This window comes from Schistocerca serialis, chromosome 1 (genome assembly GCF_023864345.2).
Source record: "Schistocerca serialis cubense isolate TAMUIC-IGC-003099 chromosome 1, iqSchSeri2.2, whole genome shotgun sequence".
Lineage (NCBI taxonomy): Eukaryota > Metazoa > Arthropoda > Insecta > Orthoptera > Acrididae > Schistocerca > Schistocerca serialis.
The window spans coordinates 456,239,042-456,311,130 of NC_064638.1; positions in this window are offsets into that span (position 1 = coordinate 456,239,042).

The window sequence follows — 72,089 nt, forward strand, 5'->3', positions numbered from 1 at the left end:
TTAACTTCGGTCATCTGACGGTAGCTGGTATTACCAGTGTGGCAAGGGCGTTAACCTTAGGGGTATCACCTCGCATACATATTGAGGAGAGATGCAAGGAAGGCAGATATCTAACTGCATGAAATAATCAAGCACATCAGATGCCACCTAGTGCAGTCTCGAATATGGTACAGGAATGAAGTACGACGAGACCAGGTGCGTGGTACAAACGCATTCCGGGACAGCATAATTAAGGGGTATATCGAAATAAAGATCTCGGAAAACCTAATGAAAGGCGACGGAGGTTTCAATTTAAACAACGATGGGGTCCAGTACTCAGTCTATTGTGGTCTGTCGAGCCATCACATCTACCAGAGCTGGGAAACGCTGAGATTATGTGCGTTTCACAGACTACTATTGCGGATTCTGAAAACGCACTGGGCATCGAAAGACGGTGGCCGGTGCCGGGGGTCGATTACCGCTATAAATAGAGGCGCAGTATTAGCGATACTCCACAATACATCTACATCTACATGTACTTTATACTCCGCAAGCCACCCAACGGTGTGTGGCGGAGGGCACTTTACGTGCCACTGTCATTACCTCCCTTTCCTGTTCCAGTAGCGTATGTTTCGCGGGAAGAACGACTGCCGGAAATCCACCGTGCGCGCTCGAATCTATCTAATTTTACATTCGTAGGGAGAAGCAATATATTCGATACCTCTTCCAGAAACCTGGACAGCAAGCTACACCGCGATGCAGAGCGCCTCTATTGAAGAGTCTGCCACTTGAGTTTGTTAAACATCTGCGTAACGCTATCACGCTTACCAAATAACCCTGTGACGAAACGCGCCGCTCTTCTTTGATCTTCTCTATCTCCTCTGTCAACCCGACCTAATACGGATCCCACACTGATGAGCAATACTCAAGTATAGGTCGAACGAGTGTTTTGTAAGCCACCTCCTTTGTTGATAGACTACATTTCCTAAGGACTCTCCCAATGAATCTCAACCTGGTAGCCGCCTTACCAACAATTAATTTTATATGATCATTCCACTTCAAATCGTTCTGCTCGCATACTCCCAGATATTTTACAGAAGTAACTGCTACCAGTGTTTGTTTTGCTATCATATAATCATACAATAAAGGATCCCTTCTTTACGGTTGGAGACGTATAAAAACACAGCTCGCAGCAGCTGAAGAAGGTGGTCGGCTCCGTCTTCGATATGTTCGGAATAAAATGGAGTCACCAGCTCGGCTGAACACCTGTAAGCACAAGATTAATTGCAGAAGGGAGTTTATTCTTCATTTCGAGCTAGCACATTGCTTTGTTGAGCCTCTATGTTCAGCCATCTCTATGTTGTACTGAGGAGGGTTCGAACCCCCCAGGAGAAGTGCCGTTGCACGTTCGTTCGGTGTTCCGAAGAGAAGGGCCGCACTTGTTGGCCGGTGTGGGGGCCGCCCGCTCAGCAGGGGGCAGCCGGCGCGGTTTGTATGAGGCAGCCGCTCGGCCCACGGAGTTTCCGTGCAGCAGGCCGCGCGTGTCGTGGCGGGCGCGACCGATAACTGACGCACGGAGTGACGGCGGGGCGGGGCGGGGGCGTAGGCGTGCTCAGGAACACGCGCACGCACACGCGAGAGCGCCTGATAGCGGCCGCACGACACGGTCCGGCCCAGGCCGGCTTCCTTCTCAGCCCGCTTCCTGCAATATGGCCAGATAAATTGTGATCCTCCGCCGGCGGACAGGCGCGCGAACCCGCCCCCTCTCGGCGCCAGGCGAGCAGAGAGCAACACGCCAGCGCCAGCGGCCGCACGCTAGCCAGGCGCGTCGACGCTCACCGACGAGTGTGGTTTTCTTATTGGACGCCATCCAACGTCTGCATGTGGTGAGTCTTTTCTCACCGTGGAATTGGCTCTTGTTAGTGCAACCTCAAGCCCTTCCTGATTTCACTACATCTTATGGAATTGGATGTTGACCGGGAGGGGGGGGGGGGGGGGGGGGGAAGGGAGGGGTAGCGGGGGAGTGTCTACAGTCCGTCTGTAAACTGAATACCGTAACACAACTGTTAACTGTTCCCGACCCACACAGTCATCTCTCGGTCCTGCCACACAACGGATATAATCAAAACGCTGTGTGTTTTGCAAATCAAACTGCCTCTTGCTGTTCCTAGTTACTTTAGTTACAGCTGCAAAATACTAACGCGTATTCTTTACAGACGAATGGAAAAACTGGTAGAAGCCGACCTCGGGGAAGATCAATTTGGATTCCGTAGAAATGTTGGAACACGTGAGGCAATACTGACCTTACGACTTATTTTAGAACAAAGATTAAGGAAAGGCAAACCTACGATTCTAGCATTTGTAGACTTAGAGAAAGCTTTTGACAATGTTGACTGGAATACTGTCTTTCAAATTCTAAAGGTGCCAGGGGTAAATTACAGGGAGCGAAAGGCCATTTACAATTTGTACAGAAACCAGATGGCAGTTATGAGAGTCGAGGGGTATGAAAGGGAAGCAGTGGTTGGGAAACGAGTGAGACAGGGTTGTAGCCTCTCCCCAATGTTATGCAATCTGTATATTGAGCAAGCAGTAAAGGAAACAAAAGAAAAATTCGCAGTAGGTATTAAAATCCATAGAGAAGAAATAAAAACTTTGAGGTTCGCCGATGACATTGTAATTGTGTCAGAGACAGCAAAAGGACTTGCAAGAGCAGTTGAACGGAATGAACAGTGTCTTGGAAGGAGGATATAAGATGAACATCAACAAAAGCAAAACGAGGATAATGGAATGTAGTCTAATTAAGTCGGGTGATGCTGAGGGAATTATATTAGGAAATGAGACACTTGAAGTAGTGAAGGAGTTTTGCTATTTGGGGAGCAAAATAACTGATGATGGTCGAAGTAGAGAGGATATAAAATGTAGACTGGCAATGGCAAGGAAAGCGTTTCTAAAGAAGAGTAATTTGTTAACATCGAGTGTAGGTTTAAGTGTCAGGAAGTCGTTTCTGAAAGTATTTGTATGGAGTGAAGCCATGTATGGAAGTGAAACAAGGACGATAATAGTTTGGACAAGAAGAGAACAGAAGCTTTTGAAATGTGGTGCTACAGAAGAATGGTGAAGATTATATGGGTAGATCACATAACTAATGAGGAGGTATTGAATAGAATTGTGGAGAAGAGGAGTTTGTGGTACAACTTGACAGGAAGAAGGGACCGGTTGGTATGACATGTTCTGAGGCATCAAAGGATCACAAATTTAGCATTGGAGGGCAGCGTGGAGGGTAAAAATCGCAGAGGGAGACCAAGAGATGAATACACTAAGCAGATTCAGAAGGATGTAGGTTGCAGTAAGTAGTGGGATATGAAGAAGCTTGCACAGGATAGAGTAGCATGGAGAGCTGCATCAAGCCAGTCTCTGGACTGAAGACCACAACAACAACAGTTACCTTATTTATCCCATACGCGTTTCGCCTTCTCCTGTTCTAAGGCATCATCATTGTGATCTATAAAGATACAGTTTTGCTAGTTATAGATTATCAAACAGTTCACTATGCGATTTTTTTGTAAAAAAAGTAATTACTTACGATTTGCTGATCTGCGTTTCCTCACATCAGGTTTGGAGGTCGCACTTCCACTTTTATCACTGCCATATATACTCATCTTTGTGTTCTCGCTATCCACACACTGTTCACCATGTTTCTTACTCTTTTTTGTGGTGGAGTGAGAAAGATGGTGAACAGGGTATGGATGGCGAGAACACAGAGATGTGAATACATGGCAGTGATAAAAGTGTTAGTGCGACCTCCAGACCTGATGTTAGGAAACGCAGATCAGCAAATCGTAAGTAATTACTTTTTTTAGAAAAAATCGCGAAGTGAACTGTTTGATAATCTATAACTAACAAAACTGTATCGTTATAGATGCCACTAATGATGATGCCTTAGCACAGGAGAAGGCAAAACGCGTATGGGATAAGTAAAGTGACCAACAGCAGGAAGAGGTAGTTTGATTTGCAAAACAAGTATTTATATGCTTGCTGCGGAGGATGGCCACACAAACGGACTTGTTAAAACTCTGCGTATAGCACACAATCAACACCAGCAGGCATTATTGAAGCACTAACGTTGCCACCAGATCTCAAACCGAAAGTAAGTGAAGCTAACACTAGATTTTTTACAGCAGGATGGATCAAAAAGTAATGCCTCATGTTTCATGAGAAATTTAACAATAAACATGTATGAGCGGAATTATTATAGATCTAACCTCAACTGCCCTCTACAGAACGTTACCGACCACAGTCACCATGCAAATGTACAAATTTGCGCCATCATTCAGTTCAGGCATCAAAACCAGTTCGGAAAAATTAAGAGTTCGGCTTCTTGAACCATTTTTCTCAGAATGATTTTAAAGCTGTTGATTGTGAACTCTATAATGTCTGTCTCCTCGAATAACTTCATCAGCACGTCCTCGGTTTGCATCTGCGACAGATCTTGAAGGCCGGCCGCTACGGTGGCACATCTGAAGCGTCTGTTTCTCCGTTACCAAACTTCTTCATTCAACGACTCACATTTATGAGGTCCGTTGCAGCGTCTCCATACACTTTCTACGTGCGTAAGATTAAAATAACATTAAAATCGTGGATCCAGACGCAAAAGTCTGAATTCGTTGAGACTGATTTTATATCAGACTTCGATGTTGCAAATGTGTACAAATGAATGATCACTATCTTGAACCGTGGATGACGGTTCAGGATTTGATCTGTACTAATTATGCTGTTATATTATTTTTTATTAAATTTTTTATCACACAGGAGGCATTACATTTTGATTCAGACTCGTATGATCATTGCCCATTTATAGCTGCATTAGGTAGCACGGGAGAAATCTCTAGTTAATCATTTACTCAAACAGAGCTACGCCAAAGAATTGGTGTTAAGAAGCACGAATTATCTTTGTATTAACACTTAGCATTAAAATGAAAATGCTTACAAACTGGAGTTTGATATGGAGGCACAAGGCTAACAGAGCGAAGTAATGAATATGCATCATCTCACCAATGTTCCGCATCACTACGCTCAAACCAATCGCTGCCGAAATCTGCACGTCCACCACTGAAGAGGGACTAGTAGCCGCAGTCTTTCTCTCAAGTCCCTCTTATCTATACTGGCTCGCACGACTTGTGTTTGTGTAGGCCAGTCAGGAGCCGGTACCTCCGTCTTAGCTTTTAGTATTTTTGTATTAATTGCTGGAATGAAAAGATTAATAAATCTCCCCATATGACGTGATGGAATATAGATCATCTTTGCCTGTCCGTATTGAATATATTTATCCCTTTTATGGTAAAGAGAACATGCACAGTTCAATAGCCAGACTGTGATTTGACATTTTGCGTCTCGGCCGTTACCAACTTTTTGGGAGGGAAGGAAGATCGTCCCATAGCAGCCGTTGCGGCATGCCCAACGAGGAATCTCGCGCCCTTCTGACGGCGGCATTTCGCCCAGCTATGCCCTTCAGCGGCTTAGCCATCCACACAGATTAGAACGATTTCACAGCACCTGGCCACAAACTGTCTACCTGTCTAGTCATTTGCTCCGTTACAGTGCGAGGGACAACATCTAATTCGAAAACTTCCAGTTAGAACAGTAGGTGAATAATTACTTTATGCAGCTAGCCAGCTTCACGAAAGCAGCCACTGAGTTGGTTGACGGCGAAATCAACGCGACAAGTTTGGTGTTCTGTCCCTACAAACTTTCTCCAAGTATCAGTTAAAATGAAATCGTCGAAGCACAGCTGACCTCGCTCACTCAGTCACGATATTAACACCAAAGAAGCCGTTCCGCAGAAAAGATCGAATGTGGCCGAAACATGGGAAAATGTGAACGGAAAGATATCGGAACTGGACCCAGCTCCTCTCTACTTCTGATATGTTTTAACATGCTCCCCTCGCTAGATATTCCGGTCGCTAAGGCTATGATCTAAATCTGTGACACCGCTGTGAAGCGCGGTATATTCTCATGCGAAACGAAAACTCTTAACATTAGATCTACAATGTTGTGCACGGTCGATTATGTTTGTCACCAGTCTTATAACATTAGTTAATGTTATTTGTCATACTATGAATTTCACGGATTTCCGACGTAACACTTGAATTAAAATCGTTTATACAGTGCTAGTAATGAGTTTGTTGGCAGTCTGAAAATGTTTCACATTAGTCTTTAAGTGCTGTAACATCTAGTTCCCTTGGTAGGAGACTAAACCCATTACTAGGGAGATACTTCTTTTAAACAGAGGAAGGAAGAAGAAAGGGAAAGGGGTAGGTGCGAAATCACGAGTATTGCAATGGCGTAAGTGGAAAATTTGTGGCGCATCGGGAATCGAACCCTGATTCTCTGCGTCTTTAGGACGGTTGCTGAACCAGCTCGGTCACCCGGACACGACTCCCGACCTACTCAGCTTCTCAACTTATCGCACGATGCATTGCAGCGTCCCTCGTTCATTACACCCCCTACTCGCAATTTCTTGATTCGAGTAGCGGTCTGATCGATATTTGTTCATCCGCACCGGAACATATGTCACGGAGACATCGCGCTCGAGATGACGTGGCCTGTAATTCGTTTTCAGAAATATAGGAAAGGGGAAGAGTGATAAACGGTTAAACCCGGCACAAATTTTCATCTTACGCTACAGCAATACCATAATTACCTGTGCGACTGGGAGTGATGACTTCCCACCTACCCCTTTCCCTTTCTTCCCCGTTCCTCTATTTCAAAAAAATGAAATACAGGACCCGTCATTCCGAGTGTTCTCTGTTCCGCCGGACACTTCTGACAGAATAGACAATAATCAGTTACACTAAAGAGATAAATGTCACGGCACATTATGTGCGAGTGTCTCCAAAGTAACACTGCTTTCTTATGTTGTGGCGAGTTTCATCAAAGCAGATGAACTCATTGTTGGCACGTATATTAGCGGATTGTAAATAATGCAAGTGATTACTGGCCGTGAGTATCACGGTATTTTGGGATCAACATATCCTTTACTTCTGCCATACGTATCCAAGTATCTCCATCGAGTGTGGTAACGCTGTGGTTAGGACACTGGACTCGCATTCGGGAGGCTGGCGGTTCAAAATGACGTCCAGCCATCCATTTAAGTTTTCCGTGCTTTCCCTAAATAACTTTAGGCAAACGCCGTGATGGTGCTTTCGAAAGAGCACGGTCGCTTTCCTTCTCCATCCTTCCCTAATCCGAGCTTGTGCTCCGTCTCTAATGACCCCGTTGTTGACGGGACCTTAAACACTAATCTCCTCCTCCTTCAAGTATCACCAATCATTCTTTGTGAAATTAGCGGTATAGTCATACAGGTCTTGGATGTATCTGTAGGTTTATTACATTTGTAGTACTCAGTCTCTCGTAAACGTTTCAGAATCTTTGCGTTATGAATTGTTTCACCACGGAAAACAACGAAATTAACAGGAGATATTAAAACGAGAAACACGGAAGTAACAAATTCCCCGTACATACCCTCTGAACCAATTACGAAAGATATACGTACTAAAAAAGGAATGAAACTACCGAAACATCCAAAATATGTATAACTACACCGCTAATTGCACAAAGAAAGAATGGAGACATTTGGGTAAGAATGGCAGAAGTTAGGTATAGCTTGGTCGAAAAGTGGCAAGTTACTCATGGTCAGTCCTCATTTATATTTTTTATAGTATGACTCCGTTTACTGACAGTCACACTGAGCTCTCAGAGGCAACTTATATGGATTACGTGGTTCTCGCCTGTCAGGATACTGTTCCTGACACAGATGTAGTGCAGGTAACATGAAATGAATTAGTACGGGCAGCTGAATCGCACAGTATCACACTTTAGAGATTTTGCAACTAATGAACAGTAAAAATTTTCACTTTGCAGTGAAGTGTACAGTGTAGTGAAACTTCTTGAAAGATTTGAAAACCTGAGTAAAATTTAATCTAACCTACTGAGACAAAGAGCAGTCAGTTCGATTCTTTAAACTTCCTGAGCCGCGCAGGTAAGAGAAGTAACGTTGGGTTAGTGATCTGTCGATATCTGTCTTCAGTTATTTACTGGATGCATTCCAATCCCTGTCTTCAACAGTTTTTGCCCTCTACAGCTCTCTCTAGTAAGATGGAAGTCATTCCCTGATGTCTGAACAGATGTCCTATCATCCTGTCCCTTCTCCTGATCAGTGTTTTTCCACATATTCCTTTCCGATTCTGCGCAGAACCTCCTCATTCCTTACCTTACCACTCCACCTAATTTTCAACATTGGTCTGTAGCACATCATCTCAAATGCTTCGATTCTCTTCTCTTCCGGTTTTCCCGAAGTCCATGTTTCACTATCTTACAGTGCTGTACTCCACACGTATATTCTCATAAATTTCTTTCTCAAATTAAGGCCTGTGTTTGATACTAGTGGACTCCTCTTGGCCAGGAATGCCCTTTTCACCAACGCTAGTCTGCTTTTGATGTCCTGCTTGTTCCGTCCTTCATTAGTTATTTTACTGCCTAGTTAGCAGAATTCCTAACTTAATCCTTTCGTGAACACCAATCTTTAGTTACTATAACGTGTCAAAGGAACAGACATTAAAACATATCTTTTACAAAGATTAAACATCAATTTTCTTGTCGAGACTATGTTGAGTCGGCTCTACTAAGTAATGCGAAACGTAAAAATCGTAACGAAAATTTTTAGCGCATTACACTATCGATACGTTAGATAAGCTAAGAAACGGAGAAGGTAGGACGAGAAAGTAGATCCTGCCGATGTTGAAATTAACTTAGTGTCATTTGCTGTATGATTTAGAGAAACAATGAATATCCTGATATTGGACAATCAGTGAGATGAGTTTCGCTTCTCTCGAAGACTACTGTCTTAACTACAGTTCCCGTTTAACTATGTGGAAGAGGTATAATTTATGAGGGTGCTAAAACGCTTAGCGTATGAATGTTGCACATAATAAATAACATTCGCCAAAAGAAACATGGCGTTAAATTAAGTGTGAATGAGTCGTTTAAAACTTGAAACAGTTCCAGAGTTTTAAAGCTTCTTAGCCAAAGGTGAAACGAGTCCTTTTGACGTTTTTATATCGTACTTTTGCCGTTTTATCGTTCTGTTATAGCGGCGACAATTGCTGTGCGAGTTACCTTACCATTCACTGTTATGACAATCTGTTTGAACTGTCTCCCTAGTTTTTTCTGACGGAAAGCAGCCATAAAAGTAAGTGACTTTGTTTGTCGTTACAGAGAATCTCTCATATTCCACGTAATGCTACAGTAAACTAGGCGAAAGAAACAAGTATTTTAATATGAAACGCAGAATGGAATAAACTAGTAGTTAGACTGTTTTTGTCGTTCTGTTAGGCATAAAGCCTTGCTATTGAAAGGATTAAACCTCAAGTACACTAGCGAATGTAGAGCATAATCGTGATTTGGACCATGTAATAGAGGAATATCTATGTGGTGGTTTGCCTCTTATTTGAGAAAAGAGCAGAATTTTAGGATTCATTGTATCGTATACACACCTCATATTTAATTGCGAACTAGAATTTCAATAGTTAGATATCCGCGTTTTAAAACACGGGATGGCAGCAGGGGCTGCATTTTCGATAAGGTTGTCATACTGTACATGCAACGACTTCCACCACAGTTAAACCAGCTGTTTTCTGGACTAGTTTTGAGTAGGATCTGCTGTGGCTGTTTCAATTTTGCTTAAAATTTTTGGTGATACAGTTTTAAAACAATATCTGTAAAAAATTGAAGGAAGGAAAGTACTGTATTAGCTAATTGACAGTCGGAATCAAGTGCAGCTGCCATGGTTTCTAATACTGTAAGTTAAGAATACATCGCAGCAAGGGATTCTCAATGTGACATAATTGGTATATAAATAACACGATGTTAAAAATCTCAGTAAACCTTACATCTTTACCTGGCCGGCAATGCAGGGATACGTGATGAGTATTAGACGCAGCTGTGCGCTGTTTTTAAGACTTGTAGACAATAGTGAGCCACAGAATGTACTCATAAGAATTAGGTAAGAAAATCACTCTTTTCTTCACAAAACAAAAAAATTAGAAATTAGCACCGTTTCAGGTGCAGTTTTCTAATCCGTAAAATGGATCTATATTTTGTACAGCTTAACAGATATCTGAAACAAAAACCAAGCAGAAAATCAAAGAAGAAGATTTATGCAGTGGAAACAATAGTGCAGCGTTTTCTAAAAGAATATTGTGAAAAAGAGAGTAGCTTATATCTTTCACTTTGGTGTATAGAGCGTAGACGCAAGAGATTAGTTTACTCAGTTACGTATTGCCGTTTGATATCTGCTGGTGAATCTCCAGCGCGTTGTTTAGTTTTTTTATTGCTGTACTTTACAAAACGTGTTTAAATTGTTTTGTTAGGAAACGATTTAATTCGAATATCTAAGGAATAAATTTGTTCCTTCCACTTCTCTTTACGTTTGAATCCGGTATTACATGGAAAAAAGGAATACTTAATAAGAATGTGAATGACAACAAACGGTAGTATTATGTGAGTACTGCGACATTCACTGAAAGCGACAATGGATCCCGAATGCGACAAGTATTTGAAAGAGAGCAAAGATTTAACACTGCTACTCTGGACATGGTCTTGGGGATGGTTTACCACAGAGAGCAGCGCGCTTCGTTACAGGAAGCGTTACGGACATGATAGATAAACTCCAGTGGAAGACTCTGCAGGAGAGACGCTCAGTAGCTCGGTACGGGCTTTTGTTGAAGCTTCGAGAACATACCTTCACCGAGGAGCCAAACAGTATATTGCTCCCTCCTACTTATATCTCGCGAAGAGACCATGAGGATAAAATCAGAGAGATTAGAGCCCACACAGAGGCATACCGACAATCCTTCTTTCCACGAACAATACGAGACTGGAGTAGAAGGGAGAACCGATAGAGGTACTCAAGGTACCCTCCGCCACACACCGTCGATACTCGCTTAGAGCAGCAGCACCATTGACACCGTTTTGATGAGCAGTTTTACGTATAAGGCCCTGCTCATCTTGTCGAGACCCAAGTTGACTGTCCACACTTGTAATTCACACTGCCGGCTGAAGTGGCCGTGCGGTTAAAGGCGCTGCAGTCTGGAACCGCAAGACCGCTACGGTCGCAGGTTCGAATCCTGCCTCGGGCATGGATGTGTGTGATGTCCTTAGGTTAGTTAGGCTTAACTAGTTCTAAGTTCTAGGGGACTAATGACCTCAGCAATTGAGTCCCATAGTGCTCAGAGCCATTTGAATCATTTTTTAATTCACACTGGTGATTGTGTTTCAGCCTACATCGCCGTAACAGTACCGGCGCCTAAAGGCAAGATATCATCCTAACACTACTAATAAAGCAAATACAGCAACGCCCAATCTGAACATCACTCCTATGTGGTTGGGTACCGATATGATAAACAGCTGTCCGTCTACAATGGCTCAAGTAACAAAAGTTCAGTTGGAACCACCGTGTATAATAAGCACAGGCCGAGGGCATTCCTGGCCAAAAGAGGTCTACTGGTATCGAACATTGGTCTTTGTTTGAGAAACGAATGTCTGTGAATACACGCCTGGAGCACAGCGCTGTGCGGACCTGTGGAAATGAATCGTGGAAAGGGGGAAAACGGGAAAAGAACGGAAGCGCTTACGATGAGATGTTACAGAAGAATGCTGATTTATTTATTTATTTTGCGTTCGATATGCCAGACGCCTTACAGTAATATACACATTCAGCATAGGAAACTTAGTTACCATGCAAATGTAACAAATTTGAGTGGACGGTGAGAGCCTAGACGTGGCCCACTCCCCTACTAGTGTTTGGATGTGATGAGAAGATGAGCGAAACACGAACCGAATGTCACGGCAGAGCGATGGCCAGACGTACTCGTGCCTCCTGGACCTGCCAGATGCGCTACTCGAAGAAGAATGCTGAAAATTGACCGTACTAAATGTAAAAGAGGAGGCCCTCGACAGACTAAGGACATATATTTTGTGCCAGTGCAACATATATGAAGATGTTGAAACAGCAGGAAATTGTCGCAGCGTGGCAGGCAGAACCTTAGCAGTGTAAAGACTGTTAAAACACTATACGTAAATGATGTCTAAAGAGATAATGACAGTGCCGTTGCAGAAAGGATGTAGTGTGGAGCGATACGATACAGAATGTCTCCGTGATGATGTCATTGACTTTCAGGGATGATTAAACGATAAATATATTAATTTGAGGTGAGCAAACCTGTCTCTGGTAACGACCGAGTCGAAACTTATAAGCGAAAATTTTTTATGAGGAATCTGACAGGGGGCCTGTTCTACTGCAAGCTGTTTACTTTCCATATTTTGAGAGAAGGTCATGTCGACCAGAAGAAAGAAATAACGTTTTGTGACGTACCATCCGCTATAAACATCCGTGGGCGTCGGCGGGCGTTAAATACGATGGTGAATCCAGGACCTGCTCTGGGTGTGGCAAGGAGGGTCGTCTCCGTTCGGAATGCCTGCAACGGCGCACCGGTCAACTGTCGCCCGCTAAGATGCAGAGAGAGCCACCACCGATGGCATTACCCGTTCGGCAACCAACAGAGCCATTGTGACTCCCCCCTCCGCAAGGTCCGACGGAACGGATGCGCCTGTGTCCCTTCCTCTTCTTACCATATCGACCCCTGCCCACACCGTGCTGGACGCTTCGATGGATCTTTCAGCACTCATCGTTCCTACGACGGCTGTTGTGGTGGAACGGCGGGAATCCCTTCCGTCTTCCGGTAATGAAGGTCGGGTTGCGAAAACTACGGTCACAACAGAGGCGGACCGTTCGCCCTGGTGTTTGCGTTGGATCGTATGGGCACAACTGAGGCGCCCACGACATCGGCATGGAGGGACGACGTCGGAGAAGCACAGGACCAAGCGCAGGTGTCTGCGGGACCCGCGACGGAGCAGAAAACGCACGGCAGCAGCGGCGGATTCCAGGGACACCAGGCGAGCGACGCTGCCGGCTGGCCCCCTTTTGTTACCTACCGGCCGAACTCCCCCACGTGGCGGTCCACGTCTTCAAACGTACTATGTAGCTACGATTAACATCAACAACATTAGTACCCGGGTGAAAATCCAAATTCTGCGGGAAATAATTTGGGCTTCAGACATCGACGTTACGCTGCTTCAGGAGGTGCACTGGGACGCCCTGCCGGATGTGGCCGGTTACTTCTCTTACGCCTCTCCTGGTGACGACTTTGGACGCGGATTAGCCATTCGTGAGGGCTTATCAGATGAAGACGTCATGCGCCTGCCTTCCGTGAGGGTATGGCACTTACCCGCATTGTAAACGCGTAAACCCCATGGAGCTCTGGCCATAGAAGGGACAGAGCTTTACCCTGAGGAGATCACTCCCCTCCTTTTGGCCGCTACGAATATTGTTTTTTTTTTTTAAAAAAAGAAAATCTTTATTACAAACCATAATAATTATATAATTTTAACCCACTTCCTTATCTGATTAGTGGGTCGTAATAATTATACAACTGATAATTGTGTTGCAGCTAATTACAATTTTCAAGCGAGCTACAGTTAGTATTACATACAATGGGCATTTAATATCTAGTACCTAGGACTTATATCTATTTCTTATAACTAGTTCCTATCGCCTGCAGCGTCACATGTGTGCCAGTGAGATATAAACCTACTTCGATACCCTTGCTCATCGAGCTAAGCCCGAAGAGCGTGCCCCTGGCACTGGGCAGGCCACGATATTGATTCGCTGCAGTTCCCTAGCTTAATTTTCCTAAACTAAGTCCTACAAACTAACTTATCCTACGTCATATCCGGTGCATGTCCTTATCGGTAGCGTTCACCTCCACTCCCGCTAATCCTGCACTTGGCGGATTCCAACTATGATGGAAAGTCGGCCAGTCCACGCACAGGCGGTATGGGAATAGGGCTCTGGAGGCAATCAGCGTTGGTTGTCTCAGTTATTTAGTTCATGTCCCTCAAGTATTCTGTTAAAACTTTCCGTGATACCTCGTTGGCCAATGTATTTAGCAGCTGGAAAGTGTCCTCACGTCTCAGCAGTTGATATGTGTCATGGTTTGGAAGTCTGTCTCGAAATGTAGTCGCAACATCATTGAAGAGGAGGCACTCGTAAACCACATGGTCCGTAGTACCCTCTGACACGCCACAGTCACACGTGGGTGTAGCCCTATTCCCAAATCGACATAAGTATGTCGGGTAGGGTCCATGGCCAGTGGGAAAATGGATCAGTCCTCGTATTGGTTCAAAGTATTTCATGTCCAAGCGCTCTCTCACATCTGGTATGAACTGGAAAGTTCTACGTACAGTTTCTTCTACCTCCCAAGACCCCTGCCAAAGTTCCTCCCCTCTTTTCCTTATTTCCCTTTTGTTCTCCATGATGTCTAAAATTTTCTCATGATTCCCCTTTTCTGCCCAGTACCAAGCCGCTTGTTCCCTTATTTTGATGTCTAGGGGGCAGAGCCCCATTGTGGCTAATAGGGCCCCCCTTGAAGATGTTCTGTAGGCCCCCACAGATCTCAGTATCATTCTTCCCTGGACCCTTCTCACTGTCATGACGGGCATAGCCCTCGTGAGCCTGTGCGCCCAGACTCCCGAGCAGTAACCCACTATTGAGGTTAGGAAACTGTTATGGTAAAGTTTAGTAAGGTGTGGGGGGAGATGGAATCTTTTGTATCCTATCGAGATGAGGTTTTTTAATATCTGCAGATCTCTCTGGGTTACGGTGTCAATGTGTTTCCCGAAGTTCCACCTCTCATCGATGATGACTCCTTGGTAGCGTGTCTCACGTCACCGGAGAACTGGTGAGGCGTTAATTCTGACAGTGGGATTTCTAATTAGATGTCCTTTTAACAGCAGATTCGGGGATTTGCTTGGTGAGATTGTCATTTTAGTCATGTGGCACCATAGTTGGAGTTTCTCTGTGCCTCTCTCAATTTTCGGTTCTATGTCTTCCCGGCTGCGGCCGCCTACCTCTAGCACTACTTCGCTTTGTTGTAAACTATCTAATAGTGGCTCCATGTAGATGTCCCAGAAGATGGGTCCTAAAACGGATCCTTGGGGGCATCCCTTAGTGATTGCTTTTCCAACTCGAATACTGTTTGCCTGTCGGCGACTTCAGTTTGTTTTACATCGGAAAGACCAACAACCACAATTCAACCCTTGCCAGGAACTGTACATTGTCGTCCGCGACCATTCCCTCTGTGACACATGGGAGATTCGCCGTGGCAATGCACAAGGCTGTACATATTAGGCGATCTGCGAATCACCTGGATAGTATTTACATCTTCCGGGAGCTCGTCGATGCTATCCAGGATTACACATTACACAGTGGTGCAACAACAAAAAACTCAAGATGGCGGAAAATAAAACAAAACACACTTTGCTGAAAGGATTCCTGCTAAGGAACCTAACGGTAAAAATAGGGGACACGAACATAAAACAACTTAACCTCATCGCTATCTTGGGGAACACTTAGATGAAAAATTAAATTTCTGGGAATACAAAGATCATAACTGACAAAGCAGAAAAAAATGTTCCACAAGCTGGCAAGACTAAATTCAGATCATTATAGACTCCCCTTGTCAGTCACAAGAATATACTACTGCACTCTCTTCGAGTCAGTACTAAGCTTCGCCGCAAGTACATGGGTTCAAGAACTGAGCCTCTCAGCGAACAGGACAGCTCTCAGGAGTGAAAGAAGCTTCTAACTGAGACTGTCAGGGACTTGTGGTACCATCTGAGCTGAAGCGCTTTGCCTGGCGCTTGAGTATTCCCGATAAATCTCACGGAAAGATACAGAGCGGCTATGTACTGGCTAAAGATCAGGAAACAAGACCAGGTTCTGAGATCACTGGTGTATCATTACATGCGACACGCCAACCAAAGACATGGCGACTGGATACATGGCAGGGTGAGAAGAACAATAGCGATAAGGTTCGGAGACTATACAGCTTTCTCCCTAACACCAGGGAAACACTAAAATTAAAACATATCGATCCCAGCCGCGGTATGATACATTTCCTGACTGGGAACAGCCCTTTTCCCACTCACCCGAACCGCGTAAGTCTGTAGCTGACACTTAGTTGTACAAGCGGGAAAGATGGTTCCACAAAACACATTGTCCTCTTTATAAACAAAGTGACGACATTTTGTAGATTAGTGACTGAAATTCCTTGTGCCAACAACGTATGAACGGGCTGCTGTCCGTTGGAGGCCACGGTCCAGTGCCTTAGAGAATCTCTGCTCCAGAGACATGTGGGCATAGTTTCAGTGTGCATCAGTCCGTAGGTATTATGACGCGTGAAGCTGTTGCGGTGCAGCGATTCTGGCTGTTTAATTATATTTGCACCTATAAACCACAAATCGGCGCAGGCAAATTGGGTCACTGATAACCTTGGATACTGCTGTCAGATGAGCGCAGCGTGAAACTGTACATATACATACCTCACGTCCATCGATGCGCGGACGCCAGAGAGCGGGCGACCTGCAATTAAAGAGAAATATGAAAATACAGCGCCAGCCGCAGATTGCACTCTAGAGTTTATTACGGCCGCTGCTTTTTGTTTGCGAAAATGATTTACTCCCGTGCTGAAATTTCATCAGATGTCGGTATTGAGCTGGTAACGTGATGAAATTTTCTCCATTACGCGATGCAGTAAGTCACATACCGAAACTGACAGAGCAATAGCTTTCATTGCATCTGATTTCAAGTACAACGCGTAAAAGCAGAAACCGTAAATCACTCCTGATCGCTATATCCAACCACAATAAATGTTCCATTTTCGTTTTAAATAAATCGGGACACTACGTGATAAAACAAAATCTTGTTTCTGAATAATGATATCACCACATAAACTCTTTGAAAAACGAAATAAAAAAGGGTTTCTCTCTCATCATTCTATACAAGTAGAAGACATTCATCTGTATCAAAAACGCTACTCTGCCGTTAACACTAACTTGTTTGGTAGGAAATTAATCGAACTGCCTTCAGAGTATTTCTATACTGTTCTACTTTCGAACAACACGAGGGAGACATGAACACCGTGCAAACTCTGATTTCTCTTAATTTATTACAATAGTCATTTCACAGCGTGTGGTTAGGAGTGAACAAACTACTTTCGCTTTACGAAGAGAAAGTTAATGGTTGAAATTTCGTGAAAAGATCTCACCGCAACGAAAATCGTATTTGTTCTAATGATTGCCGCCCTAACTCTCTTATCAATGAAACTCTTTCTTACATTTCTTGATGATAAAAAACGAGCTGTACTTCTTTGAAATTTCATGATGTCTTACGTCAGTTTTATCTGGTAGGGATCGCATATCACTCAACACTATTCCAGAAAGGACGCACAAACGTAGTGCAGGCAGTTTCTTTAGTTAACGTGTAGCCAATAAAACGAAGTTTTTGGTTCATCTTACTCAAAATGATTCCAAATAAAGTTACTCGTAATTGCAGTCATTAGATAAACAGCTTAATTGTCAACACATTTTTGCGTGATTTATCGTGAAGCCAAAATTTATGGGAACTCTTTAGTAGTCTTGAGAAGAGCCTCACAGATTATATTGTCAGGGTGACTTGACAATTTAGGCACCAACACATATCTCGTCTAAACTATTCCGTAGTTCGTTTTGATCTTCTGGTGACTTTACTAGATGGTAAAGGCTTGCACTCCAAGATTTCCGAAAATCAGTACAAATCTAAAGGTCTGTTTTTGTGGTGTGATTTAATTCACAGATGCCTAAATAATTCAGGTGGTCTCATAAAAAGATGACACAATTACTTAGCTGATACTCTAATATAATTTAATAACAAACTGTCTCAGTGAAATTCTCTAGGACGAAAAGAATTCTACTACATCGTATTGGAGGCACATAAGTTTACCCACATTTTAAATAAGGATTCGTATTCGTAAGACAGACTGATTGTTAAAGGAACTGATTAAAGGAACTGACATGTAACCAATGTGTTCTGCCATATGAAGCAATAATACGGATTTAAAGAGACCCTCTTCGTTATTACGCTTAATAATGCAAGAGCCAGACAATACGACCAACATAATTTAGGTTCTTTCATTGAAAATGGACATGGAAGATTTCCTTCAGCCCTTTTATCCAGCCAAGACACGTAATGAGTGAAATGTATTGTGATTCACGGGTTAGGAATAATTCTCAGTATTGTGGAAATAATACAATATGTTAAAGACTGTGAAAAGGGGCGTTGGTAATCAGTGCTAGAAGATACACCTAGCAGAAAATGTGATACAATAATAGTTGCGATTTGAAATTGTTTTACTAAATTTTTCGAACTCAGATCACATAAGTGGTGCTGTACCTGATTTCGACTTCTTAGTACGTTATATAAAACATCGCCAAAGTACAAATGAATAGGTCAGAAGAGATGGTCATTGTGTGTCCATATCAAAATGTTCTGCGACAGTTTAAGTTTCGTTCTTCACTTAGTGCAATGTAATGGGTTTCAAATGCAATAATGAACTCTATCACGGAAAATTACGATAAGGAAAAGAAATAATGTTGGCGATCAAGGTCACGTCCGCTACGCTTACCATGAGTTCACTACAGTAAGAGTCCTCCACCTTTGTTAGTTTGTACTTTCCATCAAGATGTAACTAATGTACTGAAGTTCCTCTGAAATCGCTTGGAATATTCTAGTCCCTGTGTATTTCTACCGTTTTCCCTCTCTAGCACTCCATCCATGGCCAGATTAACTATTCCAGGTTACAGCAGCAGAGGTCCCAATAACCGTTCCAATTTCTGGTAATGATATTCCATGTATCTCTATCCTCACGGCTCTTTCAGGAGCTCATGATTTCAAAAAATGTTCAAATGTGTGTGAATTCCTAAGGGACCAAACTACTCAGGTCATCGGTCCCTGTAATTACACACTGCTTAAACTAACTAATGCTAAGAACAACACATACACCCACGCCCGAGGGAGGACTCGAACTTACGGCGTGAGGTGCCGCGCAGTCCGTGACATGACGCCTCAAACCACGCGGCCACTCCGCGCGGCTCCTGATTTCGTACCTTGTCTGCACATTTCATTTGAAACATTATTCAATAACACAAAACATACAGTTCTATCTATTCCGTCTCCTCATTTCGGTGAAAAAATTTTCGGTTCCATACAATGCTGTTCCTTTAGGCGTACATTTCCAGGAACTACCTCTTCAATTCAGCAATAAAATATTATAAAAGCAGAGCTCTGTAAAAGAAGGCCAGCTTCATACGCACCACACTATTTCTGAAATCTTTCCTGTTTCCACCATTTAACGTATCCATACTTTCTACACAGGAGAATTCCATTACTTCTTCCACTATCAATTTTGATTTCACACAAGTGGCTGTTCTCCTTTTCATTCTCAATAATGTTTCCCTTTATTACTTTAATCCACAAGGGTTATTTCGTCTAACATTCCCTTTCCCTTCCTCTTCAAGAGATTTCATTGCTTTCTCGGTGTAGAGTATTTGCTGTATCTCAGTAGAGGTAAGCTACAACCCATGCCTTACTCCCTCCTTAACACGAACCTATCTTCCCTGCCGTTCCACTTTATTACTCTCATCTTTGGTTTTGTAGGCATGGATTACTCTAACAACACTGTACATCAGCCCTTGTCTTCTAATAGCTATTCTGACGGGAAGTTCTCAGACAAGTTCCTACTCCTAGTAATCTGCCTCGAGATGACTGGGTGTTTGTCTTTTCCTCATCATTTCATCATCAATCTTGTATGGGAGCGAAAGCTGGGTGGATTCAGGTTACCTTATCAACAAGATTGAGGTTACGGATATGATCATCAATCTTGTATGGGAGCGAAAGCTGGGTGGATTCAGGTTACCTTATCAACAAGGTTGAGGTTACGGATATGAAAGTAGCTAGGATGATTGCAGGTACTAGTAGATGGGAACAATGGCAGGAGGGTGTCCACAATGAGGAAATCAAAGAAAAACTGGGAATGAACTCTATAGATGTAGCTGTCAAGGCGAACAGGCTTAGATGGTGGGGTCATGTTACACGCATGGGTGAAGCAAGGTTACCCAAGAGACTCATGGGTTCAGCAGTAGAGGGTAGGAGGAGTCGGGGCAGACCAAGGAGAAGGTACCTGGATTCGGTTAAGAATGATTTTGAAGTAATAGGTTTAACATCAGAAGAGGCACCAATGTTAGCACTGAATAGGGGATCATGGAGGAATTTTATAAGGGGGGCTATGCTCCAGACTGAACGCTGAAAGGAATAATCAGTCGTAAATGATGATGATGATGATGATGATGATGATGATCTTGAAAGTGGAGAGATTGGGCTGAGCAAAGGTTGGGAATTTGTACGGGCGCTGATAACCGCGCAGATGAGCGCCCCACAAACCAAACATCATCATCATCATCATAATCATCTACTCCTAGTAAAACTTAGCAGTGGTTAGAGGTTGCTTGAGACACTATATTATTACGCTGGTACATACAAAAGAAGGGTTTTTGTTTTGCATGTTTTTATTCCGGTTGCTACGGATTGGTATATCCATTTTAATTTTCTGTTTGTAGTTCACTGTTGCTATATCTGTTTATATGTTGTCCTTTGTCACTTGGAGATAGTGAGTGGAGCTGTAGACGCTAGAAAATAGAGTGCAAAGTGGAGAAATCGGAACATTAACGACATATTCTTGTGTTTGAGTTCAATGGAGAGATGACTGCAGCGGAGGCAGCAAGAAACATTTGCATCGTGTATTGGATAATGCCACTGGATAGTACACGCAAGAAAGTAGTTCTCTCGTTTTAAGAAGGATCGTTTTGACATTAGTGGCTCCCCACTTTCGGGGAAACGCTCGGGGTTTAATGAAGATCATTTGAACCCATTAATCCACAATAATCCACGTCAGTGTACTAGAGAACTGGTAAATGAATGAAATGTGATCATTCCACCACTGCGTGACATTTGCATGCAATGGGGAAGATTCAGAAATTGGGTGTATGAGTACCACATGCTCTAAGACAAAATCACAAAAATCAGCGAGTGGCCATCTGCTTGATCATCATCAATGGGCTCCAATCCTGCAGCGTTACTGGTGAACGAAGCACCTTCTCCGCGTACAACGACCTATGCGCATCCACAAAAAAGATAATGTTATGCGTCTGGTGGATCGTCAATGGTTTGGTGTACTATGAATTACTCCCCCGAACTGTAACCATCACTGCTAACATTGGCTACCAACAACTGACCTGTCTTGCAGACGCAGTCCAAGAACAACGGCCAGGAAGGATGCGTGAAGCGATGCTACTCCACAATAACGTCCGCCCGCATTCTTCTAGACTGACTAATAATGGACCGGAGTTAGTGTGAGAAGGTATTCCGCACCCATCTCATTCACCTGATCTTGCACCCTCAGGTTTTCACCCTTTCCGCCCTCTGTTGAAAAACCCTCAAGGAATTCCCTGCCGGATTGAAATGCGCTCCTAACGTGGCTCGACAAGTTCTTCGCGCCGGCCGAAGTGGCCGAGCGGTTCTAAGCGCTGCAGTCTGGAACCGCGAGACCGCTACGGTCGCAGGTTCGAATCCTGCCTCGGGCATGGATGTGTGTGATGTCCTTAGGTTAGTTAGGTTTAACTAGTTCTACGTTCTAGGGGACTAATGACCTCAGAAGTTGAGTCCCATAGTGCTCAGAGCCATTTGAAGTTCTTCGCCTTAAAGCCAAGTGCTTTCTACATTCGTGCAATCGGAAGTTACCCAGCGTTGGCAGACAGTTGTGAACAGTGAAGGAGATATATTAATGATGAGTAAATTCTTTGTAATGTATATCTGTTTTGTTAGGGAAAAACGCTAATAATTTATGCAGCAACACAATACGCGACCGAGGGAGACGTTTTGTTCCGGGTTTCGAAAAGAGCTGTACAGTTGAGACGAAATTTTTCTTCGGCTGTTTATTTATTTATTAATTGTGAAAGCAGGATGAATAGCTGCGTAAATGTTGAACATTTATCAGTTTTGAAATTTAAGTCATAGAATTAAGAAATTAGAGTCAAGAATAAATAAAAGGAACGAGGAAAGGGACAGAGTTGAAAGATAGTAGATGTGTGAAGGAACGTCTACTGCGGTTTGCTGGTCTGATTACTAGTTCGAGCCACTTCATAGTAAATTACATGGAAATCAATTATCAGCATGGAACATAGTTTCTTCTGTCTCTAATTCCATCTCGTGTGACGGAAGTTTTAACTTAATCCACCTAAGAGGAGTTTCGAACAAAAACTGATAAAGAAGGTGGGTATCTGGTGCGCTCTGCTTAAACGAGTCAGAACGTTTTAAAAAGAGCGTTTATATAGGCAGCATTGTGGAAGAAATTCGTGTATAAGAAGGTGAAGTGTAAGGGGGAAAATGGCAAATTTAGTGTAATTTGTAACCACTAGACGATCGCTGACTTGTTCAAACAAAAGCTGAGTGAGTGACCTATGAAAACGAAACTGGTGTCTGTGAAAATCTAATATGCAGACCAGCTTAATTTACTATCAAACTGTACTACATGGATTTGATTTTAAGAAATTTGTAAATTACAGCAAGAAGTTGTCGTATTGAATACAGCCGAATCAGACATTGCAGTACCATTCGTATTCTCCATATGTCACAATTTACTTACAGCATGTTTGAATACATCTTTGATCAGAGATAGCATAAATAGTAAAGTCAAACAATAGTAAACTGTCACGTGTGTGTTGTGAACGAACCAAAAAATAATATTTCGAGTCAATAAACATATGTAAGGCTTTAATGAACCAAATAATTTCAGAAAGACTTTCGTGGACCAAATTACGTGAACATTTCTTATTTTTACTTAGCGTTTTTATAGTACTTATGTAAATGACCAACTATAGTTTAGGAATTTACATGTATTCTTGCCTTGTCGTCCACATTATTATTGTGCCTGGGAGTGAGGGCGGTTTGGTCCTCTTTATCACGAGTCAGCCCGTAATCGGGCTTGACAGTATATGCAGGACCGACCTGACAGCATCGACAGTACGATGCACTTTTCTTAGTCCTTGGTGTACTTTCTTACTGCAACGTGACCGCGTGTTTCCGGTAATGGTCAAGTGCAGTAATATCGTGCTTCAGTGGTAGCTACTTTACGTAAATGACTGTTTTTGTAACAAGCAGTAAATTCAGTTACACCGTGCAACATAATTATTGTTAGCAGAATGATTCAAGTTATGAAAATTTTACAGGTGTTATTATTGGGTACTGGAATGTTTACGTCTGTCTTTCGAATTCAGACAGACGCGGAATTAAAGGTCAATTGCAGAACAGCCAAAAAAAAAAAAAAAAAAAAAAAAAAAAAAAAAAAAACTACTTAATGAGAAAGACGACAGTTATACACTGTACAAGGTACTATAAAACACTCCATGTCTTGTAACGTAACGCTTTGCTTTTGTGTGTACACACACACACTCACGCACTCACACACACACACACACACACACACACACACACACACACACACACACACACACACACGAGTCCGTTTCTGTCAGCCAAAGACCAGTACTGTTTATGAGACGTGTGTCAGTTGTGCTCTTCCGACGTGGTGAGGCAGAGTACACAGAGTACAGGGCCGCAGACAGCGGCTTGCGCAGCGCTTTCGTCGCACGCAAACCTCTAGAGTCAGTTGCCTGCACGCCACGGCGAACTTCCGCTTCCATGAGCAATCGCACAGATGACGAAGACGGGGCTTCCGCGCACAACTAGTTTGACGAAGATGAGACATCGGGCGTTTTCTCTGTGTGAATTCCGAGTTGTGGCGCTTGTGTTCCATAGGCAAAGGCTGTTACAGACTAACAGTTCTGCCGAAGAAGATAAATACATAAATGTAGACCCACGGAACTAGTAATCAGACAACAATCTCCATATTATTTCCATTAGTTTCAGCAGCTTAAAATACAGGAAGTTGGAACGTAATAGGTCCTCAGCGAATTTGTGACTTCTTTCTATAGTCACACTACGGCTAAGTTGACGGAAGTTGTTTCTGAAAAGTGACGCTACACAAGAATGCTGAAGGTTAAATGGGTAGAATGGATAATTAAGAAAGAGCATTTGGGGGAGAAGAAATATGAAGCCCAGCTTCATCCTGAGGCATCAAGGAATGGTCAGTTTGGCCACTGTAGTGGGGTACAACATCTTTGTCACAGCAAGATGTTTAAAATTGATGCAAGTTGCAATAACTATACAGAGAGGAACAGGCTAGCACAGGGCAGAGTAGCGTGAATAACTGAATCCAACCAGTATTCAGAGTGAGGAATACAACAAAAGCAGTATACAAGATCAAATCAAACTGCTCAGTGAGGAAATACCCAAGGTCTTGATGAGATATCTGTTTGACTGCATGTTGGTAAAACGTAATAAGTATACAAGGTCTTCCAGAAATGTTGCGACAAACATCAGAGGCTGCAGATGGTGTCTTGAGGAACAAATAGATGATAGGAAACCCTTACCAGAAACGTAACCCAACGACTCTGAGAGAGTCTAAGTTAGAGGCACCGACGCTTAGGCAACCCGTTCGACAGCATACGTGACTTCGTACAATGACGGACCGTAGGTGGAACATCTTACAATGTTGTTTGTTTTTTAATGATAGCGACTGATTGCCACGATCGCTAGTCGAGAATACAGAGCTAGGTGCTATGAATGTGATGCTTTGTTGCCTTGGTGGATAATGGTTTCAGACACACGTTTATCCACAGTTTAATTTTCTTCTGGTGCTCGCTACAGTCTCCAGTGATTTTCATTATGCAGGAGAAAAATAAACTGTGGATGGAAACTCGTGTCCGAAACCGTCATCCACTAAGGCAACAAATCACTTTCATAGGAGACCAGCCCTTCTAACGTGGTAGCTAGCTCCATCTTCTCCAACGGCGATCGTGTCAGTCAGCTGCGATCACTGAATAACAAACAACATTGCGAGACATTCCGTTCACGGTCCATCAGCGTACAAAGTTACGTTTGTTACCGAAGGGGTGGCCTAGTGGCGTGAGCGTACAGTCGTTGGACGGTGTTTTTGGGAAAGGGTTCCTATCCTCAATTTGTTGCTCACAACACCCTCTACAATTTCTACTTTGTTGCAACAGTTCAGGGACACCCTATATGTAGTAGTTTGAATAATAAAGCATTCCAAACTGTCTGAAAACGGCGAGGGTCATTCCCGTTTTTAAGAAGAGGTACATGAATCACTAGCCTTAGTTTGATGTGTAACAACGAGCTACGTTCCATGATTACCTTCCCAGAGGCCGCAGATCTTCCTCATGAGAAAGAACAAGAAGTCCTTTGACATCAGTTGGGTGAAACTCAAACTTCTCTGTTAGCTCACGAAATCCATAAGACAGTGCATAATGGGGCTTAGTTTGTTTCCAGAAGGCATTTTACAATTCTATATTGCCATCTAATCATGAGAACGTTTACTGAATGAAAGACCGCAACTGGACGGAACAATCTACATGAACGCGTTTCTAGAATCCGTAACTGTGAAATTGAGGGAGGGGAAGGGAGAAAGGAAAGGAAATGGAATAGATTATTGATATCAGCTGCATCTGGACTTTGTGCAGCATCAGCAGCGATGAGTGAAAATGTGTCTCGGACCGGGATGCGAACACGAGATCTCCTGTTTATTACGCAGTTGCGTTAACCGCTGCGCCACCCGGAAGAAGTGTTTATCGCATCTGCGCGGACAATCTTGGCACGAATCTCAGGAGGTTGGATGTAATCCTGCATCCGCACTGAATGTGGTGAATCCATTGCCCATCGAGGCGAATCAGTTATATGAATGTGTAGTCTGTTTTTCGGACGGAGTTAGATGGGAATGAGGGTCGGCCGTGAGTTGTTCCGAGATGGTCCGTGCAGTTGCAATTCACACTGCGTTGGGTGGCGCAATGGCTAACAAAACTCCCTTAAAGCTGGAGATCCCGGGCGTGAATCCCGGTCCGGCACACACTTTCACTCATCCCCACTGGTGTTGCACAAACATGTGTGAAAGAACAGAAATGCGATTAAATTATCGCGGAACTGGTTCTGTATGATTCTGTAGTAAAGGAACTGCTAACAGCTAATGCGGCAACCAGAAAGTTTTTTACAAGGTTTTACTAGCTTTTTTTAAAAAAAATTTAAAGAACAGCGTATATCAAAAAGAATCATCCATTTAAAAAAAATATAACTATTATATCATGGGAGATATAAGCGTCAACAATGAACTGTTGGGAAAAAGTTTTACATAATTCCCGTTAGGTAGCAGCAGTGTGCGGCCACTTCAGTTCCAGTAAAAATGATGTCGGGACAACAGAAAGCCCGGATGCGGGTCAGTAATAACTGTTCAGTGTATGGTGTGGTGTGGATCCTCCTACAGCACAGAGCATTAGATGATGGCAAAAACAGTTCGGAGAAACAGGAATTTTGTGCAACCGCGAATCGCCGGTCAGTCCTCCAGTGTGTGAGACAGACCTCGAACACATCCGTCATAGTTTCATGGGAGTTCGAAGAAATCCGTTCGCCGTGCAGCTCGGCAGCTCAACATGCCCCAGATGTCCATCTGGGGTGTGTTGCGTCGACGTTTATACATGAAACCATAGAAAATTCAGCTACAGCAAGCTCTTCGTGAAGGTGACAAACACTAACGTGTGAAGTTCTGTAATTTCGTTCTTGGCAAGATGGAGGATGACAGTTTCCTTGCACGCTTAGTGTTTAGTGACAAGGCAACTTCCATGTAAATGGAAGGGTAAACCTTCTTAATGTGAGAATATCAGGTACGGAACAACCACATGAAGTTGTAGAACATCAGAGGGACTATCCGGAATTTAATGTGTTTTGTACGGTTCAACGGGGAAAGGTGTATGGTCCACTTTTATTTGCCGAGAACACTGTTATAGGAAGCACAAATCTCAATTTGCTTGAGAACTTTCCTTTCCCTCAGTTGGAGTTTCATTCGAACTACTTCATTTACCAACATGATACGGCACCGCCAGACTGGCATCTCAAAAAGCGTGGGTTTTAAAATCAAAGGATTACTAAAGTATGTACGGGTCGCTCTGGAGCAAATGATTCAGCCTCGAAGGTCACCGGACCTGACTGCGATTATTTCTTGTTGGGTCTTATAAAAGACTATTTATGTGCCTCCGTTACCAACAACAATCAGTGAACTGAGACATCGCTGTAACTCAAGACATGCTCGCTGCAGTGTGGGAACTATTTGAATACCGCATAGACGTATATCGTGTAGCTCAATGGGGACATATTGTACACCTATAAAAATTTATGAAAAAAAAATCTTTGAGTTTCCCATTCTGCGCCGGCCTTTGTGACGGAGCGGTTCTAGGCGCTTCAGTCTGGAAACGCGACACCGCTACGGTCGCAGGTTCGAATCCTGCCTCGGGCAAAGTTGTGTGTGATGTCCTTAGGTTAGATACGTTTAAGGAGTTCTAAGTTCTACGGAGTTGATGACCTCAGATGTTAAGTCCTATAGTGCTCAGAGCCATTTGAGCCATTTGAACCATTTGAACCCGTTCATCAAAAAACAAACTTCATTCTGTATGTGTAATAGTTTCCTAAATATAGACCTGCGAAATCGGATGATACTTTTTGATACACCCTGTATTTTATCTAGTAGAAAATATTCTGACCTTAAATGAGTTGTTTCCGAGATGTGCAAAACTGTACATCGTAACATTTTGTTCGTAATACTCAAGAGTTTCTGTATTTCCACGCCCTACGAAGATATTGCGCTGGAGAAGGGAGCTGCAAGCAGATGGCTGTCCAGAAATGGCTCTAAGCACTATGGGGCTTAACTTCTGAGGTCATCAGTCCCCTAGAACGTAGAACTACTTGAACCTAACTAAGAACACCACACACATCCACGCCCGAGGCAGGATTCGAACCTGCGACCGTAGCAGCAGCGTGGTGCCGGACTGAAGCGCTAGAACCGCTCGGCCACAGCGGACGGCTAGATGGCTGTCGGGCAGTCACTCCAGCGTGGTGCAATACTTACCCATTAGCTGATTGTCACTGTTCAGTTTGATATCTGTCATGTTATGAGGCTCATATTTGTCTCCATTTCTGCTCTACGAACGGCACAAAACTATTTAATTCTGTGAAAAGTAATGTTGTTTTTTCCTCGTCGCGGGCGGTATAGGAATTCGCTTCCAAGTTTCCCGCTGCTGCTGACAATTTCTGCTCGCCGTGATTCAGGATAGAGATTCAGGTCGCTCTCAGCATCACGCGCACGTAACGTCGTTTCTCCGCGGTTTATCCGTCGCGCGACATCTTCGGGAACGGGTGGGCGCCCGTGGCAAAGTACGCAGCCGTAGTATCTGCTGCACACGAGGCGAGCCGAGGCGACGCGAGTCGTATGGCGGGATGCCTACACGTGAGGCGCGCTGTCGCCCGCGGCGGGTCCATTTCAATCCCGCCACGTATTCCATTTCCTCCGGGTTACAGCGCCGCCCCCGTCTGCTCTGCTGGTCGCACATCCAATCGATCTATCGATCGCATGCTCGCAGTTGCGCCGGAGGCGATCAGACGACAGAAGGCCCGTCTCGGTCGACTGGACAGGACCAGGCCGGGCCGGGCCGGGCCATGGCAGGCCAGTCTCTCGTGCGTGGTGGCGCGTGGATTTCATTTGGTGAACCGATTTGCGATTTGGCCGAAGGCAGTGCCGCTCACCGGGTTGTGGGATCAGCTCCCTTCTGCGTAGGAGAGAATCTGGCATCGCGCAGACGCTACTCAAGAAAGTGTCAGTGATGGCGGAAACTATTGCTGCTGCCTCTACCCACATCAAAAAGTTCTCTCTTTCCATTCGCCTGTGCGTGTTTCGTTACTCACAAGGAAAGGTGATATTTCAGCCGCAGGTATTTGCCCGTATTTCCAATCTGTTCAGCATTTTGCCAGATGAAAATTTAGACACGTTCAGTTCTGTGTGTGTTTCACTGCGGTTTATCATCATTTCATCCATAACACCCTACAATTTTTCTGGTCCCACTAATTTATTGTCACCACGAAATCCTCGCCAATTATTTCACGCATCCTTTTTTTTATTGTAACTATGTTTCCAGAAAGAATGCACGATTAATAAGCATACTACGGAAACACTGAGGATCTGGCTTCGACATCCGGACCAGCAGTTGGTTTCAATGTGATATGATGTTCCACGCTACAAACATCCGAGAATAGCTTACATCTACATATACATCTACAACTACGTAAATACTCCCCAAACCACAGCACAGTGTGCAGCGGAGGGATACCTTGTACCACTAATAGTCACTTCCTTTCCTGTTCCACTCGCAATTAGAGCGAGGGAAAAACGACTTACGTGCCTCCGTTTGACCCACACTCGCTCTTTATCGTGGTTCCACAAAATGAACGTTGGCGGAAGTAGAAGCGTTCTGCGATCAGCCTCAACAGCGTCTGACGAAAAAAAAAAACAGGTTTAGAGTGGAATTTTGCGTATCGGTTCTGTAGCGTCGTCGTAACTTAGTCTACGTATTAACAAGAACCCTGAAACATGAAAAATAATCATTACTTCAGCAGCGACAGAGCAGCGCTGGTGCACGGTGGTAGATCTTAGCACAGCCAGGGCTATGCAGGTGGAGTACTGGTTATTCCTCTTGTTTTACTGTCTCTGATGATAAAAATCGATAAAAGGAATATCGCACTAAAATATTTTGGGACCACTCTGTCGAGTGGGCTCATAAATTCCTTTTTAAAAAACTTAAGTGATCGCTCTAATCTTGTTGACACCAGTGCCTACCAATTTAAATTGTATATTACAGCACTGAAGATGGTCACTAAGTGACCGAAAATCGATTTTGCGGTTAATAAAACAAAAAAGTACGACCAATGCTGTCTCTCCTTCCAAGAAATATTCTGTTTCGGGCGTCACCGGCCATCTACAAGTCAGAAAACAATCTTCGACATTCACTTACACCACTGAGGAAAGCACATTGTCACTGGGTGTAATTGTACTCCATCTGGCCAAAAGTATCTTGACACCGCCTGTGGATGGTTTTTAAGGCGGTTTTTCCATCTGCCTTGGAGAATGCGGGCTGGTTCCCTATATTCTGCCTCAGTTACACTATGTCGGTGATTTCTGCGCAAACACTGTCTCCACGTACGCGTACAACATAATTACTCTGCCACGCAAACACTGGGGCTACACTCGCCTGGGAATGAGACGTTCCCGACGGGGGCTGGGAGGAGAGGGGGTTTCCACTGGGGGCCGACCCGCACGATAACCCACCCTATGTTCGGTGTGGGCGGCGGTGGGGTGAGTGGACTGCTGTAGCCTGTTCTGGGGCTGTGTACCACTGAGGGCTACGGTGAGGACGAAGCCGCTCCTGTATTTCCACTTCAATACATATATATTAGGGGCACAATATTCACGAAAACTGACTTCGGCCGCGGAGTGAACCGCATATGGTACGGATAGAGTGTTTCGCCTTCAATAGGATGGAGTGGTGGGCACGTCCAGAGGGTAAGGAAGCTGGCAGGCAAGAGTGTGACCCGCTGTCGCAGCCGCTACCTCGCCGACCCTCTTGCGTACCTCACGTGAAGGCACCCGGTCCTCCCATTGGCTGGTTCTTGGCGGAAGGTTGGCCTCTCTCACTCAGCATTATCATTGCAGCTCCTCTAGCTCAATCTAATAGCGTGGGAGTCGGCCACAAGTACTGAGGAGTAGTTTAGGTAACTGCTCACGCCTCTGCCTGAGGCTAAGCTAAAATGATGGAAGCAGAACACAGTAAAATTTTTTACCCTTACTACCCGTTACCATGTGCAGCACACCCGCCGGCATGAAAGGAGGCAGCGAGTATTGTGTTGTCAGTAGGGTAAGAGTAACAGCAAAACAGGCCTTTCAGGAGAGCTCAAAAATGATTCAAATGGCTCTGAGCACTATGGGACTTAACATCTGTGGTCATCAGTCCCCTAGAACTTAGAACTACTTAAACCTAACTAACCTAAGAACATCACACACATCCATGCCCGAGGCAGGATTCGAACCTGCGACCGTAGCAGTCGCGCGGTTCCGGACTGAGCGCCTTAACCGCTAGACCACCGCGGCCGGTCTAGGAGAGCTCATTGACTTCGAATGTGGCCTAGTCGTTGGATGTCAGCAGAGCAACAGATCCATCTGAGGCGTTTCAATCCTTCAGAAGCTGCCCTAGTCGACTGCTGGTGATGTGAAACCGAAATGAAAACACAAAGGAACAACGACGGCTAAAACAAGACTGGGCGAACCTTACGTACAGACGGACAAGCGCCACCGAGCATTGCTTAGGGATTTATAAAAAATTGAATTAAATCAGAGGAAAGATTCAATCATGAGTTTCAAAGAGCTTATGAAGGTAAAAAGAATGAAGTGCAATTTTCGAGCAGCACTTTATAGGCCACACGTGTCTGCAGCCAGTGCTAAATGATGCGTGAGGTGAAGTAAAGAGCGGCGCCACTGGGCAATGGATAATTGGAAACGAGTGACTGCGAGAGATAAATTACGCTATACCCTTTGGAAATCCAGTGGAACGGTTTGGCTTTGCGGAATGCTTTAAGAACATTATCCGCCGTCATGTGTAATGGCAACGGAGAAGTACGGAGGAAGTGGTGTTAGGGTACGGCGCTGTGTTCCGTTGTCAGGGTGTTGTCATATTATTCTGCTTAAGACAACATTAATTGAAATTGTTCTCAGCAGACTTCGAGGCATGGGAAAGGGCACATCCCATGTAAATTTTTGCTAGCAGGTGCCTGAATATGAAATATACTCTCATATTACTCTTCCAGTTGAGTTACCCAAGCACGACTCACCACTTGCCCTCACAGCTTTACTTCCGCCAGTACCGCATGTCCTACCTTTCGACTACACAGAAGCTCTCCAGCGCAACTTTGAAGACTCACACTCCTGGAAGAAAGAATCTTGCAGAGACATCGCTTAGCCACAGTCTCAGCGATTTTCCCTGAGTGAGATTTTCGCTCTGCTGCAGACACTTTTGATCAAATAATGTACTTTCAGCACAAGCACTTGAACAGCCCCTCACGTACCAGCACGACCAGAATGCCGTTCTTTCCAACCGTGTTTCCGATTTCCGCTTTTCGCTGCTGTAGCCCGCAACGCGCGCTTCTGCACGACAAGTAGTTTCTGGTGGCCCGGTCTGGCGGCTGGTGGGCTGCACGTGTGCAGGGAGACAACGGGAGCACCGGCTACAGAGGGCCAGAGTGCGGCGTTAACGATGCTCTGAAGGCAGCCTATCGCCAGCCCCATAACAGTTACGTGGCAGGGACCGACCCGGCCGTAATTAGGTCTTATGGGGATCCGTCATGCGATGCGGCCCCAGGCTCGCGGCCCGCTGCCCTAGACTGCTGTGAGGTCACGTTCCGAGACTCGACACCCACATGAAAGACAGCCGAGATGCGTACTCACGGCACGTGACACTACGGGTCTTACGAGTGCCAGCAGCAGCCTCCGGTGGGGAGAGAGTACCTGTTTCAGACGAGTTTAATAACTCTTACCTGCGCGTTTAAATGTATGCAAGCTCTCGATCGCACTCGACAATGTTAAGACCTGTTCTGGGTATCTTTTTATTGATATATACTGCAGCGTTTTCGAGGGCTCCGGGCAGCATTGGTGAAGAATGGCAGACAAGCCGACTGATGTGACGTCACATTTTCGTTACGAGGTCCGCATTTCTCGTGGGTCCTGGCAAGACTCCACAGGAGTATTAGGTCAGCACTTCCATTAAAATGATTTTCCTGAGTTACTGAGAACTGGGTGATGATTGTTATTGTGGCTGTAGGCCTTTAGAATACTGAGTCGTCAACGTCCCTACACAAAAAATATAAATAGGTATGGAACTCAGCCTGTATCTTTTATTTTTCAGTGTATTATGGTTCCAATAGGACCACCCTCCTCCTAAGTGTAGTAAAGAAGAATCTAATATATGAAGCAAAAATGTTTGATCAAGCGAACAGTCCGAACTGAGGATCATATTAGTAGAATAAAAATGCGCTTCGGCTGCCAATAATTTATTATTTTTTTCACGACGGGTTTCGAATCCTAAAACTCAATCTCCATTCCGATTAATAAGGTTATTTCCTTTTGAATCTGCTCTGCGTCTTCGTTGAAACCAATGAAGAATACTGCACCATAACATAACTTTCCTTTAGTAGTAATGTGAAGGAATGTCGAGTACAGTAAAATTATGTCAGTCGGTTCAAAATGGTTGAAATGGCTCTGAGCACTATGGGACTTAACATCTGTGGTCATCAGTCCCCTAGAACGTAGAACTACTTAAACCTAACTAACCTAAGGACATCACACACATCCATACCCAAGGCAGGATTCGAAACTGCGACCGTAGTAGTTGCGCGGTTCCGGACTGAGCGCCTGAATCGCTAGACCACCGCGGACGGCAATGTCAGTCGGGCCAGTCGGTTATTAAGGATCACACCCACGCCAAACAAACTCATGGGAGCGTAGGGCTAGCAACGCGACGGCCCCTGCAAGCGCTTCCCTGTCGGCTGTTGAGACTGGCGCCCCGGTTGCTAGTCCTTCTGCCGTGTGCCTCGTCTATTAAGCTTGTTACATGTGTGTTGATAAATAAGACTGTTAGAAGCGTTTTGACAGATTACTGTGGAAAGAAAAGGTAATTAGTTATTTCGTATGTTATACGTCAACGTTTTGATCAAATATTGCTATTGTGAAATGCGCAGTTAAGTAAATTTCTTGTAACTATATTCTTTGTATACTTGCAGCGACTCTGTGTATGATATATGCGTGCTTGATGAAAAGTGGTTTATAAGTAAGTAATTAAAGTTGTATATAATCACATATATTGTTCTTCTTTGTTATAGCTGGCCCAACGGTGGTCAGATTCTGATCAAAATCTCAATTCGTTGTTGTCGTTGTTGTGGTAGTGGTACGAAGCCTGGCTTGAAAGTCGTTGCGGAAGATTTCCCGAACAGTTAGAAAGCAGACTTCCACAACCAACGACTCCGCCAGTTTATCCATCGTTGGTAAATATGTAAAGCACCCAGGGCTGAACATTTAGCTAAGGAATGCCACCATCTTCATGCTTAGAGCTGACAATTAAAGCTTTATGATTACCCATCATACGTCTTGCCATGCCTAAAGGGAGAAGACCTTTCATGTCACCATGGAGTCGCTGAGAAGGTAGACCTGACACTGGTAACTCTTTCCCTGTGAAACAATTGCCTGAAATCATAAAATGTTATGCAAAATAACACTTGATATCTACACTAATTAAAGTTAGTGGAAGCCAGTCAGTACTTATTACGATTAGTAAGGTTGTTTCTTTATCCATCTGCTCTCCGTCTTCGTTGAAACCAATGAAGAATACTGCACCGTAACGTAAGTTTCCTTTGGCAGTAATGTGAAGGCATGTCGAGGATAATAACAATGTCAGTGCTTTTTGTAATGCTCATCAGCATAAAAGACTTTTTTTGTCTTTGTATACAAGATGAGGACTGAATCAAGCCTTACAAGTGTGCGAATATTACCTTTTTAATGATTCAAAAATTCAGTCTTTATCTGCGAGATTGAAGTCAGCGGGCAAAGGCATGTACCATAGCGGAGACCCGAACTGCTCCAATGTGTCGTTGGTACAGCAGGCATACACTACTAGACCAAAGACGCAATTTCATATGTGTCATATTATAAATATTGTTTCATTGAGACATTACACGAACTAAAAACTTCATGCACGGGACATAGTCATTATTCTCCCGCCTAACCTGTAACAGATCCTGCTAAAAAATACAAAATTTATGGGATAACAGGATAATTATACTAACTTTACACTGATTTTGTAGGTGTATATTTGGTACCAGCTGCGATAAACGTTAACACAACTACAACCACAGTCACCACCATTGCCACCACCAGTGCCACCCCCAACAACAACGAATGCTACAAAGCCACTGGAAGTTCCTAAGACAGAAAAAAATTTCTTAACAAAAGCCATAAAAATTGGAGGTCAATTAGATCAAAAAACTTGTGAATTTAACTGTGGAACAAAAATAAATAAATAAATAAAAATAAAAAAAGTTAATAAACCGATGAAAAGTGTTTGTCAGTTATGAACTGGAAGGAAGACGTGTCGTTGGAAGTGACAATACGTCTCTATAAGTTTGTAATACTAAGCGATTATCCCGGAGCTGGCCGGGGTGGCCAAGCGGTTCTAGGCGCTACAGTTAGGTTTAAGTAGTTCTAAGTTCTAGGGGACTGATGACCTCAGAATTTTAGTCCCATACTGCTCAGAGCCATTTTTTTTTATTATTCCAGAACTCCGAACGTAATACTAATTGTACGCTGCTTACCATGGCTTTCAAGGGCAAAAAAATTCTCCTTTCAGTATTTCGCCCAATTACTGACCGAACTTAAAAATGTAAAATGGTCTCACTATTTAGTCATTAAAAGCTACAATATTATGTTAAAAGTTTAACACAAAACAAGTATTACAGTATGAAAGTGTGAAGGTTTCTCGAGTCAGCATAATTCACGGCAGAATATCTTCATCCAGTATTAGAGAGTGAGGGGACTTAGTGACTTCCAAAAAAATTTACACATAATTCCAAATCTTTGTGGAACTTTTTCCCGCCCCCCCCCCCCCCACCCACCAAACCGATGAAACGAGAATAGTTTATTGCTTACTACATTTTCGCTGTTTATGCTGAAAACTTAGGCATCACAAATGACTCAACTTATTGCTTCTTTACTACCTGTTCTATTCGTAACACAGTTTGGAAACAGTAGCTATACGAACACTGAATGTACCTGAGAAATTGTATAATCGCACGACAAATAGTTTAGGAACAAGCAATCAACACTGAGATCTGTGAAGAACCAGCTTTTAGTTGAATTGGAGTTCAAATACACAGACTATTCATCCATTACCTGACAAAGAGACCACCCAAAAGAAAACATTATCATGTGTCAGTAAACGACAATACTAACATGGTTCAAATGGCTCTAGGCACTATGGGACTTAACTTCTGAGGTCATCAGTCCCCTAGAACTTAGAACTACTTAAACCTAACTAACCTAAGAGGCCGAAATGCACGCGTTTAATTACACGCTGACTGGCGTGAGGTATGCAACAGGACAATATCTTGAGAATTGTAAATAAAGTACGTAGATGATGTAATACTTTAATCCACAATTGTAGAACATCTCTCGTTACGGTACATGCTTCATAATATTAATTATCAATAGAATACGGCGCCTTGCTAGGTCGTAGCAAATGTAGCTGAAGGCTATGCTAACTATCGTCTCGGCAAATGAGAGCGTATCGGTCAGTGTAGCTTCGCTAGCAAAGTCGGCTGTACAACTGGGCCAGTGCTAGTCCGTCTCTCTAGACCTGCCGTGTGGTGGCGCTCGGTCTGCTATCACTGACAGTGGCGACACGCGGATCAGCCGTATACTAACGGACCGCGGCCGATTTAAAGACTACCACCTAGCAAGTGTGGTGTCTGGCGGTGACAAAACACTAAGGACATCACACACATCCATGCCCGAGGCAGGATTCTAACCTGCGACGTAGCGGTCGCATGGTTCCAGACTGACGCGCGTAGAACTGCTCGGCCACTCCGGCCAGCGACAATGATGAAACCTGGCCAGTCGTTAGAGGGGGGACAAAAACTGCAATACATAATTATTTATTTTGCATCAGTTTCACTTTTAAGGCGTAAAACACAACTTGAAGTCTACGTTGCTACTTTAAGTTTAGAAAGAATAACTTCCAAATGATGACGAACAAAAAGTTTTTCTCGTATAAAAGTTGATGTCTAACTAATGTTCTTAAAAACTGCGAAATCGACTTCGGTATTAACTCGAAATTTTGTAAGAAACTTGTTCATCTGGTGATGCCAAAGGGCTCAACGGCACAAGTACGGCCGTGGGACGTATGCAGATTTCGATGTGGGGAGAAATATGTGAGAAGACATGCAGATCCAGTTCTTTTCAATGATTATGATGTCAGTTTCCATTTCAGAAACAATATAATCAAGCTTCAGTCATTAGCACTTAATCAATTCTCTTCGCCAAGGCTTACCGATGTGCTGAAATATGCCTGACATATGCGTAATATAAGAAAATGTTGTTTTAAGGATCTCCTTACAGATTATCATTATTGTAATTATTTTCTATCGTAATAATGAGCTATTTATTACTTTTAATTAATAAAATAATGTGAAACATAAACTAAAAAAATATGAATGTAAAACTAAAACAAACACAAGTAAAACAAATATTTAGAATAGTAATTAATGTTTTGGTACCTTAATAGACTGGTTAAGATACTTCGACAGCATACTGTGCACAGCTTGTTTTGAAAAAAATGGTATTCCAGGAAGCCGCTTTATTGCGACAGCATAGTGTGCACAGCTTGTTTTGAAAAAAATGGTATTCCAGGAAGCCGCTTTATTGCAGAGGAGTGTATTTGACTTGAAAGCTTCTTTGATATGTATTTTAACAAAAGTTTTCGTTTTTCAAAAGTAATTAATAGTGTGGAGTATTTCGTAAAATTTCAGATTATTACAAAAGTTGATTATACATTTTTCAGTAATAGTTAATGTCAACGTTTATACGAAAAATGTTTTTGCATGTCATCCTTTCGAAGATACTCCCTCTGAAACCAAAATGGCAAATTACCTTTCGAGATGCGTTTTACGCTTAATAGTGAAACTGGACCAAAATATATATATATATATATATACCGCACTATTTTTCCACCTCTACACAACCACCAAATTTCATCAATATCGTTTATTGACACTTGGGAAGGTTCTTATCGTTGCGAGTTCCAACAAACTTCAAGCATGGTTTCAAACCTTATCTGAACTTTTTTTTTGCTTACATACGTACCGTCACATTAAAAAGTCATTCGTAAAGTAATCGCGGCTGGAAGCTGTTTTGTACTTGGGAGAACGATTCTTTAAAGAATCGATGGTCGGAGATTTAGTGGCGATCAAGAGTAGCAGAACGGATGGCAATGGCGATGGGAGCCATTGCTGCTAGGAGCCGCGCAGCGTGGCGGGCAGCGTCGCCCAAGGGCGCAGGGGCAGGGCGGCCGGCGCTCAACAGGGCTTCGAATTCCGGCCCGGTGATGCCTTTGAACTCGTCACCGCTGCGGCCGCGTGCCAGCGCGCATTCCGTTCAGTGACGTCACCGCCGCGGGCCGACAGCTGCCAGCCGGCAGACGATGTCGGCCGCTTAAGCTGAGCCCCGGCCCGCTGCTGATTGACGACGCGACGTCAAACGGCGTGCCGCGCCGCTGCTGCTGCCGATGCGCGGAACCGCCGTGCCCGGAAATATTTCATTAGGCACCTGTCAAGCGTGCCGGATGCAATAGCAACCGCTGGCGTCTGTCACTCTTTGCTGTGGGGGAGGGTGGGAGGGACGGAAGGAAGGAGAAGGGGAGAGGGGTGGAGGGGGAGATGTCGGAGAGGTGGCGGTTGGATCAGTAGGGTCTGCTGGAAACATAATAAGGGTGAAGTTTTAAGCATCACTTCAAAAATTCAACCTGCCACAATGGAACTGTGTTAGGCGTATTCTACTCGTTCACCCTTAATGCGACACATTTTTGAAAGCGATGAAATGTATCGTCATTTTTTCTGTCGTTCCTTAATTGCTTCAAAATTCATGAAAACGCACTTTGTTTCTTGCCATGTGTTTCACTTCCTTTATTTGTGAAGAATCTTCAGCGGCCTGTAATACGTGTTTGCTTTTATACACAGGTTGTTCGGAAAGTCCCATCACAAAATCTTAATATTTTTAGAAGGAAGTGAGTACATGATATGAGGGCATTTCGAAAAGCAAAGATACAACGGCTCGCAGTCCTTAAATAGAACATTTATTATAAAACGTCAGTTACATCTTATTAATTGGATTATTTTTTATTTTTCGACATAATCACCCCCGTTATCGAAACATTTGTTAAGTCGGTGCACAAGCTTTTGTATCCCACAGTCATAGAAGGTTGCCGCCTGTTGTCGGAACCACATTTCAACTTCATCTTTGATCTCTTCATCGTTGTGGAATTATTTTCCACCAAGATGTGACTTCAGGTAACGGAAGACATGGATGTCGGTGGGCGCAAGGTCCGGGCTGTATAGCGGATGGTCATATACGTCCCATTTGAATTGTTTGAGTAGTGCTTTGGTTACGAGCGCTGCGTGGGGCCGAGCGTTGTCATGAAGCAAGCGGACTCCACTTGTCAGCATTCCCCCGCGTTTGTTTTGAATTGCCTGTCGAAGACGTTCCAAAGTCTGGCAATATGCAGCAGCATTAATTGACGTTCGAGGAGGCATAAATTCCAACAGACGAATGCCTTGTCTGTCCCAAAAAACACAAGCCATGATTTCCTTCGCTGAAATCGACGTTTTGCATTTCTCGACTTTTGGTGAATTCGAATGGCGCCATTGCATTGATTGTTGCTTGGATTCAGGCGTATGGCGATAAACCCACGTCTCGTCACCTGTCAATGTGATCAAGGAACTCATCACCTGCTTCAGCATAGCGTGTGAGGAAGTCGATTGCAAAGCCCATCCTTTTCTTTTTGTGTTCTTCCGTTAACAGTTTTGGAACCCAGCGCGCACACAATTTCCTGTACCCTACCTTGACAGTCACAACGCCATAAAGAGTTGTCTTTGACACGTCCGGTATGATCTGATGCAATTCTTTCAATGTAAGACGTCTATTCGCACGAATTGCTTCTTCCGTTATCCGAGGAAGGGCATCAGAAATCACAGATGGCCGACCTGTTCTTTCTTCGTCGTGAACATCGGTCCTACCTCCAGAGAAATGACGACACCATTTCGTTACATTTTGTCGATTCATAATGTTCCCATAAACAGAAACAATTTCTTTGTGAATATACGCTGGTCGCTGACCTTTTGGACGAAGGAAACGTATGACGGAGCGCACTTCGCATTTGGCGGGATTCAGAATCGGCGCAGCCACTTTAAACACGACCTACTCCAACCAGAAGCAACGTTCAACTGCCGAACGACCGCGAGGAGAAAGCTACAGGTTCAAGGTTAACACCAGTGTTGCCAACTTGCTGGCCAAATCTCTTCTGTTCCTCTGGCGTACGGTGTATCTTTACTTTCCGAAACATCCTCGTACTTTGAATAGGAATTCATGTCTGTAAACCTTACGTTTACGTGCTACAGACGTTTGAAAAAATGTTTGCCAGATAGATGCGCAAGACAGTAGTCTTGGTGGGGGTTGGTTATGTCGGATCGGCTTATGTCATTTGACGTCTGTTCTACCTCTGCGACCTGGCTCGAGACTCATTCAAGTGCCTGTGAATGTTAGAGCAACGTGGTTGTGTATACGTTTGCAGAATGGACGGACGTGATCCTCCTATATGGCGAAGCTCACGGTCGCACGTCGCTTTTAATAGGATATTTGCACGCAAGTGCGACTCCATTTAATAACCTCTTTGTCGCAAATAAGCAACAGCTTCGAGAAAGAGGTACTTTCACAGTCAGCACACGTGGGCTGTGGTGATTCAATGAGACGGCGCACACCCGAACTGGTAGATTGAAATGGTTCAAATGGCTCTGACCACTATGGGACTTAACTTCTAAGGTCATCAGTCCCCTAGAACTTAGAACTACTTAAACCTACCTAACCTAAGGACATCACACACATCCATGCCAGTCCCGTGGTTCCGGACTGCGCGCCTAGAACCACTAGACCACCGCGGCCGGTGCCACGAGATGTCAGTCTAAACACCAGTTAAATATGGAACAGGTAACAACGTAGGTATTACACACTCATCATTACTATAATCATATTATATATATGACCCTCCCTCGTAAATTATCTTATATGTTAGTGGCAACCCCTTCAGTAATTCCTCGGATTAGCCTTCAATATTGACAGGAAAATGTTGTAAGGACTTTATAATATTTGTACATCGAATTTACCACGAAAGTTGTAAAGATGTCTGCTGGATGATGACCGCAAGGTTGGAACTATTTGAAGAGCAATAAAACAAAGACTTTTAACAGCTGGGTGTGGTTATGTTGAAACAAAATAAATTTTATTAATATACTGCAGATAGTAACCGTGAAGAACGTCCTGCATGGATTTCTAAGGCAGTGGTCAAATCAAATATTAGTGCGGCGCGTGGTTGTCAGCTGTATTTTATAATACTATGCATGAAGTAACTGCCGAGTCTAAAAAAACGTCAACTAACGCTAAGAGCTTCTTAATAGTGTATTTTTTTGTTCAGTAACGAACAAAAATAGAGAGACAGTCATATTTTAAGAGGTGATTACTTTTACTTAACGTTACTGAATTCGTCCTTGAGCTAAGTAATGCTACCACTTACGTCAGGGGCAGAATGGTAATTAGCGAGGACTGTGGTGCGTTGACAGAAGTGAGGGGGGGCGGGAATTTCAATATTTTAGTCAATGTTTCTGGTCAATAGTAGATACTCATTTATGGAAGTTACCAGTCAATAGTAAGCTCGGTATGGGAAGGTGTGGGAAAGTGACCAGGACGGGTAAACTGACCATAATATGTCTTTTGCCCTGGGCAGCGCTGGTGTGTGCCGAGAAGTGGTCAAACAAGTTCTATAATACGTAGCCATTGTTGTCAGTGAGAGTGACAGATGAAGAATGTTATGTTATTTTTAAGTAAACGCGTTTTTTGAGTCTTCTGATGTGAGATAAATCACTTATACTATCCTTCTTACTCACTTGTATGGAAATTAATAGTATTTTACTATATCAAAGTGTAGCTGCCGTCTTTTGGACTACGAATGTAGCTCTTTGTTTTTTTATTTCAGTCTGCCGGTCTACTCTGTGGATTACATATGCCGACGTGACGTCCAATCGAGGAAAGTGAGGACACTACTCGCCAGAAAAAGTGGACAAAGTGTTCACCCCCATAACTGTTAGATGCTTCCGCATATAATGCAAAGTATTACAGGTGAAACTGACTTCTAAACCCTTTAGATATAAAGCTATCATTCACCTTTCTGTTCCTCTGTGAGAGTTTCGAATTAATTAAATTATATTATTGAAAACAGTTTCTGTTCTGTTGTATTTGGCCTGATACAAAAGGCCACTTTTAAGCCGTCTACTGCACCCACTCCAAATAGCAGAGTGCGAAGACACCTAGCAAATGTGCCCGGAAATGAGAAAAACAAACGAGGGATCCTGTTGCGATAGTACTGGTACGCGCTTAGATGTGCAAACTGGTCACTATGTAAGCCTCAAAAAAGCATTTAGTTTGAATATATTATTCTCTTTTTTAGTCAAGATACAGAGGCGAGTGAGTGTACTGGATTTACCCCGGTTCACTACTACTAACGCCATGTCATCATAAGGCGCCTCTGCGTAGCATACGAAGTATTGCACCATAATATAAGAATAAAATTAAAAATTAAAATACCTTTTCCAAACACTGTCAGTGTGAGCTACAGTACATTAATGTTAACATTGCAACATCTCAGAATGATCTAATGAATGTGTTTCGCTAAGTACATTATTTTAAGAAACAAGTAAGTGGTACTAAAGAATGTGCAAATGTATGCCACAATCAAAAGTTACAAATACATCTTTTTGGAGCAATATTTTGGCCAAAATAGACGTTTTTACGAAAAGTTGAAGGCGTTAAATATTACACTCAGAAAGATGAAAATTCCTTTGTAGCCTCAGTTTTGTATAAAAACAGTAACTAAGTGACTCCATTAGGCTAAATCTATTAGTTTTCATGTTATTCAGTAAAAACTAAATTTGGAATGAAAATGTCCCTATTCATATTAGATTAAGTACTATTTGTATTTGTTAATAGTAAGTTATAATTACAGGACTTCATTACACTCATTAAATAATTCAGCTATACCAAGTTTCGAGACTTTATTGTAAATAACAATCATTACAAGCAAACTTATGGAGGCAATTCAGAGGTCATGTTCTACTGTTGATTCCATCCTAAAAATTCTAACCGACAAAGTTTAAATGCAGTCGAGCTAAAACTTTTTCAGTAACTATAGCCGATTGTAAGCTGTTAAACGACAGAGTTATTAATAAATACATGTCCGAGAAAGGGGCCATTTAAATGTTGCAACCTGTTCCTAGAGCAGTTCGATGGTCCACTGCGCCCATATACAAATAGAGCCCGAGGGGTAGTGAGAGGAGACACTCTGCACCGAAATGGCAATCTGTCCACGTCAGTCAAACGCCGGTGAACGCTGTGTCTCGGATGACGTCACAGCCGGATAACTACCAAAAGTTTTTTTCCGAAAAAGTGGGAAGTGAACTCGCGAGGACTGTACACCATTCTGGATCGCTTAGATTTCACGAAAGTAACTGTTTCTGTGCCTCCCTAAATGTTGACAAAACAGAGTGGCAAGTGGTGAGATTATTTTCCACTTTTAAGGTGAGCAATTAACTTTAACAATCAAAAGGACGGGTGATAGATTATTTTACTTGAAACTTGCAATGGAGGTCGCCTCTGAACTGCAAATACTGCTGTTTCTGATAGGGCTCTGAGCACTACGGGACTTAACATCTGAGATCATCAGTCCCCTAGAACTTTGAACTACTTAAACCTAAGGACATCACACGCATCCATGCCCGAGGCAGGATTCGAACCTGCGACCGTAGCGGTCGCGCGGTTCCAGACTGAAGCGCCTAGAACCACTCGGCCACACCGGACGGCTTCTGATAGGGACTTATTTATTATTATCAGGAGTATTATCATGTGTGTGCACATGACCTTTTACTGAATGTATTAATCTCTTAGAACACGAAACTTTTATTTACAGTCTTAGTTCTTGATCCCTGAGTAAATATCAAGTAGGAATATTTTCTTTCAGTGAGCACAAGAACAATGTAGACTCACGGACTGGAAATAATGGAAGTATGTTCTCCATCGCTTTCTGGCTAACTGCAGAAATAATTTTCAGGATCTTGTAAACGACCATAATTTACTCGCCGCCCCGGACCTGGAAAGCTTCTGTCGGACACCATGGTCTGTTGAAAACTGAATTTCTCTTTGAATGGCCCCTTAACCTCCCCTATCCCCCGTCTATCGTTCTAAGTGGCCAGAGATGTCGTCCTAGAATGTGAATATTTGAGCTGAAGTAAAAAAGATTGACGCCAACGTAGTGTAGATCGTACAGTGCCTCCGAAAAGTCTATCACCGGCGGCAAGCTCCTCATGTCTTGCCTTGCGGGGTGCGTAAGGTTCGCAGCACATTCACGTCGCAGTATAAGCTAGAGGCCGTGGTTCACTACTAGTGGTTGCAGGTATGTTGGAGATGGGATTCAACACTGTGGCAATTACAAAAGAATTAATTACTTGTATCAATTACAATTAAATCCACTGTATTCACCAATATCGCAGTAGTCGCTGGAAATGTTTTCCTCTTTCTTGACGGTAGAGTTTAACATGTTTACACTTATTTGGGAACACAAAAGGCAGTATCAGTGTCTACAGTTAATCTGTTGTCTTTGAGTTATTTTCATACACAAATGTTTCAGCTGCACCCCAAATGAAATAGGCGGGCGGAGACAAATGTGATGAGCGAGGGGGCAACAGACCTTTCCTAATTACTCTGCCTCCATGGATTTCATCAAAAAGTCGTAAAGAACGGTGTGTCATGTGAACAGTTACGTTGTTCTGTTGAAAAATGAATGACTGATCTCATTTTCATTCAGTAGGGCAATAAATGGTTAAACTATTAGTGAACAACAGGCATCGAAGTAGCGGTACTATTTTAAAAGGTCGATCCTATAATTCGCGCTCATGTTATGGCAATCCACATTCCGATTTTCCACGCGTGCAATGCCATTTATCTTGAGGCATGTGGATTTTCTGGTGACCTAGTTCGTGAATTTTAGGAATTAATGTAGCCAGTGGGTGAAACCAAGACTCATCAGTGAGAAAGCACCAACTCCATGTCGGTTAACAATGTAATGTTCATACAATGAAATTTCTGCACAGCAGTAATTTTATACGGGAACATCCCTAATTCTTTAGTCACGGCTTTATGTGCTGTCGTATGAGAGACTTTAACCTCTTTCGATATTCTACTCACTGAAATGAAATAATCGTGTGGCGTTGTTAGCTGGGAGGCCCCATCCAGGGAAGTTCTGCCGCCGAGTGCGATTCTTATTTCAGTCGACTTGCGTGCCGGTGATGAGCATGAAATGATGATGAGGACAACACAATACCCAGTCCATGAGCGGAGAAAATCTCCAAGCCGGCTGGGAATCGAACCCGGGACCGCTGCACGGTAGGCAAGCACGCTACCTCTCAGCCAAGAAGGCTGACAGTCTACTCACTAATTTTGTTGGACTCGGCATCATGATGTCCGAAATGTCTTCAAGCTTCCATTCTCTTGAAACTGAAGGCCTACCAACTTTTTTTTATTGACATTTGTGGTACGTTCTATGGGATCAAACTGCTGAGGTCATCGGTCCCTGGGCTTACACACTGCTTAGTCTAACTTAAACTACCTTACACTATGGACAACACACACCCATGCCCGAGGGAGGACTCGAACCTCCGACGAAGTGAGCCGTGGCAAGACGCCTACCAATTCGTGGTACATCTTGAGCTGAATCTGTTGTCTAAAACCTGCGAATTAAATAACGTACAGTGCTACCATGTGGGCACAGTGAAGCAGGAAGGGGCAACAAAAATGCCCAATTCATATGCTCTGTCAAGTTTCCACCTGCATGGAAATTCTCTTCCACTAAAAACGCTCCCTTTGCAATAGTAAAAATTCTCAATACACTCAGCCTACACAAGAACGAGATATTAACAGAACTAAGAGCTGCAACGCAGATGCAACACACTTACCCCCACCCTACCACAGCAGGTCGAAGGAACAACTGCAGGCAAGACTTTAATGTGCTGCCAACCCTACGGGCCCTGCAGGCGACACACACGACGGTCGTCCCTGAGGAGGGACATTGAGAACGCACGGTATCTAAACAGCAGCAACAAACAGAATGACGGCTCGCTCTCCTTTGTGCTCAGCAGGCACTTAGATCCTCCAACCTCCAGTTCTCGGTAAGATGTAAACATCGTATGGCTTTAGAGCAGTTTTCTTTGCAGATAAGAGTGCTGTAGAATATGTGAAAAATCAGTAAATTATCAGGTGAACGCTTCCCTTGTGAAATGTAGAACAGCCGAAGAGTAGGGCCGCGCGGCGTTCGACCCGCAGAGCAGCTGCCGCCTGCGTGGCCGCCGCTGGTTGGGCCACGTGGTGGCGCAGGGTTGCCACCACCACCACCACCACCACAGCCGCCGCCGCCGCTTCAATAATAATTGCGGCCACTGAATGGAGGCACGCCGCCCTGAATAATGAACGAGCCAAGTTGCGCTGCGCTTCCCCAGAATACAGCGGCGCTGCGCGCGGCGCGGCCTACTCGGAATTATTTTAAGGAGCCCGGAGGGCCGGCGGTGGCGGAAAATCGCACCGAGGCCGAGGCGGATGCCGGGGCGCAGCGCGGGCCTGTTGGCCACAAAGACATAACCGCCATTACGGGCGCAAAGTGCGCGCCGCGACAATGAGGAAGTGAGCGGCCCGGCGCACAATGGCCGCGGCCGACGCGTCAAACTTCGCGCCGACAAAAGCTCTTCATTATAAGTTGCGGCCGCCAAGTTTGTTTCGGGCGCCGAGACGCGCGCGCCCAAGGGCCCTAGCTGCCAGCCGCAAGCCGCCAGCCGCCAGCTGCTACCTGCCGCCTCCTGCAGGCCGGCCGTTTGGGGAGTGGCGTCCCGTAATCAGCGGCCCGGCTACGCTTAAACACCGCGGCTTAGCCATCGTTATGGCGGCGCAGACCATACTTAACCTTTATGATGTAACTGCCAAGTCCTGCGCGTAAGGTATTCGGAATCGTCGAGGCATGGGCTGCATCGTAGTAGGGATGGGAAAAACCGATCGGTTAAAACATATGTGGGTATTTTAGACCCCAGTATCCGGTATTTTTAGGTATTTTTTTGGTCTCAGCTATAACAGGATTTTTTAACAATTACTGAGTAAATGAATATTTTGAAAAATCGAATAATTTTTATTCATAAAATTTGCATTTTTTAAAATACTGCGTCATTGTAAGAAACGGGAAATGCGATCAGCGCCATTTTAATAACAAAGCCAACAGTAGAAACTGGCCAGAAGCACATGACATAACAATTGATACAGCATTGATTTCTTTATTTCAGTCTATGATCACAAACTTGTTAGGTTCTCAAATTATCGATTTCCGTCAGCAATGAACATCTTCAGATCTGATTTAAAAACCTGTGCCAGTATAATGGAGCCGTGATTTTGAAACAGATCTGAAGTTGGTCATTTCTGACCGAAACCTGTAGTCTGAGGACCTAACAAGTTTCTGATTACAGGCTGAAATAAAGAAATTTATGCCACGCTTTCTGGATCTCTGTTTGATTCACAACCACGTCACAGCTTGTAAAATTAGTACAGCATTGCTGAGGCAATCATGTCGTCTTTGCCGTGTGGCGGGGCTTAACCTACGCGTGTACATGCAGTGTGCAACTCTTTCCCCACGTGGCCTAGCCTATACGGTAATTTCTCGCCTCCTTGCCGGACATCCGTTGTACTGCAGTAAGGGACCAAACCCAGTCTCCAAATATTTTCACAAAGTGACTTAAAAATGAATTACAATAGTTCATTTGTTTTAAAATATTTAAGTTTGTTAGCAATTTTTATTAAATAATAAAGGAGGAAGGGAATTATGTTAAAAGCAATAAATTAAAATCTTATCAAATCATTCATTCTACACAAAAAATAACTGAAAGCAGCTGACCCACCGATTGTGTCTACATAATATGTCTATCTCCTTGCAGCCCTTGAAAACGGACAAATTAGCACGAAAAATAGAGTTCTTCGACTTAAGTTTTCATTTTTTAGCACCAACTATTCGTAGTGCGCAAGTAATGGAGTGAACCCCGATTACAGCGTGTTTTTTTAACAGAGTTTAAGGATCAATAAGCAAAAATTGGTGATTTTCTGTAGTATTCAACCATTCATCACTTTCTGAGAAAAGCAGCAAATGAAGGTCGTACAGTACTATGTTTCCTTTTACTTGCCTATTTAATTTAATTGTTTGATTCCGTGTATCTTGAAACTGAGAAAACCAAAGTTTTTTCAATCATTGTTCGATTTCTACGTTTATTGCAGAAACTGACATGAGTCATGAGACAGTAATCGGTTCTTTCAGAAAACGGTTATTTTGGGGAGAGGGGGCGGCGTGCTTAACAGTCAGGTTTGATTGGCATGAAAAAAAAACGATATAACCGAAAATCGATTGTTTCAGCGATAATCGCCATGCCTACATCCTGATTGGACTTCAAAACCTGCCATGTAGGAATATGAGCTTATCTAGTAACGGTCCAGATCTGGGAACAGGCTCAGGACTTTCTTGCAGGTCACTCTTAACCAGACAGATGTAATGGTAATTTCGGGAGAAATTCCAAGGGATTTGTTTACAATTTATACAATGGTTATGTGCAACATATCTTAACTCTAGAGAATCCAACGCTGTGGAGAGCTGGAGGAGGCGGATTTACTTTATACCCATCTATTGTAAATATTATAATTTAGTCACGTACTTTGTATTTGAAAATTTTGAAGAAAACTGTTGATTGCCTAACTCTTAACTCACGAGGTGACATTCCTGTAACGTATTCTACGAGGTGGGGTCCCGGAACCCTGTGATATTCGTGGCTGTGGCCACCAGTATTTTATCTTTCTAGAAGTTCACCTTGATGCAGCTTGATACACGTGAAGTAGTGGAGTGAGGTATAAGCAACAGATGGTACAGTATGTACCATTCCCGTGGGAGAGTCCGTCAGTTGTACTGAACATGCTTCTGATTGGTCGGCACATTCGAGTGTTAGGCGCCAAAACGCGTAACTTCTCTTATTAATTATTTACATACTTTTCATTGCATTTAACCCAGCTTTCAGTACGACAATCTATTATAGTTACGCTACAAGTCTTCCGTTGTTGTTTATTAAATTTCACTAGTTTTGAGAAACATAAGAGTAATGGTATTACAACCAAAGTGCTTTGGACACCTTAGGGTCGCTTTGGCGCGTGCTCTGTTTCGGACGGACATGTCGTGCTCTATATCGGAAGTTGTCGGAAAAATTACAGTGCTATTAACAAAGTTTTGTCGAGTGTTGTAGAAGACCGTGTAAAAAGTGATAATTTAAAATATAAACAAACAGGATACATTAATGAGAGATGTCGCCTACAATCATTGTTAGTACTACAGATCTTGCCCTCTGTAGATACAGCGACTAAGTGGCATTTCACAAAAAGCAAAGAGGACAAACACAGGTTTATGTTCGAGATGACAGCTTAGCAGTGTCCCACGAAGAAGATCCCACGACCGACAAGCAGTCTGCTATGCTGAGGGCACAACTTTAGAAGACAACAGGTTGGTGGAAAGAACGGTTAGGGACTATTATTCAATCTCTACAGATCCCCAGCTTCCAGATCTGATTTCCGACACCACAAAGTCTGATTTCTGACCCTTTTATTTAACTTGTGAATTAAAGCTCAAATGATTTCAAATTTTTAATTTAAATTACACAACAATAGTTTTACGATTGTTCGAGTGTTGTTTAAGTACTACTACTTGATTTTACTGTGTTAAATAGCGACTGTAATATTTTACTTTTCATAACACAGAATAACATACTTCTGTGCGTTTTTGTTTAAATAGTACGCATAAACAAAATGTTAAAGAACTGAATTTGACAATCTGAAACATCGTAGTACATCTGTAGCAAGTAAATGTTCACATAAAAGTAAGTTCTTGGTTGTAAACTTGCACACAAAGATTGCACTCGATAGATACAAAAAGAAAGCTTGCTTATTAAAGAAACAGAGACTTATCCATCAGAACTGTCCTGAAGTTCTTCCTCTGAATTGCTGTTCTGTACGCTAGCAGAAGTGTGATGACTGGCTACTGTAAAATCTTTTTCGTCTATTTCTTGATCAATATTACTGACATATTCATCCATACACCAATTAACAATTTCATCAAGCTCAGGATCGTTAAAACTCAAATGTTTGTGGGAATTCATTTTGAACTGTTCTGAAGAAAATAAGCATTTAAATCACGAGCTGCAGTGTAAGAGAACACAACACGTGCCAATAACTTGTGTCAACAACAAACAAAAAAAGGGGATAATTCAGCTGATGGCAAAATATTATAGGGTTGGCGATATAAGAACGGTAATGGGAGTATAGAAGCATTCCACTAGAACTGACTTTGGTGAGCGAGCTCGAAAATTTTTTAGCGGTTTGAGAGACCACACCTCGCGAGTTAATGAATTATTGTACCAGATTCTACAACTGATTTAAATCTTTCAGTTGAACTTAATCGAAATACTCAAGTTTAATTACGGAGGTCATAGTATCTTCCCGATCCACTCCCCCCTCACCCCCTTTTCGCAACAAAACCTTACTTATACATCAATACCCCTTCAAAAAATTTGTTATTACTAAAAGCCAACAACTGTTAACGGAATTTGTGTTTTTTTTTTTTGAATTTCCTGTGGTGGTCATACAGTACACATTATTGATACTATCTTGGGATTACCAGGGTTAAACTGTGTTCAAATGGCTCTGAGCACTATGGGACTCAACTGCTGAGGTCATTAGTCCCCTAGAACTTAGAACTAGTTAAACCTAACTAACCTAAGGACATCACAAACATCCATGCCCGAGGCAGGATTCGAACCTGCGCCCGTAGCGGTCTTGCGGTTCCAGACTGCAGCGCCTTTAACCGCACGGCCACTTCGGCCGGCTTAAACTGTGTTCTTCAGAACCCTGGGGTTCCGTCTGGAACACTCAAGAGTTTCGTGAAACGTACGTGGCTTTCTTCATGATATTCAGAAGGGTAATTCAAAAAACGATAGAAATTAGTGCCCCTAAGAAATTGAAAAAGAAAATATAGAGGAACAGCTAACCCTCGCTTCCTCTTACTTATTTGGATAAACAGTAGGACTGCAACACTAACAGCTATTAAGGTTGCACTTATCAGAAACTAGCCTGCCATGACGGAGGGGTGGAAGAAATGGACACAGCAAACGGGAAGGAGGAGACGGACAGAGAGAGGACCCAGGAGGAAATGGAAAGAGAGCGGGAATGATGAGGAGACGGACAAAGAAAGACGGAGGGGGAGATGGACAGCGGCAGGGGAGACAACGAGATTATCACGTACAGGTGTACCCAGTCCCCATACATGTTAGAAATGTGTGCCTTTTCTTTTCGTACTTTTCCATTTAAGCAAACTGGGCCACGTCAAAGCGTGGTCTGGTGTAGCTAGATTTGATACAGAAATTGTTCGAATGACCTATTGGCATGTAAGTAACTAACTATATCAAAACCGAGCGGGGTGGCGCAGTGGTTAGACACTGGACTCGCATTCGGGAGGACGACGGTTCAATCCCGGGTCCGGCCATCCTGATTTAGGTTTTCCGTGATTTCCCTAAATCACTCCAGGCAAATGCCGGGATGGTTCCTCTGAAAGGGCACGGCCGACTTCCTTCCCAATCCTTCCCTAATCCGATGAGACCGATGACCACGCTGTCTGGTCTCCTTCCCCAAACCAACCAACCAACCAACTATATCAAAAAGAAACTCCTAGGCAGACGTAATACTAAAAATGAATGTATAATGTCTTTAAAAGCGGACAGTTTTGGTTATATCAGTGGCTGATATCAGTATCAGCTTGAAATATTCAAACCGTGGCTACTCACAGTCACTGACGGTCGCCAAAGTGTTTGAGAATTTTAACAACACCTTCAGCTGGGTTTCTTTAAATACCGAGACATGTACAACGTTTTAGGTATGCTTTTTGTTGGGGTAGTATGTTAAAATCGTCTATATCTCTTTAATTTATTCAGGTCATATCATGATTGTTAGCGAAAACTGACAGGAATGAAATTATACGATGATTAGACGTGGGTCTGCAAATGAGTCGTTCGCTAAATAGTTGTAATTATGTTATAGAAGCCGCTGCTGACATTAGGAAGAAATACTTTCGTATTAGATGGAGACTTAAGATTAATGTTTCCTTTCCAGATACTAATTATGACACTTCTTCATTAAATGAAATAACAACTTTACTGTTACCAGTCACTGTTTATTTATCTCCACGACACGTTACAAAGGTTTAAACCTCCATCATCAGGTGAATTTACATTTGTTAATATGACATGTGTGTATGTGTGTGTGTGTGTGTGTGTGTGTGTGTGTGTGTATGTGTGTTGTGTTACAATATTTTGGAGGAACTTGTGGCACTGCCTAGTGGAGAAACAAAACACTATTTCAGAACATGGTTTTGAGTTTCTTCTGACAAAAAACTAATTGTGTATGTAACAGTAAACATAAAAAAGGTAAAATAAAGTACCTCCAGTCGTCAGAGGTTCCTTTCACAGTCGTAACACATCACATGTATACTGTCATATTCTGTAAACAAATATAGTGTCGGAATGTAATGGGTGCATGTATCGTATAGCAGAAGAGAAAACATTGTCACAAATTCCAAAGAATATACGTCCTAACAACATTATTATAGAATAATTTTTTTAAAGGATTTGGAGGCGTTGTTTGAGGTGTTTAATACATTCATTGGAATAAATACTTCAGGTGGTATATAAATCCGATTTTGGCAAGTTAAAATAGCTTAAACTTCGTTCTCATTAATACAATCAGGTCAAATGTTACAAACTTTATGTACAATAATTATATTGGCTACAGTGGTAAAATTACACACAAATAACAATTTTGGTTGGGATTCATAGATAGATATGAAAGGCTGGAGGCAGAGGTTGGGGGGGGGGGGGGGGGGAAGAGAAAGAGAAAGTGAGAAAGTTAGAGGGCGGGAGGGAGGGAGAGGGTGGAAGGAGTGATTGTATGAGAGCAAACTTTACAAGTCAAGGGGGCTTCAGATTATATCTGTTCACATGTATTAAGTGCCTGAAGGTTGCAGTAATACATTGGTTAATGTTTAAAAATATGCAGACGGATGTGCATTTTGTGCCAGTAGTTGTACACATAGTTTCATGCTGATAAGGGGTACTACCTGTTGGTGTGATGATATATCTGTAAATGAGGTCAATATCTTGTACACTCGGGGTCTGTTGTGGTAACATATATAAATATTTATGGTAAATATTAGGGTGTGTGTGTGTGTGTGTGTGTGTGTGTGTGTGTGTGTGTGTGTGTGTGTGTTTTGCAATTTTTAATGACGTAGGCAGTCTGCATCTTTCTTTCGATCTGGAAGTAAGAAACAGTTCGCGAAGAATGCTTGGAAGGAAGAAATGGAAGCTACTGTGCAACGTGTGTTCGGCACAGAAGAGTGCATCATGTTGGCATGACTATTGATGAGGTTAAGTGAATATTGCACCACGACCACCACTGAGGTGACAAAATGCATGAGGCAGCGTTATGCACATTTAAATTGGCGGTAATATCGCGTGCTCAAGGTATAAAAGGTCAATGCATTGGCAGAGCTGTCGTTTGTACTAAGATGATTCACACACTTTGGACAAGAAATGGTAGTTGGAGCTATACGCTTAGGACATTCCACTACTAAAATTGTTAGGAAATTCATTATCCCGAGATCCACAGTGTCAAGAGAGTGCCGAAACTACCAGATTTCAGGCATTACGTCTCACCACGGACATCGCAGGGGCTGACGACCTTCAGTTAACGATGGGGAGCAGACAAGCAACACTGCGTGAAATAATCTCAGAAATCAAAGTGGGACCCACGACGAATTCATCTGTTAAGACAGTACGGCGAAATCTGGCGTTATTGGGCCATGCCAGCTAACGACCGACGCAAGTGCCTTTGCCAACAGCACGACACCGCTCGCAGCGCCTCCCCTGGGGTTGCCACCATATCGTTTTGATCATAGACGACTTGGAAACCCTGACATGATCAGATGAGCCCCGATTTCAGTTGGTAAAAGCTGAGGAGAGGGTTCGACTCTGGCGCAGACCCAGAAGCCACTGACCCAAGTTGTCTATAAGGCACTGTGCAAGCTGGTGATGGCTCCCTAATAGTGTGCGATCTGTGTTGATGGAATGAACTGAGTCCTCTGGTCCAATTGAACCAATCATTGACTGGAAATTGTTGTATTTGGCTAGATGTATTCGGCTACTTGTAGATAATTTGCAGCCAGTCATGGACTCCATGTTCCCAAACAACGATGTCATGTCACTAGGCCACAATTTCTCGGTAGTGTTTCGAAGAACGTTCTGGACAATTCGAGCGAATTATTTGGACCCATATCACCGGACATGAATCCCATCGGACTTTTATAGGGCATAGTCGAGAGGTCAGTTCATGCAAAAAATCCTGCATCGGCAACACTTTCGCAATTATGGACAGCTATAGACGTAGAATCGGTCACTCTATCTGTTTGGAAATTCTTTGGTTTACATGTCACGGTGCCCATCGCTCTCTCGGTCTTCATTGACTTCTCCTCCCAACTGGTTTAAATCTTAACTGGAGAGTTAATCTTCCTCCACTCATTCTTTGGAGTTTCTCCTATTTTTTTTAGCTTTGATTGATGTTGTTAAATATATTCCTTTCTTTACTAAAATCCAAATCTCGGAATATCAGTTCTCGTACAACCCTTTGTTGCTCTTAGGAGTCACAGCCCTGTTACTTCTACACGATTTTCTTGGTACTTGTTAACAGGCCACGAGTCACCTCCGTAAACAAGTATTAAGACTGCCATTGTCATAAAATTTCGATCTTGGTTTCTATCCCAGTTTTATTTTTAGACATCTATTTATTGTTCCACATTTATTCCGAGACTTTGGTAATTGATCTATTCTTTTAAATTGTTATTTACCGTAATTTTTGTCTCTATTCATTCATTTTCTTTGGAGAAATCGTCAAATGGTACTCTTTACAAGTCTTACGTAATGTACAAGGTGTTTTGGGGACAGGTTCCTTGCCCAAAAATGTGTCCAGTGCACATGTGCTCTAGAACGAGGTATGAACACTTCATCATCGATACTGTGAAACACATCTCTTCTAATGCAAGTCCTTTGCTTTTCATATCATGTGAAGGAGTTACTATGAACAAAAACGAGGAAAAAATGTCCAGTAAACATGGGCTCTGAATTAGATACCTTAAGAGGTATGAGCACTTGTTCAGTAGAAGAGATTTGTTTCACAGTAGCGAAGACGAACAAATGCTCATAGCTAATAAGGTATGCACTTTACAACCGACGTCTCCTGGACATTTTTTTCTTGTTGTGGTGTAAGGAACCTGTCGCGAAATTTTGAAAACGTCGTTCTGAAACATCCTGTGTGTATTTCTCTGTCCGGCCGGAGTGGACGAGCGGTTCTAGACGCTTCAGTCTGGAACCGCGCGACCGCTACGGCCGCAAGTTCGAATCCTGCCTCGGGCATGGGTGTGTGCGATGTCCTTAGGTTAGTTAGATTTAAGTAGTTTTAAGTTCTAGGGGGCTGATGGCCTCAGATGTTGAGTCCCATAGTGCTCAGAGCCATTTGAACCATTTTGTATTTCTCTTTGTAGGTAATTTTCATTTTCCGTCATCAATGTGGCGTCGTCTGTATGTAAAAAGTAAATAAATAAATAAAGTAAAAAACAATTCAAGCGGAGATTTCTGTTCATCTTAATTCCCCCATTCAAAAAGTTTCTTCCATATCCGGATGAATGTAAATAAATTTTAAAAATAATGTCAAGTATTTCACCGCTGTCGAACTGCTTTGGGATTAGGAATATAGTGCAATGCTTGTACAGACGCTTTAAAACGTTTATTAGGTGTTGTCGTTATGCTCTTTTCCTCGTAATTTCTCTATATCAATACCGGCTATTTAAAGAGTTAAAGCTTGGAATAAGGCTGGGTTTTGCCGCAGACGACAGTGATCTTACTGTGACGATGCCGGATGTAGCAACCGTCCAGTTGCGAGTTATTTGTGAAGATGGCCTAAACGGCAGAAACTGCGTAAGACAGTTAAATAAAAAGACCGTGATCCAGACTGTTTTGTTGACAAACTCCATTTTTCATTGACGATGTAATATTAGGGCCTCCAGATAATTTCTTTCTTGATTTAGACACCCGCTTTTAGAAACACTCTACCATATTTGTAAAATGTCTTTTTAAACAACGAATCACTTAGAGGTGCTTGTACACTTGGAAGTAACAGGCTCGCTACCGGACATGAGCCGCTCGGGGCGTAAACTGACGCTTGGAGACTGGCTCTGAGCACTATGGGACTCAACTGCTGAGGTCATTAGTCCCCTAGAACTTAGAACTAGTTAAATCTAGCTAACCTAAGGACATCACAAACATCCATGCCCGAGGCAGGATTCGAACTTGCGGCCGTAGCGGTCTTGCGGTTCCACACTGCAGCGCCTTTAACCGCACGCCCACTTCGGCCGTCGCTTGGAGACTCACCCGATCGTTTGTGGGCAACATCGCGCTTAGACACTCATGAGCACACGACATTGTTGTCTTCACTAAGCGTGAACACCATTCTGTTCCCGCTGAAAAAAAAATGGTATGTGCCTCACGCAGACTTGTTTACGAGTCACTCGCGAGCGATGTACGTAATTGCGAGCGAGGTGCTCGCGAGTGGTTCATGAGCCACTCGGCTCGCAAGTGTAGTCTCTTAAGCATGAGGCTATCACTGAGTTACAGAATACACAGGATCACTGCTTCCTTGTTTTGTGTTTTAATGCCAATGAACCAGTTCCACAGAAGTCTGGTTTTGGTCAAATCTGATAATTTCGGTAACACAAACTCAGAGACCTTGAGAGATTACTACGGTCTACGTCAGAAACTGATAGGAAAAAGCTTTTAGAAACAATAAATACAAGCAAAAGATAGCTGGAATTACCAAAATTACGCAAATGCTGAACTGCGTGGCGAATATTACCTTCTGTCTAATGTTGCGCTGTAAAATACTACAGTTCGATAGCTTTGGATCAGTACGTAAAGGACGTAGCAAGTGGTAGGATCATCGGTAGCATCGTTAGCTTTGCTAAGGAAATAAATACAACGGTATTTGTCAGAGAGTAATCGGGAGCCTATGATTTCTCCTTGTATATTTGTTGGTTTCGTTGTTTGCTTTGCACGTAGTTAGAAACACATATCATTGAGTGCTACTCTAATGTGCATTTTTTATCCTTACATAATGCAAATCACATTTTATAATTAATAAAACTTAGTTGTCCACCTAAGTTCTGCACGTTTATTTAACAAAAGCAGCTGCTTTTGATGAAAGCCCGTTTTACATGCGCGAACATAACAAAATACAAAATTGTTATTGTTATTTTGTACTCAATAGAACGTTCATCATCGTGATCAAAGCCGCGTGGGATTAGCCGAGCGGTCTGAGGCGCTGCAGTAATGGACTATGCGGCTGATCCCGGCGGAGGTTCGAGTCCTCCCTCGGGCATGGGTGTGTGTGTTTGTCCTTAGGATAATTTAGGTTAAGTAGTGCGTAAGCTTAGGGACTGATGACCTTAGCAGTTAAGTCCCATAAGATTTCACACACATTTGAACATTTGAACATCGTGATCAAACGCAAGAATTTCCTGTTATTATTGACGAATGTGAAGGTTATTTATTGATAATAGAAACATTTTTAGATAAGCTCGACGAAGATATTCGAGCGATCAAGCGATGTTAGACATTTTTTTATTTTACCTTTTTGTGAGGAATTTGCGTTTTCTAGCGCTTTATGATAAACCTACGTTTTTATTTTATTTTCGCTACAACATCCCTCTCACGTTAAAAACCTACGGTTTTCGATTAAAAGCTGAATTAAACATTGACTATTTTAATACTTTTTTTAAAATTTAGTTTCTAGACATTTCACGGCTTCTGGTTTCTAGGGAAATGTAGTACGACACTGAGTGAATACGCAAAAAAAGCGATCGATATCACGTAACGCCCAATAGGAACGCAGCACACCTAACGTTGAGGTAACATGGGTACGGTCTTAACTGCTAAGGCTACAAGGAAAGCTGCTATAGTCTATGCTTACTTATAATAGTCTATGGCAGCGTAAGGTAGTCTTACAAATCTACTTCTGTCTAACAGTCTTTACAGAAGAAGGGTCAAATGACCCCTTTAACATGACGTTCCGGTGTCGGAATCAGGGCAGGACGGCAGTAGTAAAATATCGCATTAGTGGATTGGATTACACAATGGCCACAAGCTGGCTGCCGTAGCGAAGCCTCGCATGTGACCGCGCTAAAAGATTTTCCCACAGGCCGAGCGGCGGAACGTGAAACCTGTTGACGCGGACGCGTGTGTAACCGCACACCGGTCGGACTCGGGCTGTTCCGGACGTCCGCCGCTGGGTCAAAATGAGCACAGCCAGCCACGACGTATCGTGTACCTGCAGCGCCGCACCGGCACTGCATGCGAGGACCGCTCTGCCAGAATGCAGCTGCCACGGCTCAACACACAGGGCCCACTCTCGCCCCGACTGCCTCTTTGCCGTAACGCGCAGAGAGAGAGATAGAGAGAGAGAGGGGGTGGGGGTAGAAACCTACTAAACCGTAGTTTAGTCCCGGCCACAGAAATAAGTCTGCCAGAGCCCGTCAACTTGAAAGTTTTCTGGTTACGATACCGCATCATATTGTAAAATAACTGTCACTGAACGAAATCAACTTTTCGGCGACAGCTGCGGTGGTCTTACTCTTACGCCAATCATCACTGAAAATCACCCTAGCTCTATTATTACACAATTTACTGGGCCAATCCGATTTCGTTCTTAGAACATCATCAGGTGGCCGATTGAGTCTGCTCAAATGAAGTCGAAACGTTGGTTTTCAAAATGGTTCAAATGGCTCTGAGCACTATGGGATTCAACATCTGAGGTCGTCAGTCCCCTAGAACTTAGAACAACTTAAACCTAACTAACCCAAGGACATCACAAACATCCACGCCCAAGGCAGGATTCGAACCTGCGACCGTAGCGGTTCCAGACTGTAGCGGCTAGAAGCGCTCGGCCGCTTCGGCCGGCCGCAAATGGTCTCCAAGTAGCCAAACATAACCATTTCCAGTCAGTGATCGGTTCAGTCTATACCATGTGTCTACCATGTAGACACAGCCAACACCATTATGAAGGCACCACTAGCATGCACAGTGACTTGTTGAGAACTTCGGTCCATGGCTTCTTGTAGTCTGCACCATATTCGAACCCAACCATCAGCTCTTCCCAACTGAATTTGGGACTCATCCGACCAGACTACGGTTTTCCATTCGTGTAGGGTCCAATCGACATAGTCACGAGCCCAGAAGAGGCACTGCAGGCGATGTTGTGCTTTTAACAAAGACACACTCGTTGTTCGTCTGCTGCTACAGCCCACTAACACCCAGTTTCGCCACTGTCCTAGCAGATACGTTCTGTGGTTATTTCAGGCAGTGCTGCTCGACTGCTGAGACTGACAGCTGTCGTTAAGAGATGGCCGTCGGCCACGGCGTTGTCCATAATGAGAGGTAATACATGAAATCTGGTATTCTCTGCAAATTCTTGACACAGCGGATCTCGGGATATTGAATTCCCTTAACATTACCAAAATGGAATGTCTCATGCGTCTAGCTCCTACTCCCATTCTACGTCCATAGTGGATGAATGACCCGAGTACAAACGATAGCACCGCCAGAGAACTGCCCTTTTGTACCTTGTGTATGCGATATCACCGCCATCTGTGTATGTGCATATTGCTATCCCATGACTTTTGTCACCTCAGTGTATTTTATAAATATGATTCACTGTCACCCCTTTGGACAGGCCTGCATGATGTCACGAGAAAAATTTAATGGGCCACTGAAAAGTCTACGTCGAAAAAAGGATCCTGTTGTAGATGCCACTCCCTTAGAACTACTATGTCATAATAGAATTCCGGGGTAGATGCCACTCCCTTAGAAGTGCTGATATCTTTGGAACAGCCAGTCATGACAAAACGATTCAACCACGTGCGCGAGATATATGAGGCAGGTGATACAAGCTTAGACCTCAAGAACAATGCAGTAATTCCAGTTCATAAGAAGACAGTGACTGACATGTGTGAATACCAGGAACCATCAGTTTGATAAGTCATGGTTGCAAAATACTGACACGAATTACTTAATGAAAATAGAGAAACTTGAGGGAGTCGACCTCGAGGAAAGCCATTTGGGTTTCGTAAAAACGTAGGATTACGCAAGGCAGTACGTACCCTAAGACCTACCGTAGAGGACAGGTTGAAGAGTGGCAAAACTACATTTACAGAATTGGCAAATTTAGAGAAAGGTTTTGACAATGTTGATTCGACTACATTCTTTGAAATTCCGAGGGTATCAGTGATAAAATGCAAGCAAGAAGGATGTAGAATATTAACAATGTTTGTTTAACACGCTTTCGTATGTGAACGGGAAATAGAGGTTGAGAAGGGAGTTAGACAGGGTTATTTAACCTGTACATAAAGCAAGCTGTGAAGGAGAGCAAGGAGAAATTTCGAAAGGCGCTAAAAGTTCAGGAAGAATAAACAAGAACTTTAAGGTTTTCTGATGACAGAGGTTGCAAGATTTACATCAACAAAAGTAAATGGAGGTGATAGAATTAAGAAAGGTGATGCTGTGGAATTAGACCAGAAAATGAGGCACTAAAATTAGCAGTAGAGTTTTGCCATTTGCACTGCAAAATTTCTAATGATGAAATCAAATAGCCAACAGAGGACGCTCCCGGGATAATGCATCTCGGCCATTGACGCGGGGTTACACTGAATAAATGGAGAAACAAGGAAAATGAGCATATGTCATTAAGCGATATGCTGTTTAAGGTTTGTGAGAGTAGAAGGTCCACCAAGGAGAAGGAGGCAGAAATACTACTCATCTATGGAGAATATAAGTTTAGGTTGAAACTTGCAGCTTCCTGAAGCGTCGTAACAAGCCGAGAAAGAACTCGTCGGGAAGGTGAGTACTTATTTGGATATCGCTCTCCGTAGAATGCCTCCGTCAGATTACCATTACGACAAACGTCAACTATAATAAAAAAGTAATGATGACGCAATTCTCAACAAAGACCGCCTTTACTGTACAGCACATAGACCATCGTTCAAGAGTACTGCAATACTATACTACATGTGGCCATATTTCAAATACGAAATCATTATACCAATTACTGTTACTTGACTACACGTGCCTGTATTGCAAATACGAAATAATTATACCAATTAGTGTTCTGTTATCATTCTCCATAGGTGAGCAGCATTTCTACTTCTTCTTTGCTGGTGTACAATGTAGTCACACAAAACTTCACCTGAAGACGGTCGACTGAAGGACCGGTGTGCAGTTCATGTTCGTTGTGTTTGCATTTGTTTACTGTCAGCACCAGCAAGTGGACGAATTATGTTATCTTGAGTACCTACACTATTTGCTAGTGCAGAGGACTTAAAGAAGACATACTGCAATTCATGTTTTCGTAACAAAGAAAGCTACCAGAAAGGAAAATATGCTTGTTAATGCCCCCTGGTAGCTCAAAACAACAATTTCTTGAGAAATTTCTTTATTCTGCTTCTGTGAAAAAGCTTTTTCGGGTGCTCAAGACAAATGACACACATTCTACAAGATGTGTGAGGAAATAATGAGTCTGACAACATTGCGAGCGATCTGGCAACGCTGTATAATTGTTCTTTGTGTACACCGGTAAGTGCAACACTTCCTGATACTCACTCCGAGGTTCAGCGTCGTACAGTCTTCACGTGATTTCTGAGAGCGCCATCAGTGAAGTTGTGTTTTTTTTGTGTTTTACGAAAATGGAACAGCGGAATTTGGAGCAACGTTAAGCAATTAAGTTTTATGTGAAACTTGGGGAAACCACGAGCGTGACCTTTCAAAAGTTGAAACAGGCCTAAGGGGAACATTCTTTATGAAGAGCACAAGTTTTTAGCTGGAACAAATCATTGAAGATGAATCTCACTCAGGGAGGCAATCAACTCCAAAAAACCATAAAACTGTCGAACATGTGCGTGCTCTTGTGAAATCAGACCTACTTTTGAGACTACGGATGACCTGTCAAATACTTTCACCGAACATTAAATTTTAACCGAAGTTTGGCACATGCGAAATGTTTGTGCCAAAATGATGCCGAGAAACCTCACAAGTGAGCTGACGGACAATCGGAGAAAGGTATGTATTGATTTTCTTGAGAGGATTGCCATTGAACATGAATGGTTCAGTCTTGTGATTACAGGTGATGAAGCCTGGATTTTTGAGTACGCTCCTGAGACAAAGCGTCGAAGTGGTGGAGCGCCACACTGGAATATATCCTCGACCGAAAAAAGTTGGAATGAGCAAATCAAAATTCAAAACAATGCTGATTTACTTTTTTGACAGATGGGGAATTTTGCACAAAGAATTTGTTCCTCCAGTATCAAATGTCTACAGACTTTTTTACAAAGATGTTTTTTTTAAAGCCTAAGGGTAAATCGAGTGAGACCGGCATTGCAGACACGTGGGTGATGCATCACGCCCCATGTCACACGGCCGTTTCCATTACGGAATTTTTGACCTCAAAAGTTTCTGTTGTTCCACAGCCTCCCTATTCACCTGATCCGAATCCTTGTGCCTATTTGCTTTTCCCGAAATTGAAAAGTGTCTTAAAAGGGCGTTCTTTTGGGACTTTGGAGAACATTCAAAAGAATGTGACCAACATGTTAAGGGCCCTATAAGTCGAAGCCTTTCAGCGCTGCTACCAAGACTGGGGACAACGGATCCGCCGGTGTACAGCTGCCGGAGGCAACAACTTCGAAGGGAACAATACTTATTTACGAAAAAAAGTAGCAGGTTTGGTGAATAAAAAATCAGTCTCGTTACTTTACTCACACATCTCGTATATGTAGATGTGGATGCAGAACGCGAACTGAAAGTGCAAACACTGCGATTCACTCGAAATATAGCGGTGCGTGTGCGACGGACAAAGTGCTACACCCCTGCTGCTGCTGCTGCACTACTTGATGGCTAAGTAAGAATCAAAGAAAAATGAGCGAAACCTTTCAGTGGAAAGAGGCAGCAATAACGAGGGGCTGCCCGGACGGCCTCGGACGCTCGTGGCTGGCTGCTGCCGGCGCGTTGGCCGGGCTGAGATAAAACCCGGCGGCCGGCGTGCTATTCCTCGTCGGCGCGACGAGTTCTGAAAGTGGGCCGGCGAGACGGGCCGAGGCGGTCGCCGTTTCGAGGCAATCACATCAAAGCTGTCTGCCGGCAGATAGCTTTCATAGCACTCACAAGGACGGCGCCCAGCTTTCAGGCCAGACGCTTATTCACCGTCCCACCCCAGACTACCCCACAGCGTTATTCCTTCCTTCCTTCCTTTCACTCCCTCTCCGCCTGTCCCTCCCCTCTCGCTGAGAATATCCGCCGCACTGGTCCGTGGTCAGTTCCTTGACTACATATCTTTCATCTCCTTTCAGGGCTGAGGCCAGTGGATCGCGACCGGACCACAGTTTCCGTTTCGTTATCCAGTTGACTGCCTGAAATACGTGGCGGTCCATTCCGTTGACATTGATTGTGCTCTTCCCAGGACTTTTATGTCCTCAACTGGCTGTGTCTACAGTTCAAAGACATCTTTTATTGCAGGTTTTTCGGTAAAATGATGCTACAGCGTTCACGTCTGCGTCAGTGGAAGGCCCCACACACCTCCTGTCGAGTATGATTTTCTTTAACCCTTTTCTATATCGTCAGTTAGATAGTGGTCGCCGATAGCAGTGGATCGGGAAGCTCAGGGGGGTTGATTAGGTATTCTTAGACAGTATTACAAACAGGTTAAGACGATATTTGTCCCACTTTGCACTTTCTGTCATATACACTATGTGATCAAAAGTATTCGGACACCCACAAAAGCAACCATTTTTCGTATTAGGTGCATTGTGCTGCCACCTACTGCCAGGTACTCCATATCAGCGACCTCAGTACTCATTAGACATTGTGAGAGAGCAGAACGTGGTCAGGTGATTGGGTTTCACTTGTGTCATACGTCTGTTTCCACACTCCTAAACGTCCCTAGGTCCACTGTTTCCGATGTGATAGTGAAGTGGAAACGTGAAGGGACACGTACAGCACAAAAGCGTACAGGCCGACCTCTTCTGTTGTCTGACAAGAGACCGGGGACGGTTGAAGAGGGTCGTAATGTGTAATCGACAGACACCTATCCAGACCAACTCACAGGAATTCCAAACTAAACTGCAAGTACTATGACAGTTAAGCGGAAGGAGAGAAGGATTTCATGATCGAGCAGCTGCTCATAAGCCACATATCATGCTGGTAAATTGCGAACGACGCCTCGCTTGGTGTGAGGGGCGTAAACATTGGGCGATTGAACACTGGAAAAAACGTTGCGATCCGGCGGCAGGATGTGGGTATGGCGAATGCTAGGTGAATGTCATCTGCCGGCGTGTGTAGCGCCAACAGTAAAATTCGGAGGCGGTAGTGTTATGCTGTGGTCGTGTTTTTCATGGAGGGGGCTTGCACCCCTTGTTGTTTTGCGTGGCACTATCACAGCACAAGCCTACATTGATGTTTTAAGCACCTTCTTGCTTCCCACTGTTGAAGAGCAATTCGGGGATGGCGATTCTATCTTTCAACACGATCGAGCACCTGTTCATAATGCACGGCCTGTGGCGGAGTGGTTACACGACAATAACATCCCTGTAATTGACTGGGCTGCACAGAGTCCTCACCTGGCCTGCACAGAGTCCTGACCAGAATCCAATAGAACACCTGTGGGATGTTTTGGAACGCCGACTTTGTGGAGGCCTCACTGACCTACATCGATACCTCTCCTCTGTGCAGCAATCCGTGAAGAACGGGCTGCCATTCCCCAAGAAACCTTCCAGCTCCTGATTGAACTTATGTCTGTGAGAGTGGAAGCTGTCACCAACGCTAGGGGTGGGCCAACTCCATACTGAATTCCTGCATTACTGATGGAGGGCGGCATGAACTTTTAAGTCATTTTCAGCCAAGTGTCCGGATACTTTTGATCACATATTGTATGACACAAGGGATGGTTGAATGGAGTGAAAAGTCTAATGAGTAAGAAACATGGACTGTAGAGTAGATCGAAGGAAGAAGTAAGTAATGAGAAGTAGCAGAAATGGCAGCTGCGGGAAACTTATAATAATTGGTGATCACGAAGTAGATGAAGCTAAGGTAGGAAAATGACCGATGACGGGCGGAGCAACGAGAACGTAAAAGGCAGATTAGTACTGGCAAAAAGGGCACTCCTGCGAAACAGAAGTCTGCATGTATCAAACATAGACCTTAATTTGAGAAGGAAATTTCCCAGAATGTACGTTCGGAGCCCAGCATTGTATGGTAGCAGGACATGGACTGTGAGGAAACCGAAAAAGAAGAAACTGAGATGTGGTGATACAGAAGAATGCTTGTGGATTGGCGGTACTAGAGGGAGCTCTAGTGGGTAAAAACTTTAGAGGAAGACGGAGACTGGAATACTTCGATTAAATAATCGAGGAGATAGGTTGCAAGTGCTACTCTGCGAAAAGGTTGGCACAGAAGAGGCTTTTGTAGTGCGCCGCATCAAACCAGTACGTACAGGAAGCTTATAAATTGGCGTCCATAAATATGTGGATGTGTTTCTGACATCATACCATCACAATAAGGCCATCTGAAGACGAGTCCGAAATTCCTTCGGTACACATTTACGCAAAGATTTACCCCTAGTGACCCATGATCACGCAACGCACTGCAGAGGTGTATTTGTGCTTACATTCTTCTTTAGAGACGGTCTTGGAATTTGGTTTTAGTTTATGTCTTTTGTTCTACTTTTTGTTTGTCAGAGTAACTTGTACAACTTTCACTGATTGCCTTTCGTTGTTTTGTGTTGTTTTCATCGATCACATCACGGAATGATGTATTAAGTGAGTGAACTGAAGGACATATAATACATTTTTGGTCTAGCACATGTATATTAGGTAGCATCACGTCATATTTATGCAGATAATTGCCGTAGGAGGCGGTTATCTTGTGTGATGTTTGCTCGACTCTGCCAATACTTGCGAAAGACAAGCGGACAGGAAAGTATGAAACGCAGAACCAAGGCACACATCGAAGCAGGAGGAAGTCTTTTCGAGTAATTTTTGGAAATATACATTGTTAAATGAGTTACATGTAACATAAGCAGCAAAACCATGTAATTCTATAACCATAATACATATTCTCATGTCAAGAACACATCTCCACATTCACTGACACCAGTTTATAAACATCCTACATATACAGTGTCACGCATGCATGTCCAAAGAAACTTTGCGTCGTAATTTGGAAAAACATACGCATTGCAGCGTCATATTTTTCCACCAACACCGGGCAAGCGACTTACAAGTAAAAATGTATGGGAACACCAGTATGCATAGTGGACATACGAGTGCAGGTTGTAGATGCATGGTTGACGATGTATGGCAGTTTCAGTGTGACCGTAGCTCGTCCTGGCGGAGCCAAATGGACAGTCTGCTTTCCGCAGCGTTGCAGAGAGGACTTCCTGGTTATGCCTCCTCCGCGCGGTCGCGAGTGTCCATAGTTGTTTACTACTTCGTGGCTGCTAGTTTAGAGTCCATTATTACCGACATAATATGGCACATTCGTACAGACAAACCACCGTCAAGATCGGTTTTCAACCCGATCATGGACGGCCTCGAGCTTTTGAAGTGGAACGTTTTCTACGTGACGACGTTAAAATTTTTCCGCAGGACATAATTGGTATCCATCTCTCTATAAAGAGCCGTGTGATCTACGTCAAGTTAGTGAGTGACGAGGTGTGCAACACAATAGTGTGCGCGCACATACGAACAATCTTCAATTAAAACAATCTGATGGCCATATTGGGGCAGTCTCTATCGATCACACGGGGCTCCGTACTATACGAGTCTTCGAACTCCAGTTCAAAGTACCACTGCACGTAGTCATCACGGCTTTTCAGCCATACTGCAGAGTGGTCAGCCACATGGCCGAAAAATAGACCACCTTACAACGTACCCGTTTCTTAATGGGGCACGACAGATCAAAATTGAACTGACAAAACATGTACCATCCTATCTTGTCATCGGTGGATGTAGGGCGATTATTATGTATGATGGACCGCCACGCGCTTGCTCCGGTTTTTGGCAAGAAGGGCACGCTACGTCGGATTGTCTCCGACGACGGTTTGCTCAAATCCCAACAGGTGATTCTATGAGTCCTCACAGGGTGACGACGCTTCCTGTCAATTATGCCGGCGTTGCACGTGCGGCCACCCTTTCCGATGCCGACAACATTCGTCTCACAGCCGCCCCCGACAGTGAGGCTACGATGCATCCTGCATTACCGGATCCAGCCCTTACAACGGCGCCCCCTCCTGAGGACAATCACTGACCGACCTTGCAAGAAAGCACGGATGACAGGATGGACATTGACCCACGGGTTGTGCCGACAGCGGCTTTTCTTCTAGACACCGTAGCAGCTGAAGAAATTAACCCCCATTCGGATACTGAAGGACACGTCCGTAAAAAGCGCTCACCGCGGAAACACAAGAGACGGAGGCGTGCTCCATCGGACGAGTGCTTGCAACGAACGTCTGCCATGGACTGTGGACAATCCGACGACGGTACCGGAGATAAGAGGCCGCAGTAACATCCCATCTAACAGATCACCATGGTGACGGCTTCAGTCCCTCCGACCCCACGGAACAGCAGGATCACATGCAGACAGCCGCTGCCGATTACCAGCCAGTAGCGCTGAAGGAGTCTGCACCGAGTGTCGCAGCAGCCACCAACAGCCGATGATATTTCATGGCGACTGGAAGGACGACGGTGAAGAAATCTCCTTGCCCATCGTGTCGGACGACGCGATCGGGAATTCACCCCCACCAGTGTTGATCCTTTTCCAGTGACAACGATAAGTCAGCCTGACGTCAATTGCACACGCCCCTTCCAAGGGTGTTGAAAGCCAACACGGGTGCTATGGACAGACCTCAAACTTATCGAGTTGCGACTAGAAACTTCAACACTATACGGACGCGTGCTAAGTTATCCTTGTTTCAAGATATTTTGAATCCTGCTTCCATCGATATAGCCTTTTTCCAGTAGGAATACGTCGACGACTTCCAAAGCATATACCGTTACGACGCATGCGTCTCTCCAGCTTCCCCCACAGGCAGGGGCGTCGCTGTACTTCATCGGGAAGGAATAGTGGCGTACGATATCCTCTTTCTGCCTGGGGCAAGAGGAATGGCACTCACGCATCTTCCGGGACGGACAAACGTCGCAACGTTCACGATTCTTTGCGGAAGACGTTGCCCGCTCTTCCAAGGCCGCCACGACCATCGGGTGTTTGGAGGTAACTACAATTGCGTCCTGGCACCCAGAGACCAACTCCCACGACATAAACCATGTCGGAACTCGAGACCCTAATTCGAGACCTGCAGGTGGTGGACACTTGGGAACATCTTCACTGTCACCGACCGGGATTCACACACTTCAAGAGCCACTCTTTCAGTCGCATCGACCGGATTTCTGTTTCACGCTCTCTTGCCGCTAGGACACAGGAACTGTGGCCTGCAGCTTTCTCGGACCCCTCAGCTTACATTTTTGGCATCACCCTACGGCGAGACGGCGACAACAAGTGTGGAGAAGCCGCTGCCCGTGGAAATTAAACGTCGCTCACCTGTCGTACCCGGATTGCCGCCATGCCGTTGAAAATGCCTAGCATTCCGTACATATCTCTCCACGATCCGCTGGTGGTTGGACAGCGCCAAACTGGTACTGAGGCGAACGTTGATAGCCTACGGTCGCGACCACGCTGCTTGGTTTAGACATACACTCGATTTTTACTTCAGAGTACTGCAACACTGCGATGCCATGTCGCCGCCTCCGGAACGGCAAACGGCGGTCCAACGTGCTAAAGCTCACATCATCGCTAATATGCGACGCCACCTAGAGCGGGTGGCCATCCGCTCGAGGACGCAGGATAGGACAGCGGCCGAATGCCCGTCTATGTTCCACGTGCTTCGTGAACGTAAACCACGCTAAAGAGCGCTGATACGCTTCATCGACACGAAGGAAGGTCGTCGCCTCACCACTCAAAAATACATAAGCTCAGCGTTCTACGATTTTTATTATCAGCTCCGTTCAGCTCAGACTCCTGATGCAACAGCACTGGAGAACGTCTCTCCGACAATTTACGGCACCGTCGCCCCGGCAATGGAAGCGGCCTTGATAGAAGAAATTACAGAAGAAGAAATAATCAACGCCATTAGAAAAGGAGCTGTAAACAAGTCTCTAGATACTGATGGCCTCCCCTTGTAATTTTATCAGACTTTTCAATATTTATTAGCCGTCCGATGGACGGACATCTGTCACGAACTACTATCCCCAGATGTGCCGCTCCCTGAGGTCCTTGTAGAAGGGATGATTATTCCTATTCACAAACCTTCCGACGGATCACGGACGCAGTACTACCGCCCGCTGACGCTACTGAATTGCGACTTTAAGATCTTTCCTTGACTCTTGGCGGCGTGGATGCACTAGACCTTTTAACACGTCATCTCACCCTATCAAATGTCATTAGGAGGCGACAATAATATTCAAACAGCACTCAGTGAATATCGTGACTTGATCACACTGGCGAGGGCATGTCGCTTGAAGGGTGCGCTGGCGGCAATCGATTTCAGTCAGGCTTTCGATAGCGTGGACCACTAGTATTTGGAAGCAGTCCTCCAACATATACGATATCCACAGCCATTTGTTACTGTCGTCATGTGACTACTCCGTGGCGCGACATCCAAGGTGATCGTCGACGGCCGACCTACGCAGCCCTTCACCATTTCTCGATCGATACGCCAAGGCTGTTCTCTGTCCACTTTACTTTACGCTGTGGCCATGGAAGCACTCCTATGCGGCCTTTACGAAATATTCGGAATGGGATAGCCAACAACCGCCTACTAGTAATGGACATCGTCCAACGGACCCAGTATGTCAACACACATACATCGTCACGCATTCCACACATCGCCCAGATATTACCTATACTCGTGTAGTTAGCTCGCCGTATCCTGATGGCTTTTGGGTCCTTCGTGAGTTCAGGAATACTTTTCAAGATCACGTATGAGACTCTCGCCCTTCCCCCGGATCAGGGAGGGCTTGAACTTTATCAGGTCCATGACAGAACGGTCGCCTTATTTGTGAGCACGTTAGTTAAACTATGGCACCTCCGTTCGTACAGTCTGACGAGTTTGTTATTAGAAGAACTAGCGCTGCCTCCCTATCGCTACCTGTGACAAAACACCACGTCCCTTCGTCACTCTTCTACATCGGTTTCTTTTACCTCGAACTTAGTTACGTTCGACTTGCGTTACCAGAAACTCAACTGGCGACTGCACGGACGGTTTACTGTATCTTGGAGAGTGGACGACAAGAGAACATCGTGGAGTGGAAGCACCCGAACGTCAACTGGCGAGTAGTGTGGAGGACGACTCACCACGTAACACTGGACAGTGACGTCACGGCGATGTGGTACATAACTGTCAACGGTAAGCAGGTGACCAGATCAAGGCTACATGCGATACATGTGGTGGACTCACCCATGTGCACGAGCTGTGGCGTTCAAGACAACGATGAACACCGTCATGGCTGTGGCGAGTCTACAGCAGTGTGGTACTTAGTGAAGCAAATGTTAGCTTACTTCCTTCGAGTGACGCCGAATCATATCGAACCTATGACTATATTACTCCCGGATGAGACCTATTACCCACGCACGAAAACTAATGCCGTGACGTGCCTTCGTGGCCATGCAGTGAATTATTTGTTTCAACACGGCACTAAGGACACTTTAAACTTTTGGAACCATTTGCAGGAACGACATTGCAAGATCTTCCGTAACCCAAAGTATCGACAATATTTTTCCATTTATTTGTGGAGTGCGTTCCACGACCCTCCACGCAGCTGGATTATCACGGGTAAGAAAAAGCTAAAATTACAAGACAATGATGGAATACTACAAGGTACAACGTGGGTTAGACGTTGGTTATTGCGAGAAGTGATACTTGGATGATAAACCAGATGGAGAGTTTCGTAGTGAACCCTCGCACTGTGTAGCAGTATTTGCCCCCTTTCCTCTTTTTGTTGACCGAGCGAAGTGGCGCAGTGGTTAGACACTGGACTCGCATTCGGGAGGACGACGGTTCAATCCCGCGTCCGGCCATCCTGATTTAGGTTTTCCGTGATTTCCCTAAATCGCTCCAGGCAAATGCCGGGATGGTTCCTTTCAAAGTGCACGGCCGACTTCCTTCCCCTTCCTTCCCTAATCCGATGAGACCGATAACCTGACTCACTCACGTAGCGCATGTCCTGCCTTTAACGCGCACAATGGCATCACGGATACAAGCAACTTTCGGAACCTACGTGAGTGTGGGACACCTGTTTAAGATCCGATACACAACGCTTACGCTACCACCTGGAGAGGGTGGACTTGGTCTAGTGAACGTATCTGAAATGGCACGGCGTTATTCGTCAGTACGATTTTCCGACAGTGGCGCGGTCAATTTCGCAATATCTCGGGAGCGTTGGCCGACGTACTAGCGCCCACTTCCATGCTGCCCCCAGTCGATGTGGGCCATATTTCACCGAAGCTGTCACATTTCAAGTCTTTTTTTTTTGGAGCTTAGCTATGTCAGAGATTTCTTCCCAACAACACGACTACCGACGACGCGAGACGTATACCAACTCTTACTGCGCCGGTGCCCCAGGAATACCCTGGAAAAGAAGTACCCAGACAAGAACTGGCGACAGATATGGCGCGTTATACGGAACGTTTACCTCCCAACGTCGGTACGCTCAACATGGTATGTGGTGATAAATAGGAAGTTCGCAACGAATCAACGGCGGCATGCGATTCATTTGGCAGACACTCCACTATGTTTAGGCTGCGCAACAGTGGACACTGATGAACATCGTTTAACATGTAGTGGGACGGC